At 40.0% G+C, this 72,089-nt stretch overlaps 3 protein-coding genes and 1 long non-coding RNA gene across 8 annotated transcripts; 2 read left to right on the top strand and 2 right to left on the bottom strand.

The window, feature by feature from the left end:
- The first annotated feature begins 29,124 nt into the window (after window positions 1-29,124).
- LOC145005002 (Remorin family protein) lies at window positions 29,125-31,300 on the top strand. The gene is made up of 5 exons (XM_078964034.1): window positions 29,125-29,468; window positions 30,324-30,374; window positions 30,514-30,601; window positions 30,782-30,863; window positions 30,953-31,300. Exons 1-5 carry the CDS (start codon window positions 29,318-29,320, stop codon window positions 31,151-31,153), a joined length of 573 nt encoding a protein of 190 aa, XP_078820160.1. The 5' UTR covers window positions 29,125-29,317; the 3' UTR covers window positions 31,154-31,300.
- Window positions 31,246-37,517, bottom strand: LOC145005001 (transcription factor MYB17-like). Of its 4 annotated transcripts, XM_078964031.1 has the most exons (5): window positions 36,916-37,516; window positions 34,939-35,006; window positions 34,391-34,552; window positions 32,008-32,137; window positions 31,246-31,909 (listed from the first exon to the last, which is right to left on the bottom strand). In XM_078964031.1, the coding sequence occupies exons 3-5, from the start codon at window positions 34,521-34,523 to the stop codon at window positions 31,411-31,413; spliced, it is 762 nt and encodes a 253-aa protein (XP_078820157.1). In that variant the 5' UTR covers window positions 34,524-34,552; window positions 34,939-35,006; window positions 36,916-37,516; the 3' UTR covers window positions 31,246-31,410. The 4 variants fall into 4 exon arrangements, with proteins under 4 accessions (XP_078820157.1, XP_078820159.1, XP_078820156.1 ...); XM_078964033.1 differs by lacking the exon at window positions 34,939-35,006 and having other exon boundaries at window positions 36,916-37,517; XM_078964030.1 differs by having other exon boundaries at window positions 34,939-37,516.
- Window positions 37,518-40,683: 3,166 nt separating this feature from the next.
- Window positions 40,684-44,254, top strand: LOC145004362 (uncharacterized). 2 transcript variants are annotated; one of them, XR_013662356.1, is made up of 3 exons: window positions 40,684-40,858; window positions 41,060-41,127; window positions 41,736-44,254. It is a non-coding gene; the product is annotated as an uncharacterized LOC145004362 (long non-coding RNA). The 2 variants fall into 2 exon arrangements; XR_013662355.1 differs by having other exon boundaries at window positions 40,684-40,862.
- Window positions 44,248-48,021, bottom strand: LOC145004361 (DEAD-box ATP-dependent RNA helicase 8-like). Its single transcript, XM_078963258.1, has 10 exons — window positions 47,322-48,021; window positions 47,153-47,213; window positions 46,817-47,051; window positions 46,493-46,731; window positions 46,005-46,256; window positions 45,745-45,925; window positions 45,087-45,175; window positions 44,924-44,997; window positions 44,676-44,776; window positions 44,248-44,600 (listed from the first exon to the last, which is right to left on the bottom strand). The coding sequence occupies exons 1-9, from the start codon at window positions 47,582-47,584 to the stop codon at window positions 44,698-44,700; spliced, it is 1,473 nt and encodes a 490-aa protein (XP_078819384.1). The 5' UTR covers window positions 47,585-48,021; the 3' UTR covers window positions 44,248-44,600; window positions 44,676-44,697.
- Window positions 48,022-72,089: the final 24,068 nt, after the last annotated feature.

The following is a 72,089-nucleotide window of genomic DNA, read 5'->3' as shown; positions in this document are numbered from 1 at the left end:
TTGAACTTCTCGGTTTAATGAATACTACAAATTTCATTTAGATTACTAAGGCTAAAAAGTAGTTTATCAAAAACTCACTTTTTACGTCATTCGGCACCGTGCCGGTTTTGTCGCAGATCTTCGATTGGTCATAACTTTTTCATTATAACTCGGATTTCGATGAGGTTTTCGCTTAAATGTTTCTAACGAGATTCTATACAAATTTAAATAATATAATTTCAATTATTTCAGATTTTATATTTTCGCTAAATTTCACTATTTTGCTTTTAACTGGAATCTCATAAGATTCTGAATATTTTATGAGTGATTCTAAACATAGTTTTACTTTATTTCTAGTAAAACCATCTGTAAAGGCCATCCTTTTGGTGTGTTCTTGAAAGAAGGAGTGTGAAAGTCCAAGCTAGATCGATTGTGGAGGTTGGATATGTGTTATTCATACTGAGATTCGCTTCTGGAGGTATAAATCCTTTCCCATTTCGTGTATTTGATAGATTGCTTGAATCTAGGGTTTCTTTGCATCATTTTGAGTTGGATTATGAAGCATGTGATGTCCCAAGGTGGTGTAGATGTTGGATCTGGACCATGAGAGGTCCAAAAATTCCCAACCTTCCAGCTTTATGATGTTTCATGAGAGTTTTGAGAGTAGGTTACCATTTTGAAGGTTATTTCTCCATTTTCGGCTTTGTGTGTGTTGCATGAACGTAAAGTTTGAACCTTTACGTGACTTTTGAATGCTAGAAGGTTAGATCTATTAGTTAGAGAAGAAGATCTGACCTCAGAATGTCGTTTGAGTGTTGCCATGGAAGGAACTCGCCGAGTCCATAAGGGGACTCAACGAGTCGAGTCGGGTTGCCCTGCGATTCATGACCAGTGGTAACCCGTCGAGTGGAAGGTTCACTCGACAAGTCGAGTGAGGTTTAGAAAGATCCAGAGGACACGCTTGGACTCGCCGAGTCACCTATGTGCACTCGACGAGTCTAGTCAAAGTTTGATCATTGACTACAATTGGTTTTCGTTGACTTTTAGGGTTGGGTAAGCACTTGGACTTTTGGACCATTAGAAGGGTAAAATGTTCTTTTAGCCTTCTAAGAGAACATTGGAATGAACTAGTCTAGCCTGGAGAGCCGTTATTGATTTGAGATGATTGCTTATGTGTTTAGGCGGGGCTAGGTCATTGTTACGAGGACCAGGGATACCGCGCACGTGAGTTACTAGACAGTATACAAGGTGAGTCTTCTCACTATACTTTACCTAGAGTGGTAACTATGTGTGATCGGAAGGTCTTATATGCTATGCAGAGTATGTGATATGTGTTGCTATGTGATATGTATGTGTTATGCTATGTTATGAATACCATGATATGGACCGGAAGGTCAACAGTGTATGGACCAGAAGGTCAAGATGATGAGGACCGGAAGGTCTACCAGAGTTGGGATGGAAGTCCCCTGAGACACATGGATCGGAAGATCCCATAAAGTTATGGCCTTGAGTGGTGTATGTGTTGTATGTGGTATTTTGGGGAACTCACTAAGCATTTATGCTTACAGTGTTATGTGTTATGTGTTTCAGGTACTAGCGATGATCACGGGAAGGTGTCGGCATGATCCGTACACAGTGGCAGAAGATTTATTTTATGATCTTGGGATATGTTTTATAATGATGGCATTTCTTAAATTCGAGATTTCAGAATATTGAATGAGTTTATTGTTATTTGAAAAATGAAAAATTGTTTTGAAAATTCATGTTGTTACAAGTTGGTATCAGAGTCTTGGTTTGAGGGATTCGGATGCACCTTCGGGCGTATCTGAACTCAAACCGAGGATTTGAGAAAATTTTCATACAAGGAACAATTTTTCTAAAAAGTAAAAGAATTTGAGAAAGTAGAAAGAAGTCGTGTGTACGATCAGTCAGTGCTCGAACGGTGATTTCCCAAAATACCCTTACGTTATGTATTATTAGATATGAGATATGATATGATATGCTATGTATGATAGAGTAGGTTAGGTATTCATATTAGGACTAGAGTGGCCTGATCTGTGATGCCTTAGCCTAAGAGATTATTGCTGCTATGAGATGCTTGAGAGTGAGTGGGTAGCAGTAAGGAGCTTATGAGAAGTCTACCGAAGGGTAGCCTATGCTTAGCGAGATGTAGAGTACTTGTGATCTGGGATCCTAGGAGGAGGACTTGGAATGAATGTTGATGCGATGTGGAAGGTAGTATAGGGCTCGTACTACAGGAAGCACCAGATCAGTGCGCAGTCCAAGTAAAAATCCTTAGGGCACTAAGGAACAAGTAGGGATGGGTTATCGAGTATGCGTATCTCGAGCGAGTATCTGATATTTTTTATGTTGTTTTTCAGAGACATCATGGTTGCGATACGCCATAGACCAAAGACCAGCAGCGTGAGTGACGAGGAGCTTCGTCAGATGATCCACGATGAGGTGGCTGCGGCTATCCACACAGAGATACCGGAGATGTTTGGGTCTATCAAGACCACTTTGATTAAGACGTTTGACGAGAGATATGCAACGGTTATTGAGGCTGCAGCTGCTATAGCTACTGCAGCTATGGCTGCTGCTAGACCTCAAGGAGGTGACTCGATGTTGTTCCAGGAGTTCAGCAACACGAAGCCACTGGAGTTTGATGGGATGCAAGTTCTGATTGCTACGATGAGATGGATTTCTAATATCGAGGGATGCTTCTACACCTGTTCATGTATGGAGCATTTGAGGGTTCGGTTTGCACTGAACCAGCTTCAATTTTGGAGTGAAGGACTGGTGGAAGTTTGTGATGGCGAACTTCACTCTTGCAGAGATTTCAAAGGTGACTTGGGAGAGGTTCGCCACCATGTTCAGAGACTAGTATGTTCCCCCAATAGAGAGGGAACGGTTGACACATGAGAGGGAGTTGTTTTACCCTGAGCACGTGTCTTCTGAGCACGCACGCATGAGTAGGTATTTGAGCATTCTGAGGAGGGATATTCGGGAGTTCGTGGCAAAGTCGACTTACCGGAGATTTGCTGAGCTCCAGGAAAATACCCTGAAGAGGGAGATTGAGATGGAGACTCAGGCCAGGGAGGAGGCTGAGTCTCAGGGGAAGGATAAGCGGCTGGTACAGTCTTAGCCGACAGCCAAACGGGCCAAGCCCATCGATACGAGATCTGGAGCCGAGAAGGGTCGCACCTGTGGGAAGTGCGGCAAGGGACATGATGGAGTCTGTCGGTCGGGTGCTTGCTACAAACGTGGCAAGGAGGGGCATATAGCCAAGGACTTCCCCAAGGGATTTATGGTTTGCTTTCAATGCAACCAAATGAGCCATCGGAAGGTCGAGTGCCCGCAGCTGTTACAGGGATCAGCGCAGGGATCTGCCCCTACTACTGCACGAGCTACTGAGGTTCGGCCAGTGAAGGCTAAGGCATCAAAGGCAAACGGGAGAGCCTTCTAGTTGATAGTGGAGGAGGTCCACGTAGCGCCCGACGTCGTGGTTGGTATGTATTCTTTCATTTATTTATGCTGAGTTAAGTTATTTTGCTTATTTTATGATATGCGTAGGTACTTTTCTTGTGAATTTTGTGCCTACTTTGATGTTATTTGACTTAGGTGCAAGTTGACCATTTGTGTCGTTAGCGTTTAGTCAGCACATCAGTATTCGATGAGAGACGTTGAGTCGACCTCTCTGAGTTTCCATAGCTGACGAGCGAGCAGTGTATGCTACTGATGTGATTCGAGGATGTATACTTGAGATCTTCGGCGTTGAGTTTCTGATAGATCTGGTCCCGATTGCGATGAGGGACGTTTGTGCTATAGTGGGCAGGGATTAGTTGAGCCGATTTGGGGCGGCTATAGACTGCGAACGACACATAGTGATGATACGAGACCGTTGTGGGGAGTGCTGATGGTATCTGGTGAGGGTACTCGATGTGGGTCAGCATTTTGTTCGGCTGCTAGAGCGAGATAGAGTTTACAGCAGGGCTGTAGCGGGTTTGTAGCTTATGTGATGGATACACGAGTGGTCGCGGAGAGGCCGAGTTCGATTTATGACGATAGTGCATGAGTTCCCGAATGTTTTCCCGAGAGGCAGGCATCGATTTGGTTTCGGGGGCAGCACCTATCACCAAGACGCCTTATCGCCTTGCACCACTAGAGATACAAGAGTTAACCTCCCAGCTTCAAGAGCTGCTTGGAAAGGGGTTTATTAGACCAAATAGCTCGCCGTGGGGAGCACCAATCCTTTTTGTCAAGAAAAAGGATGGTTCACACCGGATGTGCATTGATTACCGGGAGTTGAACAAGTTGACGGTCAAGAACCGTTATCCACTACCGAGGATTGATGATCTATTCGATTAGTTGCAGGGAGCATCTTGGTTCTCCAAGATAGATTTGAGGTCTGGATATCACCAGATGAGGGTGCGAGATGAGGATATCCAAAAGACGACATTTAGGACTCGTTATGGGAATTACGAGTTCGTGGTGATGCCTTTTGGGCTCACCAATGCACCGACAACGTTCATGGATCTTATGAACAGTGTGTGCAGGATGATGTTGGATCGGTCGGTGATCGTGTTCATCGAAGATATTCTTGTATATTCGAGATCTAGAGAGCAGCATGAGGAGCATCTGAGAGAGATTCTCGGGGTATTGAGGTCGGAGAGGCTTTTCGCCAAATTCTCCAAGTGTGATTTCTAGTTACGAGAGGTCAAGTTCTTGGGACACCTCGTTAACTAGAATGGGATACTGGTCGATCCGGCCAAGATTGAGGCAGTTATGAGATGGGAGGTGCCGAAATCCCCCACCGAGATCAGAAGTTTTCTGGGGTTGGCCGGCTACTATCGGAGATTCATCAAGGATTTCTCCAAGATTGCCCTTCCTCTCACCAGATTGACCCGGAAGGGCGTGACTTTTAGTTGGGGCCCAGAGTAGCAGGCCTCAGTCGAGACGCTTCGTCAGAGATTATGCGAAGCCCCGGTATTAGCCCTCCCGGAAAGGATGGAGGATTTTGTGGTATATTGTGATGCATCGACAACAGGGTTGGGCGCGGTGCTTATGCAGAGAGGACACATGATAGCATACACATCGAGGAAGTTGAAGCCTCACGAGGTGAGATATCCCACCCACGATTTGGAGTTGGGGTCCGTGGTGTTCGCCCTCAAGATATGGTGGCATTATTTGTATGGGGTTCAGTGTATCATATACACGGACCACAAGAGTTTAAAGTACTTGATGGATCAGCCCAAACTGAATATGCGCCAGAGGAGATGGTTGGATATGGTAAAGGATTATGACTGTGAGATTCTATACCACCCGGGCAAGGCTAGCGTTGTAGCCGATGCCCTAAGTCATAGCGCGGAGGGACAGTGCCCCGATACGATATATTTGTATGACGATGACGGTGATGACTCGGTGTTGGACACCATTCGAGAGGCCAAGGAAGAGACCGTGAGACCAGAGAACCGCAAGAGACAACGGGTGATTGGGCAGGTATCGGAGTTTGTTACCGATAGCCAAGGCCTTAGGACTTTTCAGGGTCGGTTTTCGGTGCTGTTTGTGGGCGGGGCACATACCATCCTAACGGAGGAAGCGCATAGATCAAGATTATTGATCCATCCCAGGGGTACTAAGATGTATTTGGACCTGAAAAGAGACTATGGGTTGCCCTGTATGAAGAGGTATGTTGCATGGTTTGTTGAGAGGTGCTTGACCTGTCGTAGGGTTAAGGCCGAGCACCAGCATCCGCATGGCAAGTTGCAGCCACTTGAGATTCTCTAGTTGAAGTGTGAACAGATTTCTATGGATTTCATCACCAAATTGTCGAGGACCGCGAGGGGTGTTGATGCAATTTGGGTGATCGTTCATCGGCTGAAGAAGAGCGCTCATTTCCTTTCTATCAATGCGAGCTCTTCTACGGAGAGGTTAGCAGAGATATATGTGAGGGAGGTGGTATCGCGGCATGGAGTACCGATCTTGATTGTGTCAGATCAAGATGTACGCTTCACTTCTAGATTCTGGAAGAAATTCCATGAGGATTTGGGTATGAGATTGCATTTCAGCACTGCATATCACCCACAAACAGACGGACAGAGTGAGCAGACGATTCAGATGCTCGAGGACATGCTTCGAGAATGTGTGTTGGATTTCGGAGGAAGTTGGGACACGTACCCACCATTGGCTGAGTTTTTCTATAACAACAGCCACCATTCGAGTATTGGTATGCCTCCCTTCGAGTTGTTGTATGGGAGGAGGTGTCGAACTCCCATCTGCTGGGGAGAGGTAGGGCAGCGAGTGATGGGCATCACTGAGATAGTACTTCAGACGACTGAGAAGATACAACAGGTCAGGTAGAGATTGCTGACAGCTCAGAGCCACCAGAAAATTTATGCGGATAGGCGACGATCCAAGCTTGAGTTTTAGGTTGGAGACTTCATACTCCTGAAGGTGTCTCCTTGGAAAGGAGTGACCTGATTTAGGAAGAGGGATAAGCTGGGGCCCCAGTACATTGGTCCTTTCAGGGTGACCACGAGGGTGGGCAAGGTAGCGTATCACTTAGAGCTACCTGCAGAGTTGGGCCAGATACATGATAAATTCCACATGTCTCAGTTGAGGAAGTGTATAGCCGACGAGTCGGCAATCGTACCATTGGAGGATATTCAGGTGGATGCGAGGTTGAATTATGTTGAGAGGCCAATCGCGGTGGTGGATCGAAAGATCAAGGTTCTGAGGAACAAGGAGGTGCCCCTGATTCAGGTCCTATGGTAACATCGGAGAGGATCAAAGCTAACTTGGGAGCCGGAGTCCGAGATGCGGGAGCAGCATCCAGAGTTGTTTGCAGAGCAAGACTTCGAGGGCGAAGTCTGATTCTAGTGGGGGAGAATTGTAACATCCGGAATTTGCGGGTATGCTATTTTAATTATTTAATCATTTAATTTTCAGAGTTATTGGAGGGACTCGACGAGTTGGTGCCTCAACTCGTCGAGTAGGGTCGTAACTTTTGACGCGTTTTAGCGACTAGACTCGACGAGTCGGTGCTGACGAGGAAACCCTAATTTCTCGGGTTTAGGACCTATTTAAAGGTCCTTATGGCCTTCAATTGTGGCCACTTACACCCCTGGAAAACCATAGAGAGCGAAGAGAGCTTAGAGAGCAGGGGAAAGGCTAATTCATCATCCTTTTGGTGTGTTCTTGCAAGAAGGAGTGTGAAAGTCCAAGCTAGATCGATTGTGGAGGTTGGATATGTGTTATTCATACTAAGATTCGCTTATGGAGGTACAAATCCTTTCCCATTTCGTGTATTTGATAGATTGCTTGAATCTAGGGTTTCTTTGCATCATTTTGAGTTGGATTATGAAGCATGTGATGTCCCAAGGTGGTGTAGATGTTGGATCTGGACCATGAGAGGTCCAAAAAGTCCCAACCTTCCAGCTTTATGATGTTTCATGAGAGTTTTGAGAGTATGTTACCATTTTGAAGGTTATTTCTCCGTTTTTGGCTTTGTGTGTGTTGCATGAACGTAAAGTTTGAACCTTTACGTGACTTTTGAATGTTAGATGGTTAGATCTATTAGTTAGAGAAGCAGATTCGAAGTATGGATTCGATCGGTTGGATCAGGAGGTTGTCAGGGCTATAGTGGTAAGATAACTAATGGCAACTATTGACAGATGAGGATTTCGTTCGAAAGTCATGTAGTGAGACTGTATGGGAGCCTTTGGATCAGTAACCAAGCATGAACTCGGTATCCCAGATGTCTGGAAAATAAATTGAGACCAGGGAAGTCTCAGTGGAATTTGGAAAATAGCCAGGAGGCATCATTCTGTTTTAGGTAGTTCAGTGTTTCATGCAGTTCAGTGTTTCAAGAAGTCCGATGTTTCAGGCAGTTCAATGTTCAGGTAGTTCAGTGTTTTGGGGCAGCTTCGGTGACTTGGGCAGTATTAGTGTTTTATGTTTCCAGGTATATATGGAGTAACTGGTTGATTGGGAAGTGATAAGTCACTCGCGGAGGGATTAAATAATTTCAGAGTAGTTAGTTTGACTCTATCGTGCAACTCTCATATGAGTCTAACCGTTATAGGGATAAATCTTCTACTTGAAGGATTATTTGAAACTTATGTCAAGTATAAGTGTTCTGTAGTCGCTATTGGACAGTGACTTTGTCTCCTTTTTCAGCAGCAGCGTGATAAGTGACTGTACGATGTGAAGGGTCTGACAGGGAGCCAGACCACGGAGAACTTAGGATTCGGATTACAGGAGAAATGAGAATGGGTTATTTGAGAGATTGAGGAATTTTTCTTCACCGAGGTTGAAGAACTACTCTAAGGATGGTTTTAGTAGATCGGGATGGGCCAATATATGAACAGAGTTGGAAGGATCATGATTGTTTTGCTAGCAGTTGAGGGATTGAAGGAGAGTTGTTTCAAATTGTTTTAGCATGGGCGAGCTGTCGGGAAGCAAGGTTATGTTAAGTTTCATGTCTTAGAAGGTAGAAATAGCTTTCAAGGGTTGAAGGTTTGGGTGATATATCCAGGATAGAAGTTTTGGTTGCCTTGGGAAGCAGCATTAAGCGCGCGGGGTGATGGTTGTACCCTCAATATGGCAGGTGTCAGTCCTCGTAAGAAGCTTGGTTCATGGCACATTGAGAGAGTCGCAAGCCTATCGCATGAGTCATTTTTGGGATAGGTGATTGTGGTAGACTTCGAGGATGCAGTCTAAGATACGTGGGGGAGATTTGTAACACACGGTTCCTGGAATGTATTTTAAATATGAATTTCTCATTTTTTGCAAAAGGACTCAACGAGTTCGAGGCCCCAAACTTGTTGAGTAGGAATGGAATTTTTGGACGCGTGACTTGAAGTCTACTCGACGAATTGGGGAGCCCCAACTCGACGAGTAGGATGGCAGAAATGAAACCCTAATTTTAGGATTTTGCACCCTATTTAAGCACCTTAACCTCCATAGGTTAGCCTCATTTGTAGCCTCCTTCACTCCAGACCCTAGCCACGAAACCCTAATCCACCTCGGAGTGTTTTTGAGCCATTGTTGTGTGTTCTTGGTGATTTTGAAGCTTGAGAAGGAAGGAGAAGCTTGATGATTAAAGAGGAAGCCAGTAGATCCTAAAGTTGAGCTAGATTTCTGAATCACTTAATGTATAAAGTTTATACATTGGCTTTCTATTGCTTAGATCTTCATTTAGGGTTGTATTTTAAATTTTTGGACCATATTGAAGTCATTCTTGGGATTTGAGTGTATCATAAAGTTGTGACTTCAGATGTAGAACATTTGAGGGACTCCATGGCATAAATGTGCCAACTTTATGGCCATGGGAGTCCCATGCAACTTGTGAACCACTTTTTAGGGCCTTTTGAGTTAAATAACTCATTCATGGACGTAAAGTTAGTAACTTTACGTGATATATCGACTCTAGGGGACCAGATCTATGGATTTGATGCATTGAGCCCAATAGAAAGTGACTTAATGGATTTAGACATAGGGGACTCAACGAGTTGTTCATGTGACTCGACGAGTTGGATCGTGACCCTAACCTTTTCTGGTTACTAAGCAAACTCAGTGAGTTAAGAGACGAATCAATGAGTTGGCTAAGTTTTCGAGGCTTTAAAGATTAGAGAACTCAACAAGTTTAAGGAAGGACTCGACGAGTTCAAGTGTAAAGTCTGATTTTGTCATAAGGAAGAACTCGGCGAGTTAGAGGGTAACTCGATGAGTTGGATCACGACTCAGGGTTTTTTGATTCATGAAACTCGACGAGTCGGTGGACCAACTCTGCGAGTTGAGTCAACCAGGATGTTGAATTTGACGTGAACTGTGACCAATATTGACCCATGAAGGGTTATGAAGTACGTAATGGATTCTAGAGGGTGGTCTTATGTAAGAGTTTGGGCCTAATTTGGAAAACTAGGCCATTAGTGGGTCTCTATTGATTTTGGAGTTTTGAAGTTGATTGGTTTTAGACTTGGGCCCTTATTATGTATCCTGTTGGGATAGGGTAAAATGGTCATTCTACCCCAAGTATGGATTATGAACCATGGTTTAGGACCCAATTGCTAATTGGGTGATATTGTGGTATTGATAGCTTGAGGAGTTGTCAGGGAAGCAGTAAGAATTTCTTGCAGTTAACTTCAACAATATGAGGTGAGTTACCTTCCAGTAGAAGTAGGTCAAAGGCACCCGCATGTTCACAGAGAGGGCTATGTTTTGCCCGGAGTTTGCTTCCGAGCAGTCTCAAATGACTTGTTATCTAAGCATGCTCAAGACCGATATCCGTTACTTTGTTGCCACGCAACGTTGTGATAATCTTCTGGATCTTCAGGAAGCCTCTAGGCGGCGTGAGTTAGAGTTAGAGTTGCAGTTGAAGGAGCAGCATCAGGTTCCGACACAGTCTCAGCCGGCACCAAAGCGGTCTAAGACCGCTGATTCTAGGACCAGGGGTCAGCAGAGTCGTGCTTATGGAAAGTGCGGCATGGGTCATTCAGGGGTTTTTCGAACAGGTGGTGGGTGCCACAAATGTGGCAAGGAAGGGTACTATACCAGGGACCGTCGCCAGTCCGCCCCTCCAGCAGATATGAGGATATGCTATCACTATCATCAGGTTGGTGATGTGAAGACCAACTATCCGCAACTCGCCGCCAAATCGACGCATGTTTCCACACCAGCTACTTTGAGGACTGCAGATGGGAGTTCGGTTAAGGCGGAGCCTCTGAAGGCTCAGGGGTGTGCTTTCCAGCTCATAGTCGAGGAGGCCAAGGTAGTACCGGATGTGGTTTCTGGTATGTTTCTATCTTTTATTTCAGTCATTATATATGTGTTATGCTTATCTGTTATACCTATGTTTAGGTACGTTTTTAGTAAACTCATTGCTTTTATTCGACTCGGGGGCGAGTCAGTCGTTCGTATCTCAGACTTTTAGTAGGGGGTTCAATGTGCTAGTAGGTGAGCTTGAGTGTCCATTGCGAGTTTCTATCGCCAACGAACACGGGGTTTCTGCTTCTTCAGTTTACCAGGGATGTGAGTTGGAGATTTTTAGGGTATCCTTCCTGATAGATTTGATTCCTATTCCCATGGGGGAAGTATGTGTGATTGTGGGGATGGATTGGCTCAGTCGTTTTGGCACTATGATTGATTATGAAGGGCAGCGGGTTGTAGTTCGAACCCTAAGTGGGGGGAGAACTGGTGGTATATGGTGAGGGCACTAGAGTAGGATCAGGGTTTTGTTCAGCATCTAAGGCTCATCATTATATTCAGCATGAGTGCACCGATTACTTAGGATATGTGGTGGATATACGGGTCAGGGACCAGACTTCAGTTTCAGAGGTCACGGTGGTTAGAGAATTTATTGAGGTGTTTCCGGAGGAGTTAACCGGAGTGGATATGGAGAGGCAGGTTGAATTCAATATTGATCTTGTGCCATTGTGGGCCCTACCGCTAAGGGGGTACCGATTGGCATCACCAGAGATGTAGGAGTTGTCATCTCAGTTACAGGAGTTGTTGGGTAAGCAGTTTATTCGTCCGAGTAGTTCTCCATGGGGAGTACCGATCCTTTTCTTCAGGAAAAAGGATGGTTTGCACTGGATGTGCATCGATTATAGGGAGTTGAACAAGTTAATGGTGAAAAACCATTATCCACTCCCGAGGATAGATGATCTCTTCGATTAGTTGTAGGGTGCATCTTGGTTTTCCAAGATCGACTTGAGATCCAGATATCACCAGGTCAGGGTGAGAGAGGAAGACGTGGAAAAGACCACATTTCAGACTCGTTATGGTCATTACGTGTTCGTGGTGATGCCGTTTGGGCTCACCAACGCGCCAGAAGTGTTTATGGATCTGATGAACCGACCCTGCAGGTCGATGCTTAGGGGTGTAAGTGAGCCGAGCTACTCGTGAGCTACTCGAGATCGACTCGTTAAAAGCTCGACTCGAGATCAAATTAAACGAGCCCGAGCCGAGCTCGAGCCTAGATATGAGGCTCGTTTACTAAACGAGCTCGAGCCAAGCTTCAATTAATGGGGCTCGCGAGCCTAAACGAGCTTAAACGAGCCTCTCTCTCTCTCTCTCTATATATATATATATATATATATATATATATATATAGGCTTGTTTAGGCTCGATTAGGCTCGTGAGCCCACTAAATTTTTCATGAGCCGAGCTCGAGCTTCATTTTAAGGCTCGAATCGAGCTCGAGCTCGAGCTCGAGCTTCCTCAAATTAAACGAGCCGAGCTCGAGCTTGGTCAGGCTTGGGCTCGGCTCGGCTCGTTTACACCCCTACCGATGCTTATTGTATTCATAGATGATATCTTGGTGTATTCCAAGACCAAGGATCAGCACGAAGAGCATCTGCGGGAGTTATTGGAAGTTTTGAGGCAAGAACAACTTTAGTCCAAGTTCTCGAAGTGTGAGTGTTGGTTGCGAGAGGTCCAGTTCCTTGGACACCTCATTAATCAGGAATGGATTTTGGTCGATCCGTCCAAAATCGAGGTGGTTATGCAGTGGTAGATTCCGAAATCTCCCTCAGATATCAGAAGCTTCTTGGGATTGGCAGGGTACTACCGGAGGTTTATACAGGAATTTTCCAAGATTGTGGTACCTCTCACTCGTCTGAAGAGGAAGGGGGTGGATTTCCGGTGGGGCCCCGAGCAGCAGAGGGTGTTTGAGACCCTCAGGCAGCGTTTGTGTGAAGCTCCAGTGTTGACCCTACTTGAAGGAGTTGAAGACTTCGTTGTATTCTGTGATGCGTCCATCACAGGGTCGGGAGCATCCTCATGTAGAGGGGACGGGTGATTGCATATGCATCGCGATAATTGAAGCCGCATGAGACTAGGTATCCTACTCATGATTTGGAGTTGGGGGTGGTGGTTTTGCCCTCAAGATATGGAGACATTATCTATATGGGGTTCATTGTACCATATATACGGATCACAAGAGTTTGAGGCACATCATGGACCAGCCCAACCTGAACATGAGGCAGCGCAAGTGGCTAGATGTAGTCAAGGACTATGATTGTGAGATCCTTTACCACCCTGGTAAAGCGAATGTGGTGGTGGCCGCTTTAAGCTGCAAGGTAATGGGGACTTCCACCCCGACGAGATGTATGAGGATAGCCATGGATCCTCTGATTGTGAGATTGATCAGGGTCGCGCAGGTTGAGGGTATGAGACCAGAGAATTGGAAGAAGGAAAGGATTAAGGGTGAAATCACCCAGATTGTGCAGGATGGATGGGGATTGATGACCCGTTATGGTCGTGTATGGGTCCTGATGTCTGGGGGAGTCAGACATGCCGTTTTTAAGGAGGCTCATAAGTCTCATTTCTCCATTCACTTAGGGGCCACCAAGATGCTCACAGACCTGAGTTTGAGTTACTGGTGGCCTTGTATGAAGCGAGAAATCTTTGGGTATGACGAGAGGTGCCTGACTTGTAGGATGGTCAAGGCCGAGCATCAGAGACCGTATGGTCTGTTACAGCCCTGGGAGATTCCCATGTGGAAATGGGAGCAAATATCGATGGATTTCATTACTAAGTTGCCGAAGACGACGAAATGATTTGATGCTATATGGGTTATTGTTAATCGATTGACCAAGAGTGCTCACTTCTTGGCTGTTCGGGAAAGTTCTTCGGCCGAGAAATTGGCCGATGTGTATGTTCAGGAGTTCGTTGCTCAGCACAAGGTACCAGTTTCCATTGTTTCCAACCGGGATGTCAGGTTTACTTCCTGTTTCTAGCATAAGTTCCACGAGGAACTAGGCACACGGTTGCACGTTAGTACAACATTTCATCCTCAGACCGACAGGCAGAGTGAGAGGACCATTTAGACCCTTGAGGATATGAGGGCATGTGTCATTGATTTTGGAGGGAGTTGGGATTCCCACCTACCTCTTGTAGAATTTGCTTACAACAATAGCTATAATTCCAGTATTGGTGCCCTGCCTTTTGAGGTGTTGTATAGTTGGAGATGTAGAACCCCAATCTGTTGGGGTGAGGTTGTAGACAGGGTAATGGGTCGGATGGAGGTAGTATTGCAGACTACCGAAAAGATTCAGCAGATCAGACAGCGTCTGCAGACCGCTCAGAGTCAGCAAAAGATTTACGCTAACAGACGCTGATCGGATTTGGAGTTTCAGGTCGATGATATGGTGTACTAGAAGGCTTCACCATGGAAGGGCGTGATTTGTTTCAGAAAAGGGGAAAGTTAGATCCCCACTATATTGGACCATTCAGGGTCATTGCTAGGATTGGTAAAGTGGCATACAGGTTGGAATTACCGGATGAGCTCAGTCAGATTCATAACACCTTTCACGTTTCACAATGGCGAAAGTGCATTATGGACCCGAAGGTAGTGGTACCATTGGATGACATTCAGGTTGATGAGCGCCTGAATTACGTTGAGAGGTCAGTAGCTGTTTTGGAAAGGAAAGTGAAAGTTCTGTGAAACAAGGAGGTCCCGTTGGTGAAGGTACAATGGGAGCATCAGAGGGGATCTGAGTGGACATGGGAGCCAGAGGCGGAGATGCGAAAGCATTACCCGGAGTTATTCACCACAGCAGACTTCGAGGACGAAGTCTAAAATAAGTGGGGGAGAATTGTAACGTCCCAACTGCCAGGTATCATTATTATTCAATTTAGGCTTCATGTTTTAAGGCCTACTCGACGAGTGGATGCTATGACTCGTCGAGTAGCAGCGGGATGGGACACGTCATTTAATGATTCAACTCAGCGAGTTGTGAAGGGGACTCGACGAGTAGGAGCTGGCGGGGAAACCCTAAATTTCAGGGGTTTTGCATCCTATATAATGGACCATTAGCGCCTCCCACTATCTTTTATCACCCCCTTGAGAGCCAGAACCCTTAATTTTCATGTGTGTGAGCCTTGTGAGTGTTTTGGAGCTTTGGAAAGTGATTTAGTGAAGGAAATTTGTAGACCAAGAGGCTAGCATCAAGGAAATCCGTGTGGATTCATAGTCTACTTCAGTTTGGGTACATTTTGGAGGTAACCAACCGATTACCTTGATCTCTTCCCTTCTAGAATCTCTCTTGTGTAAAGTTTAGGGTTTCTTTAGCTTATTTATGAAGGGATTATTGTGTGGGAGCTAGATCTGAAGTTAAAACTTCAGATCTGAACCTCCCTTGGGTCCTAAGTTCATAAAGTTCTCATTATTGTCATGAGAGAACCCTTCCTTATGAGTAAAGCTTCATTCCAAGCTTGGATTCGGATTTTAAGGCACACAAATACGTAAAGGTAGCAACTTTACATTGCTAATGCACTCTAGGGACCTAGATCTACTGTTTGGATCAGAGGAATAGTTTAGAATCACTTGATCATGGGAGTATTCGTATAGAATCGGTGAGTCTGGTAGATAACTCGGCGAGTCGAGTAGGGTTTTTGTTCGAATTGGTCCCACGTGGACTCGGCGAGTCTGGGACATGACTCAGCGAGTCAGTTTGGGTTTCCAAGAACTGGATCGTGTATTGACTCGGCAAGTTGAGTCGAGTAACTCTTGAATCAGTAGGGACTCGATGGAGGGAAAGTTGCACTCAACATATAGGGCAACATGGACTGTTGACCATCGACCAATGACATTGACTTTAACTAGGGAGTGTCTTGTGCCTTCCAAGGGCTTTTTGGTAATTTAAGTAATTATTGATTGGACCACTTGTGGGTATAGGCGAGTGTAGCACCTGGTTTCCGGTATGTGAATTTTATTTGAGTATTGCCCAATTTTAGCCTTGGACTCGGCGAGTCACTAGGTCCGACTCGCCGAGTAGGGACGAGACCCAGGACACGTTTAAGTTGGCGACTCGGCGAGTCCATATCCTGGACTCGGCGAGTCACCGCTGTTGGATGAAACCCTAAGTTTCAGGGGTTTGCTCCCTATTTAAACCCTCATTCCGCCCCAACTCGTCCCCATTCACCCCCAGAACTCCCCCAACATCGTTTTCCCTTATTCCCTTGTGAGATTGAAGAGTTCTTGGTGTGTTCTTGGAGGTTTTGAGGAGAAAGAGGAGTAGATCAAGAAGAGGAGAAGGAGATCAGCCATCTTTGTGTCATTTCAACGTATTCCTTGAGGTATAGCTCGTTTCCCCTCTGTTTTCAAGCTTGTAATCCCTTTTTGCTTCATTGGAGTCCTCCTTGGGCTCTTCCCCAAGCTTGTTTGTGCTTTGTGGGTGATAATAAGTTGTTAGCCTTTAGATCTAGGCGTGATCTAGTCCCTGGAACTTGGATCTGATGCCTTTATGGGGTCATATTGCATGAAAGCCCTAGATCTACCCCTTTTGGTGCACTTTGAGCCTTAAAATCCATATTGGTGAATATCTACACGTAAAGTTGGAAACTTTACGTGTGATTTGTGTCCTAGAAGCCCAGATCTGTGAATGGCATGGACTGGAATCGAGCAAATCGGTGTATTTAATGGATGCATGGCTGCGACTCGGCGAGTCATCTATGTGACTCGACGAGTCTGGTCGCGAGTCACTGAACCGGTCCCTTTGAGATGTATCGAGTTGAGCTGTGAGTCGCAGGGGGGTGACTCGGTGAGTTGGAAGCTGAACTCACCCATGATAGGACTCGGCGAGTCAATGCCCTGACTCGGCGAGTCCAAGGCAATCTTCATAGATCAAGAACAGACTCGACGAGTTGTTCATACAACTCGGCGAGTCTTAGCATAAAGTGTTCTTCAGATGAAGATGAACTCGACGATTTGTTCATACAACTCGGCGAGTAGGATGAAGAGGGTGAACGTCAGTTTAGAAGATGAACTCGTCGAGTCATAGCCCAACTCGACGAGTAGAATCAGGGACCCAAGACAATAGTTTGCTAGGGACTCGGCGAGTGGAGATCCACTCGGCGAGTCGGGTAAACTAATAATTGACTTCGATTTGACTTAGGGCTAGACCAGGGGTAAAATGGTCTTTTTACCCAAAGGACAGTTAGCAGTGTATGATTAAGTATATTGTGGGAATTACAGCCGGGGAGTTTCCGAAGCAGCAGCAGCAGTAGTAGGTGATCAATTCCCACACAGACCAGCAGCTATTTCGAGGTGAGTTTCCTTTCATTAGTAATGGGTCTAAGGCACCAAGGCCGGCCCGTATAGATGAGACGTTAGTATTATAGTGTGGGCCGAGCCCATATCTATTAGTCGAGTTGATTGTGATATATATACCAGTATGATAGGACTGTTTATACTTGTTGTCTGCGTGACACTTGTATGATATGTGTTGACGGTTGGGTGTGGGCGAGGCCCGTATCCCTCCGAGAATGGAGTGTGGGCTAGGCCCGTATCTCCCAGATAGCGAAGTGTGGGCGGGGCCCGTATCTCTCAGAAAGTGAGGTGTGGGCGGGGCCCGTATCCTCACGAGTGTGGGCGGGGCCCGTATCTCCTAATTGCATGTTATTTGTTATATGCTGTATAGTATGGGGTATTATGGGGGAGCTCACTAAGCTTTGTGCTTACAGTTACAGTTTTGGTTTCAGGTACCTCCTCAGCTAAGGGAAAGGAGCCGGCGCGGTAGCAGCATGTCACACACACACTCTTCGGTTTCCGTATTTACGAGATTCACTGGGAGTATACTCTGATATTTGATGGATTGTATGGTTCGAATATTAAAACATGGTTTGCGACGTGTTATGGCGTGAACAAACAATGCTTTTATTTATTAATGTTTTCTAAAAGTAATATTTTAAAATGAAAATTTTTGGACATGAAAATTGGGTCGTTACAAGTTGGTATCAGAGCCCTGGTTTGAGGGATTTGGACACGCCTTCGGAAGTGTCTGAACTCAAATCGAGGGATTGAAAGATTTTCCAAAAGAAATTGTTCTTTAAAACCCGAAAAAGAGTCATAACAAGGAGCGAAGTGTGTGACGTGCGCGACCGGCCGAGCTCAAGTAAGTATTCCCCATAGTACCCATACGAGTTTATGTTATGTTTATCAGCTTACGTAGAACTGCATGCTAGAATAGGCTAAGGATCTAGGAGTGATGCCTTATGTGCCTGCTTATGTGTTACAGCTTTATGAATATTGCATGCTAGAATTGAGTAGACAGCAGTGGGATAGCCTGTTTAGGTTATGCCTGATAGTATGAGCTTAGCATCCTATGTTAAGTGTCGTTTCTTGTTATAAGAATAGTTTTGGCTTGAGTCTGATTTTCCCTTATCCGAATGCTGCTTGCTTCGTGCTTGATGGGATTCTGAGTAATGGGAGTTAGCCACTAGGTAAACACGTCACACCACATGTAATCAGGGTTGAATAATCCCAAAGTATTGGAACTGCCCTATTGCGCAGCTCTTGTTTGAGTCCAACCGTTGTAGGGACGGATTTTTTACTTGAAGGATTATCTAGTCCTTATCACATGTGATGGTGTTTAGGTGGTGGCTAACTGGCATTATGAGGAGACCTACAGCAGCTGAGGACCAGTCGTGTTGAACGTGAGTTTTCCCTAGGGCAAGCCTAGGATGAGAATAGCAGAGAGTAGCAGTAGTAAAGGGGAGCTGGTGGAGTCGAGGAATTCCTCGGAGAAGGTACGGATAGATGTGGAAGGTAGTATGGGCCCGTACTACTGAAAGCATAGGATCCGTACCCGAGCCGAGGAAGGCCGAGACGAGACCAAGGAACCTGTAAGTAGTTGAGATCCCTCAGAAAGTAGCAGTACCACTAATGATTATTATGATGTTTTGCAGAATGGTGGTACTTCGACCGAGACCGACAGATGGCGGGTCAGGAGAGGGGTCGGGTTCGGGATCAGGCACCGAGCCGATTGATGAGAGGCTACGTGAGTTCATCACGTCGGAGATCACTAGGGGCATCCTTGAGTCGACCCCCATCATCTTTGGTTCGATCAAGGAAGGGATCGTGGAGTTGATGGAGGATCGACTACGAGCATTCAGGAGCGACTTGGCCTCTAGCCAGTCGGGATCTCGCACACTGTCCTTCAAGGACTTCAGGGGCAGTGGTGCACCGGATTTCCATGGGGTGAAGGACCCCATTGTCGCCAGGCGGTGGATTGCGGATATTGAGTCCGCCCAGTTGACCAGCTTCTGCCCCGAGGGGTCGAAGGTGAGGTACGCAGCAGGGTGTTTACGGGACCGAGCCCGGGATTGGTGGGAGTCGGTGGGTGACTCGTTGGGAGCCTCGGCAATCGAGGCAATGACCTGGTCGGACTTTGTGGCTAGGTTCAGGGCAGAGTTTGCACCAGCGGTCGAGCTTCAGCAGCTGGCCAGGGAGTTTCTAGACATGAGGCAGACGACAGAGACCGTGGCGGAGATCACCGCCAAGTTTCGTGAGAGGGCTTTATTGGTGCCCCAGTATGCCGGTGACGAGGACATGAGGAGGACTCGTTACCATGATATGCTACGAGCTGACATCCGGGAGCATGTTAGTTTTTCGGCTTGCCCCACCCTGGACTCCATGATTGCCAGGGCTAGGGAGAGGGAGATAGATTTGGAGCACATCCGGAAACGGAAACTGGAGGACGGTCAGGCAGGAGGGGCTTCGGGGAAGAAGCCCAAGGGACCAGACGGTAGACCGAAAGGTCATTCAGGATCGAGCCGCTGCGGGAAATGCGGCAGGACGCACGTGGGGATATGTAGGATGGGATCAGGAGGCTACTACAAGTGCGGCAAGACAGGGCACTTTAGCAGGGATTGTACTGCTCCAGCTTCAGCTATTCAGACATCCGAGTTGCTGTGTTTTCACTGCAACCAGAGGGGCCACAAGAAGGCCAATTGCCCCCAGTTGTCAGTTGCAGCGCCAGTGAAGGCGCCGGCTCCAGCGACCTTGCGGATCACGGATGGCCGTCAGGGCAAGGCAGAGGCTCCAGTGGTGAGGAGTCGGGCATTTCAGTTGACTGCCAAGGAGGCACGCGTCGCGCCCGATGTGGTAACGGGTATGATTCCTTCCATCTATCTTTTATTTTACGTTGTTATGATATTGATATGTGCTCCGTATGTATACATGTGTATTAGGATCGTTCCATGTGAACGGCATCCCGGTTCAGGTATTGTTCGACTCGGGTGCATCCCGATCGTTTGTTTCTCTTGCTCTTAGCAAGAGGTTTCATGAGACTTCAGGCGAGTTAGACTGCCCGTTAGAGGTAGAGATTGCTGACGATCGATCGGTGCGAGCATCGATGGTGTTTCGAGATTGTGTTCTGCGACTGTTTGAGGAGCGTTACCTGGTAGACTTGGTTCCCATTCCTTTGCGTGGGAACAAGGTGATTATTGGTATGGATTGGTTGAGCCCTAATGGGGCAGTGATAGATTGCGCTCAGCAGCTAGTGCGAGTCAAGACCCCAAGCGGGGGAGAGTTAGTGATTCATGGAGAGCGGCCGCAGTGTGGACCCACTGTATGTTCAGCAGCGAGGGCTAGGCGCTACCTTCAGCAGGGATGCGCGGGTTATGTCGCGTATGTGATGGATACCCGAGAGGCGGGTAAGGCGACCGTGAGCGAGGTCCCGGTGGTTCGAGATTTTGCTGATGTTTTCCCGGAGGAACTACCTGGGATACCTCCGGAGCGACAGGTGGAGTTCAGGATTGACCTCATTCCTGGTGCGGCCCCGATAGCCAAAGCACCATATCGGTTGGCTCCTCCCGAGATGCAGGAGTTGTCTACGCAGCTGCAGGAGCTGCTGGACAAGAGGTTTATTCGGCCGAGCAGTTCACCCTGAGGAGCCCCGATTCTGTTTGTAAGAAAGAAGGACGGGTCGCATCGGATGTGTATAGATTATCGGGAACTGAACAAGGTAACGGTGAAGAACCGATACCCGCTTCCGAGGATTGACGACCTATTTGACCAGCTTCAGGGAGCATCTTGGTTCTCCAAGATTGACTTGCGTTCGGGGTATCATCAGATGAGGGTCAGGGAGGAGGATATGCAGAAGACCGCGTTTCGGACGCGCTATGGTCATTACGAGTTCGTGGTGATGCCGTTTGGGCTCACCAATGCTCCTGCCGCGTTCATGGACCTCATGAACCGCGTGTGTAGACCGATGCTGGATCGGTCTGTGATAATCTTTATCGATGATATCTTGGTCTATTCCAAGACTCGGGAGGAACACGAGGAGCATCTGAGGGAGGTATTGGAGACCCTGAGGAGGGAGAGCTTGTATGCCAAGTTCTCCAAGTGTGAGTTTTGGTTGCGCGAGGTGCAATTTATTGGACACCTCGTCAACCAGAACGGGATTCTGGTTGATCCGGCCAAGGTCGAGGCCGTGATGAGATGGGAGGTCCCGAAGTCTCCATCCGAGATTCGGAGCTTCCTGGGATTGGCGGGCTACTATCGGAGATTTATCCAAGATTTCTCCAAGATAGCCGTACCCCTGACACGACTGACGAAGAAAGTCGTGGTCTTTCGGTGGGGACCCGAGCAGCAGGCTGCGTTTGAGATGCTGAGACAGAAATTGTGTGAGGCGCCTATCCTAGCCCTGCCTGAGGGCATCGAGGATTTTGTGGTTTACTGCGATGCATCCATTTCGGGGTTGGGTGCAGTTCTGATGCAGAGAGGGCATGTCATTGCCTACGCTTCACGGCAGCTCAAGCCTCACGAGGCAAATTACCCGACGCACGATTTGGAGTTGGGGGCGGTGGTCTTTGCCCTCAAGATTTGGCGACATTACCACTATGGGGTTCGGTGTACCATCTACACGGACCACAAGAGTTTGAGGTACCTCATGGACCAGCCGAATCTGAATATGAGGCAGCGGCGATGGTTGGACGTGGTGAAGGATTATGATTGCGAGATCCTTTACCACCCGGGGAAGGCCAATGTGGTGGCCGATGCGCTCAGCCGCAAGACGGTGCCAATCAGGGACGTCTGCTTGAGGATGACTGTGGTGACTCCCCTGTTGGAGCAGATTCGGGAGGCTCAACAAGAGGCTATCAAGGAGGAGCATCGGAAGAGCGAGCGTGTGGTGGGTCAGGTTTCCTCCTTTGATTATGATGGCAGAGGACTTTTGACATTACACCGTAGGGTGTGGGTGCCGTATTACGGTGGCGTGCGTTAGATTTTGATGGAGGAGGCGCACAAGTCCCGATTTTCCATTCATCCCGGGGCGACGAAGATGTATAGGGATCTTCGTCCGGATTATTGGTGGCCTTGCATGAAGCGAGATGTGGCATGGTACGTCGAGCGGTGTTTGACCTGCAGGAAGGTCAAGGCCGAACATCAGAGACCGCATGGCAAGATGCAGCCGTTGGACGTTCCACTGTGGAAATGGGAAGATATCACGATGGATTTTATCACAAAGCTTCCCAGGACCGCACGGGGAGTGGATTCGATTTGGGTCATCGTGGATAGATTGACCAAGAGTGCTCACTTTATTCCAATTCAGGAGAGCATATCGGCCGAAAAATTGGCCGACATCTATATCAGGGAGATTGTGGCACAGCATGGAGTGCCAGTATCGGTGATCTCGGACAGAGATGTGCGTTTTACTTCCAGATTTTGGAAGAAATTCCATGACGAGTTGGGCACTCGTCTGCATTTCAGCACCGCCTTTCACTCGCAGACAGACGGTCAGAGTGAGCGGACCATCCAGACTTTGGAGGACATGTTGCGGGCGTGTGTGCTGGATTTCGGTGGTAGCTGGGATACCTATCTTCCTTTGGCTGAGTTCTCCTACAACAACAGCTATCACGCGAGTATTGACCGACCACCGTTTGAGATGTTGTATGGGCGGAAGTGCAGAACCCCGATATGTTGGGGTGAGGTTGGTCAGAGAGTCATGGGAAGCACCGAGGTGGTGCTAGAGACGACCGAGAGGATCCAGCAGGTTCGGAGCAGACTTCAGACTGCACAGAGTCGGCAGAAAAGCTACGCCGATAGACGTCGATCCGACTTGGAGTTCCAAGTCGGGGATATGGTCCTCCTGAAAGTGTCGCCTTGGAAAGGTGTCATTCGATTCAGGAAGCGGGGCAAGTTGGGCCCAAGGTTCATCGGGCCGTTCAGGGTTGCAGCTCGGGTGGGCAAGGTGGCGTATAGGCTGGATCTACCAGCCGAGCTCAGTCAGATCCACAGCACCTTCCATGTTTCGCAGCTGCGGAAGTGCCTGGTGGACGATTCAGCAGTAGTACCGTTGGAGGATATTCAGGTTGATGACAGCTTGAATTACATTGAGCGCCCAGTCGCAATACTTGACAGGAAGACCAAGACGTTGAGAAACAAGAGGGTAGAGCTAGTAAAAGTGCAATGGCAGCACCACAAGGGTTCGGAATGGACTTGGGAACCGATGGACGAGATGATGGAGCATTACCCCGAGCTGTTTCAGGACCGGGCAGCAGACTTCGAGGACGAAGTCTAAAATAAGTGGGGGAGATTTGTAGCACCTGGTTTCCGGTATGTGAATTTTGTTTGAGTATTGCCCAATTTTAGCCTTGGACTCGGCGAGTCACTAGGTCCGACTCGCCGAGTAGGGACGAGACCCAGGACACGTTTAAGTTGGCGACTCGGCGAGTCCATATCCTGGACTCGGCGAGTCACCGCTGTTGGATGAAACCCTAAGTTTCAGGGGTTTGCTCCCTATTTAAACCCTCATTCCGCCCCAACTCGTCCCCATTCACCCCCAGAACTCCCCCAACATCGTTTTCCCTTATTCCCTTGTGAGATTGAAGAGTTCTTGGTGTGTTCTTGGAGGTTTTGAGGAGAAAGAGGAGTAGATCAAGAAGAGGAGAAGGAGATCAGCCATCTTTGTGTCATTTCAACGTATTCCTTGAGGTATAGCTCGTTTCCCCTCTGTTTTCAAGCTTGTAATCCCTTTTTGCTTCATTGGAGTCCTCCTTGGGCTCTTCCCCAAGCTTGTTTGTGCTTTGTGGGTGATAATAAGTTGTTAGCCTTTAGATCTAGGCGTGATCTAGTCCCTGGAACTTGGATCTGATGCCTTTATGGGGTCATATTGCATGAAAGCCCTAGATCTACCCCTTTTGGTGCACTTTGAGCCTTAAAATCCATATTGGTGAATATCTACACGTAAAGTTGGAAACTTTACGTGTGATTTGTGTCCTAGAAGCCCAGATCTGTGAATGGCATGGACTGGAATCGAGCAAATCGGTGTATTTAATGGATGCATGGCTGCGACTCGGCGAGTCATCTATGTGACTCGACGAGTCTGGTCGCGAGTCACTGAACCGGTCCCTTTGAGATGTATCGAGTTGAGCTGTGAGTCGCAGGGGGGTGACTCGGTGAGTTGGAAGCTGAACTCACCCATGATAGGACTCGGCGAGTCAATGCCCTGACTCGGCGAGTCCAAGGCAATCTTCATAGATCAAGAACAGACTCGACGAGTTGTTCATACAACTCGGCGAGTCTTAGCATAAAGTGTTCTTCGGATGAAGATGAACTCGACGAGTTGTTCATACAACTCGGCGAGTAGGATGAAGAGGGTGAACGTCAGTTTAGAAGATGAACTCATCGAGTCATAGCCCAACTCGACGAGTAGAATCAGGGACCCAGGACAATAGTTTGCTAGGGACTCGGCGAGTCGGGTAAACTAATAATTGACTTCGATTTGACTTAGGGCTAGACCAGGGGTAAAATGGTCTTTTTACCCAAAGGACAGTTAGCAGTGTATGATTAAGTATATTGTGGGAATTACAGCCGGGGAGTTTCCGGAGCAGCAGCAGCAGTAGTAGGTGATCAATTCCCACACAGACCAGCAGCTATTTCGAGGTGAGTTTCCTTTCATTAGTAATGGGTCTAAGGCACCAAGGCCGGCCCGTATAGATGAGACGTTAGTATTATAGTGTGGGCCGAGCCCGTATCTATTAGTCGAGTTGATTGTGATATATATACCAGTATGATAGGACTGTTTATACTTGTTGTCTGCGTGACACTTGTATGATATGTGTTGACGGTTGGGTGTGGGCGAGGCCCGTATCCCTCCGAGAATGGAGTGTGGGCTAGGCCCGTATCTCCCAGATAGCGAAGTGTGGGCGGGGCCCGTATCTTCACGAGTGTGGGCGGGGCCCGTATCTCTCAGAAAGTGAGGTGTGGGCGGGGCCCGTATCCTCACGAGTGTGGGCGGGGCCCGTATCTCCTAATTGCATGTTATTTGTTATATGCTGTATAGTATGGGGTATTATGGGGGAGCTCACTAAGCTTTGTGCTTACAGTTACAGTTTTGGTTTCAGGTACCTCCTCAGCTAGGGGAAAGGAGCCGGCGCGGTAGCAGCATGTCACACACACACTTTTTGGTTTCCGTATTTACGAGATTCACTGGGAGTATACTCTGATATTTGATGGATTGTATGGTTCGAATATTAAAACATGGTTTGCGACGTGTTATGGCGTGAACAAACAATGCTTTTATTTATTAATGTTTTCTAAAAGTAATATTTTAAAATTAAAATTTTTGGACATGAAAATTGGGTCGTTACAGCGAGGTGGTTGAAGCTATATCTGGAGGGATGGACATTATTATTCCGAGTTGCTAGCAAGGTGAGTTATCATCACTATATCACTAGGGTCTAAGGCACCAAGGGCGACCCTTTAGGTTGTTATTTTGATTATAGTATGATGTATGTGGTTATGATATGTTAGATCGGTATCCGAATAGACAGGACGTTGTTATGCTTTATGATCTGTTAGGACGGTATGTTAGTGACCTGGTTAGGTCAGTATTCTGGTTATAAGTGATTGATATGATAGATGATCTGTGAGATAGTTATATCTGATATATGTATGCTAGTATATGTTATTTATATGCACATGATTATTTGTTTGATGATTGGGTTGAGGCGGTCCTGCTTTGTGCTGAAGGCCAACACACCCGATGAGCTGTCCGGATAGACTGTGGGCCCTGCATGATGGTCCAGTCATACCGAAGGCTTGGGATAGATCTAGATAGACTATAGGCCTTACAAGGCGGTCCAGTCAGGCTAAAGGTCAAGTATACATGTTGTTGTTATATGTTATTGGTATGGTATTATCAGTGTAGTATTGGTATTTTGGGGGTATCTCACTAAGCTCTTGGGCTTACAGTTTCTGTTTATTGTTTCAAGTACATCAGGAGATCGTGGAAAGGTAAAGGTGTGACTGTACCGCTCCTCATCCTTATGATTTTGTTTCTGGGACACTCTGATGAATAATATTTTGAAAACAATTTGTATAATACTATTTGGTTTTAATGAATGGAAAAGTTAAAAATTTGGCTTAAATTTTTGGATGTTACACCAGTTAGGGTTTCATTGGATTGCCAAGTCTTTGGACCAATTAGGGTTTCATTAGGCCCGCTAGGATTGGGCCTTAAGGTAAGACCATGTAGTGGTTTGGGCCCAATTTAGAAAATTAGGCCATATATTGGGCTTTGATTCATTATTAGACTTTTAGGCCTCTGGATTGGGCCTTGGGCTTGAATCAAGCTAAGTTAGGGGTAAAGTAGTCTTTTAACCCAAGCATGGACTTATGGATATGTATTGAGACCCAATTATTAATTGGGTGTTATTTTGATGTTGACAGATTCGAGAATCTATCATCCAACAGCTAAGGTTTTGTCTGCGGGACTTCAGCAGTTTGAGGTGAGTTTTTTTCCAGTAGGAATGGGTCGAAGGCACAATGTCGGCCCGTTTATATATGTTAGCATGTGCCGGACTTAGGTTCGATGTCGGGGTTAGCCCGATGTAGTTTATATGTTTACTTGTTCTAGACTTCGGTCTGATATCGGGCAGGGCCCGATGAAGGTCTTTATGGTTGATGTCTTTGTGATTCTAGCATGTGTTGTTATGTGTTCCAGACTTCGGTCTGATGCCGGGGAAAGCCCGAGGAATGTTTACTTATATTTATGTGTGATTTCGGTCTGATGTGGGGGCAAGCCCGAGGAAGGTTTAATTTATATGTTTATGTTATGTGTTATCTTACATGTTTGTTGATATGTTATATGTATACCGTACTTCGGTCTGATGTCGGGCGGGGCCCAATGTAGTTGGCTAGGCCCAAGTTATGTTCATGTGTTTATGTTATATGCATTGTTGATATGTTTATATCTATAACGGATTTCAGTCCGAAGTCGGGCGGGGCCCGATGCCGGATTCGTTTGATGCCGGGCGGGGCCCGATGTAGTGGACAAGGCCCAAGTTATGTGATTATGTGTATGGTATGTGGTAGTTTGGGGAGACCCACTAAGCTTCGTGCTTACAATTTTTAGTTTTGGTTTCAAGTACTTTCGGTAGCAAAGGGAAGAGCTCGGGATGATTGCAGTGCACACACCATTTGTTCAGTCTGGAATGTTTATACTCTGATATATCTGACAAATATTATGATATTATTGAGATACGCGATTATGATTTTTATATGTTGAATGATAATTATGGTTTTATTAATGATTTAAAATGAAATTTTTAGACTTATTTTTTAGATGTTTCGATATCAGTTCTAAAAAAAACTTATTTGCCGTGAGGAAATAGATAATACATATCAAAGAAACAATTATTATTGTATGCTTGTGTGTGTGTATATATATATATATATATATATATATATATATATATATATATATATATATATATATATATATATATATATATATATATATATATATATATAGGCCCAAGTTATTCTATTTAAAGTAATTATTATGTTATTGTATGCATAAATATGGACCAATCATTTTACTTATTTTAAAAAACTGATTAATACATATTATTAAATTAAAAATAATCGAAAAATAACATCTAATTTAACTAGAAGGGTATTTTAGTCAAATAATATTGATTTAAGCAATTGATCCGCCGGTGACAGGTGGTGACTGGCACGATGCCACGGGGACATGATCCGCAGGTTACGATGCCCTCCTTAAATCTGCCAGAGTCGATGAATAGAAGAGAGGAGGGAAGAGACGAACTAGAAATTGGGTTTTAAAACTGATACCCCTAAATTAAAGGGATATTAATTGATTTATATATTTAACATAATTAATTAAATATAAGATTACATATTTACCCTTTTGAAATGATTGACCTATATTTACTCATACAATAACACAATAATTAGTTTAAACAAATAAACCTCTCTCTCTCTTTCTCTCTCTCTCTCTCTCTCTCTCTATATATATATATATATATATATATATATATATATATATATATATATATATATATATATATATATATATATATATATATATATATATATATATATATATATATATATATATATATATATATATAAAAGAGAATACATGATGAAGACATGGGTGTGTTTGGTCATTATTCTTGTGAATATGAGATGACATGTTTGAGTCTATGACCACGACTAAATTGACAACTTGATCTTAGATTCCTAATTATTTTATTTCTGATTGAAATTAATATTTTCTGTATTTATTTGTTCATATCAACCAACACAAATTAATAATAATTTGGCTCAATTGCAATAACTTATGCTACAACTACGATTATCATATATTTTAATAAAGTTACATTAAGACAACAAAACTATCACTTTCACATCCTTCCTACAACACACCCACCCACCCACGCAGAAACAATCCTACATCGGCATAGACGGTATGCATGAAGTAAAGATGGGAAGAGGGTTGTGGCTTGGACAGTGCCGACGTGAGCATCACCCAGTCCTATATGGTAGTTGCCTAGTTGGTAACTTGGTACCCAAAAAAACAGAGATTATTCATATCTGACATCTCTAATAATTATCTATTTGCATTTAAAAAAGCTTATTGCAAAAAGGCTAAAATATATACATCGTTTTATTAATCATGTAATATGGTGTTTTAAACATCCAAAATAATAATTTTCCCGGCTTAGATAATATGGTACACATTTTGCACCTTGGCTGAATGAATATGGTGGAATGAGCTTTTTATAATTAATGAAATGCATTTTTGAGAGAATAACAAAAAAATCATAAACTTTTGCAACAATATTCTAAATAGTTTTAAAAATATATTTTATAAAAAATATTGTAGGTCGTCAAATATAACCACTTAAAAAACTCAAATAAAAGCGTAGTAACTATAAAAAAAAAAATAATAATAAAAAATAAAAAATAATAAAAAAAAGTTTCATGTCGGTAAAGCCGGATATAAAAATAAAAAAACAGGGAAAACGAGTTAAAGTAGAACGGAACAGTGGGCCGGGAGAGTTAATCCGCGTGATTTACCCGTTTAACCTGTCGGCAACAACACAGAGTGAGAGTGCAAACAAAGCGACACATACAATTACTCCATACTCCGATCATCATTATCCATTTCAACGGCTCACACACGGCCTCCGCATCCCATATAATACTCCGCCTATACACCCAATTCATTAATCACCGCCGATAAATACACACTCACCACCAACAGTTAGAGCCAGATATTTTGCTCAATTATTATTTATGGCAACTGAGCTACCTGCAAAGGTCGAACCGGAATTGGCACCGGCGAAGGTCGAGGTTCCTGTTGACGTCGCACCGGAGAAGCCTGTGGATCCTCCAACTGTACCTGAAACAAAGGCCGATGATTCAAAGGCAGTCGCCGTTGCTGAAAGTATACTCTTGTTCTCGCTTTTTCTTTTTTGTTGATTAATTACGATTCTTCAATTAGGTTAACCAGTTATTGTTGAATTAGGTTCGAAGAATTATAAGTTCTATAACTATCCCGTCAAATTGTTGAATCTAGAGTCGCGCTTTTTTGTTTGATCGTTTACGATTTTAAATCAGCTTTACAGCTGAATTAGTGTCAAGTTTACACTACTCGAGATCTCTTATTCAATAATTATTCTGTCAAAATTTTGAATCTGAATTCTCGATTTTTACAATCAGGTTCAACATCTATAACTGAATTAAGTTGATGTTTAATCAGGTTGAGAGAGAACTACAATTTGATAATCATTCTGTCAAATTGATTGAACCTGAGATTCAATAGTTATAACCCGTAGCTTTGTCATATGTCGATGGCAACCACAAGGTGCTTCTAAGGGTTCGAAACAGATATGTTTGATACCCTAACTTTTGGAAAAGAAGGATAAATTCTCTGTTTAGAAAGTTTTTTACCTAAATTTTGCTTCAATAATGCGACAACTAAAAAGGTGGTGGTTGTTACCCCACAAATTAGTCCTTATTGCATAAAATAGTCAAAAAAATCTGTATGGAAAGAATACGTTGCCTTTACAGGTTGGAGCATAATCTTCCATCATATTAAGAACCTATTGTCTTTGTGCATTTTAGTATTAGCATACTGAGAAAGAACTAGAAACTTATAGTTTCACCATTTCAATCTGCTATGTCTCTAATGAAGAAAGGTAGGCAATACAAAACATGATTATATGATTTGTAGTTCCTGGCTCTGAGTTTTTATTAATATTTAAGTTTATAATTGTTTTCTTGAATCTAAATTCAACAGAGACTCCAATTCCTGAGGTGAAGAAAAGTTCAAAGAACTCTCTTGATAGAGGTAAGCATGTTCCATATCAAATACCATTCATAACTCCATGGATTTCCATTAAAAAAAAAAAAAAAAGTTTCTATACAGATGTGTTAATTTTTATGTTTTATTTAGATGAGATTGTATTAATCTTTTTGTTATGATTTAGATATCGCATTGGCTGGGGTTGATAAGGAGAAGAAATTGTCTTTCATCAAAGCATGGGAGGAAAGTGAAAAGTCAAAGGTGGAAAACAAGTAAGTGTAGGACTTAATCCAATAAGCTATACATGAGTGTTTTTTACTCAATGCATAAAGAATGACTTAAAAGTCACGAAAATGAAGCTTTCCAAATCCTAACTTTTAACAAATTTGCCATTGTTTTCTAAGTTTGTGTAGCTAATTGTTTTGCTCCTTTGTAAATGAATGGATCAATAGATCACAGAAGGAGCTATCCGCTATAACTTCATGGGAAAACACAAAGAAAGCAGATGTAGAAGCTAAGCTGAAACAAATCGAGGTACTCCTTAACAATTAATTAATGCTACTTGTATCCGCCATAATGCTTGTTATTTACCAGATGTCATATGTTTTTGTATGAATGAGCAGGAGAAATTTGACAAGAAGAAAGCAGAATATGCAGAAAAGATGAAAAACAAAGTGGGTTTAATTCACAAACAAGCGGAAGAAAAAAGAGCAATGGTTGAGGCAAAGAAAAGTGAAGATCACTTGAAAACAGAGGAGTTGGCTGCCAAATATCGTGCTACTGGTACCATTCCAAAAAAGGCCCTTGGATGTTTTGGTGGCTAAACTATTCCCCTAAAACCTACAACTTTGTAAGTTGATGTTGTTTTATTTATCATCGTGTGTTTGTTGTGTTGTATAGGAAGAACACAGCTCTGTAATTTGTGAACGAATTGCTTAATCATTTATACATATATCAAGTTTTTTCTACAACATGTCACCACTCACCACTCATTAAAATACATTGAAGACTTGGGAAAAAATCGATCTCACAACCAACACAGGAAGGTTCCCAGAGCAAAAAAAAAAAAAAAAAGGGATTTTTATTTGAAGTGAGCTTCTAAGAAGCTCATATCATTGTGGTCATGGAAATCAAAGAACGACTCAAGTGCGGTATAAGATGGATCCTCCACTTCACTTGGGCTCGACCCATGATAGAAAGTTGTGGCCTCGAATCTTGAATCTGGTTCAGTAGTGCCAGAAATCGAGACTGAGGCCTGGGAAGCCGGACTAAAGCAATCCGACTTCCCCTTGATCTTTCTGAAACATTCACCGGCTTCTGATTGCCAAATCCTTAGGAAATGGTCGGTGCTGGTTATTTTAGAAGAAGACTCCATTGAGAGTCTTGCCTCGGCCTCCACCCTGGCACTCTCCCATTGCGCCATGTGGCGGGAGGCAGCTGGGAGTCGTTTTGATGTATACGGCTCGTGTGTTTGTGGGTCGATGCCTATGGACATGAGACGCTTTCTCAAGTGAGTGTTCCATAAGTTCTTGATCTCATTATCTGTTCTTCCCGGTAGCTGGGCAGCAATTGCAGCCCACCTGAAAAGTGAAAAGAGAGGAGGATGCTAAGGTTTGTTGTACTTTGTGCTGTTAGACTTATAACATTGCGAGAAACCAAGAAAATATAAAATCTCCACCTGTTACCGAGTATCGCGTGTAACTGGATGACAAGTTTTTCTTCTTCGAGGGTGAAGGAACCATGTTTGATGTCTGGGCGGAGGTAATTTGTCCACCGGAGACGACAACTCTTCCCGCAACGAAGAAGACCTGTCACCATCCAACTATTTATTTATCTTAAATAATAACGCACTTATATCTAGTATTATACACCTTTACAAAATTTGTTTTAGACTATGTTTGGCGTACTAGCTGAAAAGCTCGCTGATAGCTAAAAAGGTAGCTGATAAAAATGACGTTTAGTAAAATCAGCTGAAAAATATGAAATGACATAAAAGAACACTTAACTAAATGTGTTTTTATAATTAATTAAGGGGTATATTTGGAAAGTTTTTAAAAAACTCCTAAAAAACTAATCTAAGTAGTTTTTTAAAGTACCAACTTACAAGCTACTTTTTGGTTTGCTAAACATAACAACTTAAAAAAACCCAAAAAATAAGCTAGTTTTTAAGTTAGTTTTGACACGCCAAATACTACCTTAATTAATGGTACAAACTATTCCTATAATAGGATCAAATTTGGCAACATCCAATACAACTACATGCATTTATTATTTTAAATAAGTGTAATAATTTTTTTATTTGGTTATATATAAAGCACAAGGTAAACCAACTTTATCTTTTTAATCATTATTAATCATTAATTAAAGTTGATAAGACACATAAATTTTCATGTGGAAAACAAAACACCTTCTTCTCTAGTTCAATATAGCAATTTTCACATTTTGGTTATCATAATAAAAACGTTTTGCACTTTAGCTAATATTTCAATGTTTATTATTTATATGGAAATTCAATAAAATTGGTTGTCGAATGATATCTTCAATTGAAATGCATCAATTGGACATATCAGTTAAAAATCTAGCTTTTAGGTGAAAAATTAGGTTTTGCTTAATAAACGTAACATCATTTGGTAAAAAAAAAAAAAAAAAAACTAGCAGAGAAGCTAGATAAAAAATATAAAATGGCATAAAAAGACATTTAGAGTTATAATTAAAAACCAACTGAGCATCTAGAAAAATATCAAATTTACAAAAATAAAATGAATGATAAAATTCTATAAAAAAAAATTGAGATCTGGTCATATAACACTCAAAAGTTTATATAAATTAGTAATATTTATACAAGAAAAAAAAACGTGAGAATAGAAATTAAGCTTATCTGTGTCAAACACAATCGATCCTAGTAGCTGATAATCTGACTAATAAAGTAATATTCTTTGGTAAAAACTAACTATAACAATATAAATGATACATATAAAATGACACAAAAAGATATTAACAAGAAATAAACATATAAAGTTGTATTTAAAAACTTGTGGAAAAAACCACATTATCGACATTGAGTTTTGGATCATCATCCAACAAACAAAGTGAGTTGGCACCGATTTCCAAAACTTGGTACATTTCAAAATGAGTATTTTCTTTTAAGTGATCATACTGTTTTTCCTTCATTGTTTTGTTATATACATGTATGATGTATTCACATGATGGTATTGTGTATACAAATGGAGCATTTGCGTGATTATTTGAAATGTATTTATTGCATCTAAATCACGTGTTGTTTCACGGTCCATGTAACATGTGTTTTTCTCATTATTTATGTTGGTTCGATTTAATTTTTCTTGATAATTTATTGAGTTAAAGAATATCACACTTAGCTTAATTCCAAACTTAATAATTTTTTAAATAATATGTAGCTTGAGGTTTTTTTATAATATGTACTTTCTTTATGTAAGAAGAGATGTTGTAAACAATTGATGTCGAGATGCATTTTTCATATTTGTCTATTTTATGGGATTAGAAATACACTTTGGAATTTGAATTATGTAATAAGGTTGCTAAAACCCATAGAGGATTAACACTTTCTAATTGTTTGGGGAAGTTGGTTTATTATTTAATAACCAAGTTTTGATGGATAGTTTCAGAGTTTGGGCTCTCAAATCGAGCTCGATTGTTAGCTGACTTGCAACCCAATGTTTACGCAATCTTAAAAAAGATGTGTATTTTTTATATATTTATCAGACCAGTTTAATCCCCGCGCAAATGATTAAGCGCTCAACTGTTCTTGAACAGGGCAGTATGCTACTGTGAAACCCAACCCTAAGAAGCTCATCATGAATGTTCAATAAAACTGTTTTGCTCTTTGATTTTTCTTTTGCATTTTGAGGAATCTGAATATCGAGTATTTCACATTAACTATGAATCAAAATCGTACTAGATTTTCCTAAACTTTATCGCGTTGATTCCATCGTGGACATAAAATCCGCAACACATCAACAACAGAAAGAACTGGTATGAACTCCGATCGAGAAGATAGAAAAAACGAAGATCGAGATACGTACCAGCGAGTTTAGGGAGAGATCGCCAGCTTCCATGGCCGTTTTTGTTGATGTAATCGATCAGAAGGTCGTCTTCCTCCTGTGTCCATGGTCCTCGCTTCAATCCTGTCTTCTCGCAGCATGGCGCTCTCACCATTTTCTCTCTGTAAATCTGAATCGGAAAACCTAGAAAAAGAACAACAGTATAATCGAAGAATAAAGAACAATAACAGGCTTTGAGCAATAATCATGGAGAGAGAAATTGCTATTCAGATGAGAGAGTGTGTGTGTGTAAAAAGACATGTCAGAGAAAATGGTGTACCGGCGATCGGCGAATTGCAAGCTGGACTGGACTGTAGTCAACTTGCATTAATTGCTTACACAAAAATATAGCGATTCATGTATCCAAAGATGATAGATTTGGGGAGAAACTCTTTTAAATGTATTTTTTATTTTTGAAACCCATTAACCCAATTTAGGGTGTGTTAGCCAAATATACCACAACCATGTTTTTATAGAAATTAACTAAACTGAACACATATATTTACGACATCTTAAAGAAAATAACTCACATTTTTATTTCAGCAACTAACTGTCAAGTTTGGAACGCCGCATCTCGAATCTGATATGACTGTGTTACCTGCATGGTGAACCGTGGTTCTCTTTACATACTTAAAAGGGATTTCATTTTGGACTTTTCAGAGTTAAATTTATTTGAAGAAAATGTCTTCTGATAGTAAGAGTTCAATGTTACATTATTTTAAGCATATTTCATTTTTGCATGATTATTTGATCAGGTTAATATCCAGAATGAAGTGTTATTAGTGTGTAGTTAGATAAAATATTCTGTTTGAAGTATTTACGGTTGCTATTTAGGCATTATGTGTGAGAAATATTTGTATTAGGAACAATTAAGACACATACAAACCTAGAAAACCGTATCCATAACACGTACGTAGTATGTGTCCGGAATACGAAGACTAGTCCCAAATTTGAAGAACTTATGTGCAACACGAAGAACAAGTCTAGAACACATAAAATTCTTATTTTGAACGGTATCCTAATTTGTAAATTTTTGCAGCATGACGATATCTACAATGCGTTTCTCACTACAACATGTAACATAAATTGCGTTTGAAATCTATGGCTAAGTTGTTGCCTACCCCGACACCCGCGACATTTTCCAGGACATCTTTTTTTGGTCGGTGGTCAATGTATCGGTGGGTGTAGAAGGTTACCCATTATTATGTCAATATTTGTTCTGTAATGAGGTAGTAACACATACATTGTTTGATGTTGAGGAGTTGCTATTTCCGATAGATCACTATCGTCACTTTTTTGATAAGAGAACTTTTTGCCTTGTAACATGTTTGCGCTTTGGGGAGTATTTTGTGGCTCATTTATCATCCATACAATTAAGAAAAATCATGCATTTTCATTGGTCTTGGTGTAAGAGACAGTGAAAGTTGATGACATGCAGCATGTCTTCAATAACATATTTAATAAGTTATCTGATATAGACTCAGTTTGAGTGTCTTGTTGTATTTGTTAGAACATTGATTTTGCAGCTAGTGCATGACGAATACTCTAAACTGACATCATATTTCGAACAATTTAGCAATCAAGTATCAAGTAATGTTCATTAAATTTATGATTTTATAGTGTATATACATTTTATTAAATGCAATTTTTTGGTGACACGGTTACCTTTTGGGTAGAGTAATACGAGATTACACATATCGACAAATTTACATTATTTTTGATAAATCTAGGAGCATCTGCACCACATCAGCCAAAGAACTAGTCAAAGTCTCAAAGACATTCATATACCTTGTAAGTTGAAAATAAGGGATTATTATGAGATACTATTTTAACATAATTATGTTTGCTATTAATTTCACATCTTAATTGTATAGATTTGGATCATATAGTAAATTATAAAATATAGAACAAATCAGAAAAACTAGAATAAAATTACAACTACAATTTAATAAAATCAATGCATTATCATGTAATTAAAAAAAAAAAAATTTACAACTATATTTACTACTCATGTTTCCTTGAATTTGGTTTGTATGAAGGTTTGAAATCATGACTTTGTTATGCACCAACCACTCAAATTCACATACAGAAGGAAAAAATAAACAGAAAAATATTCCAAAGGAAGGGGGACCACCAGTCCGTCCAGCAGGTCTGCAAAGATAATGGGGGAGCAGGGGAAATTGGGAATTTGGAATCCCAGCTGTCATTTGTGCCCTATTAAGGGGGAGACTGGAAATACATCATCATTATTCTTAGGAGATTGTAGCATCTCGAATAGCTACTACTATTTTTCTATCTTATTTCCTTGTAATCCATTACCCGTTTATGAAGCAGTAATACACATTATTGAGTCTTTCATTCATTGTTAATTTGTTATTGCTTAGTCTATAACAAATTGGTATCAGAGCAATTGCCTGAAGTATGGCTGGAGAGAAAGGATGAATAAGGAAAGAGACTAGAGGAGCTAAACTTAAGAGGGTGGAATCATTGGAGTTGGAGTTAGGTACCTTGTACGATCGACTAGAGGACCACGTCATAAGATTCAGCACCAAGCATACTTAATAGCTTTTATCCAGTTGAAGATCGATCAGAATCAATTGAAAATGGAACAGAGTTTCGAGGAGATCTTGGGGGCTATTGCCAAGAGTAACCAAGGGAAAACTCTGGGGGAAGGAAAGCCGAGTGGCACACCGGTAATATCCATGGAGGGAACTCTGAAAGGTTACAGTGGAACATCGCACAGTGACACCGGATGAGCAAGAATTGGGAACGATGGGGGTGAAGGCCAGAAGGGCGGAAGCAATTGCAGGTACTGGAAGTTGGAAATGCCCTTGTTTGACGGAGAAAACCCGGATGGATGGATCTTGAGAACAGAGCGGTAATTTAACTTCTACAAACTCTCGGAGAGTGACAAGATGGAGGCTGTGGTGGTCACTCTTGAAGGGAGGCTTTCCTTTGGTTTCAATGGGAACACGGAAAAAGACCAGTAACGCAATGGAACGAACTAAAGAGGCTCTATCTTCATCAGTTCCGACCCATCTACGCAGGTACGCTCTACCAGCGATGGTTATCCCTGATTCAAACTGGATCGGTATATGAATATCAGCGTTCATTTATTGGACTACTTACCCCACTTAAAAATATTTCGGATGAGGTGATATTGGGCTAATTTATTAATGGTCCAAAGAAGACATAAGATCGGAGATCCAGTTGCTCGAACCCCGATCCATTGATCATGCTATGTCGGTGGCCATCAAAGTCGAAGGAAAGCTTCGTTCCCACACTTATCGGAAACCAAACTTTGCCCCGACGATGCTCTAGAAAACGACTCCCCTCATCACACCTGTCAAAACGGCCTTCTACCCATAAAAAAAAAAATCCTAATACGCCATCCCAAAACCATTCCACTGAAATTCAAAGCCTCATTGATCAAGAGCTTCAAGAAAAAAAAAAAAAAAAAGACATTTGTTATCATTGCGATGAAAAATGGAACCCTAGCCATCGCTGTAAGAAGAAGGAATTAAGTGTGGTGATAACCCATAAAGATGAGGATCAAGCAGATGAACCCCAAATCGAAGTGGAAGATGATCCAGAGATAGAGTCCCTAGAAAACATTGTCCTCTTAGGAATTTGTTTAAATTCTGTGATTAGGATTTCTAACCCAAAAACTCTCAAATTGAAGGGGGAAACGGCAGGAGCGGAAGTCGTGATCCTCATTAACCCAGGGGAAACCCACAACTTCTTGTCCCTATCAGCCATTAAGCATCTCAATATCCCAATTTCTCCTATTGCTCGGTTTGAAGTGTCTTTGGGAATGGGAAAGGTTGTCACAAGTACTGGGAAGTGCAAGGGTGTGTTGTTATATGTTCAAGGGGTTTGCATCAAAGAAGATTTTCTACCCTTGACGTTGGGAACTTCTGATGTCATCTTGGGGCTTCAGTGGCTGGAAACATTGGGTCCGATAAACACTAATTGGAAAACACAACACATGAAATTCCAATTAGGAGGACAGTGGGTTACGTTGAAGGGAAATCCATCCTTGGAACATTCTCAAATATCATTGAAAAACATGGTAAGAACCTTAGCGTCGACTGGAGGGGGTATATTTGGTCCAATTTAGCCTCATAGAACAACATCCTTCAGATTCCACCCTGCCAGCATGCCCCTCATACTTGGAGTCGGTCGTGCAGCAATATGCCTCGGTCTTCTCATGGAAGGCATGGCTACCACTCATACGAAACCAATAGCATGCCATACAAGTGAAGGAAGGAACATAACTGGTTTCAGTGAGACCTTATAGGTACACCCACACACAAAAAGAAGAGATTAAGAGGCTACTTGAAGACACGCTTAGGGTTGGCATCATTCAACCATCAAGGAACCCTTTCTCGAGTCCAATCCTCTTAGTAAAAAAAAAAAGATGGGTCATGGAGATTTTGCATGAACTATCGAAGCCTTAATAAGGTAACCGTTAAAAATAAATTTTCGATACCTCTCATAGAAGAATTGTTGGATGAACTGCATGGGTTACGAGTGTTTTCCAAGTTAGACTTGAAATCAGGCTATCACCAAATCAGAATGAAGCAGGAAGACATAAACAAGACGGCTTTTCAATCTCACGAGGGTCATTACGAATTCAAGGCAATGCCCTTTGGCCTTACCAACGCTCCAGCAACCTTTCAATCGGTGATGAACGAAGTCTTCAAGCCATATTTGTGCAAGTTTGTGCTAGTCTTCTTTGATGACATCTTGGTATATCAAGGGCATATGGAGACTGTTTTGAGTACGCTAAGCCAACATGAGTTCTTTGCTAACCCAAGCAAGTGTGAGTTAGGAAAGCAACAGTTAGCTTATTTGGGGCGTGTTATTTCAAAGCAAGGGGGTTGCAGTTGATCACGAAAAAAATTAGAGCAGTAGACGCATGGCCGGTTCCAACCACTATTAAGGAGCTTCGAGTGTTTTTAGGCTTAGCCGGGTATTATCGGAAATTCATCAGAGGATACGCGAGTATTGCAGCCCCCTTAACAGATCAACTTCGAAAAGACAAATCTGGGTGGAATAAGGTAGCCATGGGAGCCTTTCAAGCTCTAAAATCTGCTTTCAGTCAAACGCCAATTCTAGCCATGCCTAATTTCGAGAAGTTATTCATAGTAGAAAAGGATGCATCTGGCGTCGGATTAGGGGCTGTAACGCCCGGGTTTTCAGCGCTAAGCATTTTTGTCAATGTAATAGTCTAGGTCAACTATTGTAACTCTTTTTGAAGTAATAAATATAAAATATTTGAGTATTATGTGAATTATGTGTGTTTATGTGTTTATTATTTAATTATAAATGTATAATTAATAAAGAATAAAAATGAGCGTCAAAATTAAAGTGTGAGATAATCCCGATATCTCTACATAAATTTGTAGAATACGTCTCAAGGTTTCCGTACATATAAAGAATGCCAAAATCCGAGCTATAACGAAGAAGTTATGGCCCGCCGAAGTTTTACGGCAAAACCGGCACGGCACCGGGAGACGTAAATAGTGAATTTACGATAAGAGACTTTTTAGCCTTAGCAATCTAAACAAAAGTCGTAGAATATGTTAAACTAAGAACATCGATAAAAGAACGCCCAAATCTGACTTCGTATGAAAAAGTTATGATTTTTCTAAGATTCGGCTTAGCAGTGCACGACCTGAAACTCGAATTTTAGTTCGAGCGGTTTTTGGCTTACATGACCTAAATGAGAGTTGAAGATCTCATTAATAGGAACTCAAAGGTAAAAAGACAGACGAAAACGGAGTCCGTATGAAGGAGTTATGAACTCTTCGCGGTCATTTAACAGTCTAAACTCCTCCTACTGTTAAATTTGAGATCGGTCGAGAATTAGCCGACAGAGTCTAAACGAAAGTTGTAGATCTTGATTTTACCTACGCGTGGATATAAATAACGTCAAAAACGGAGTTCGTATGAACGAGTTACAAATTATAATAGCATATTTACGTATTAAAATAAAGTATAAATCATGTATACGTACACATATATATACATATGTATATATCATTAGAAAGGTATCGACGATGCGGTCATTATAAGACTAATATTGAGTTCTTTCGACATTAGTTTAGTACAAATATCATTAAATCCATTTAAAATAGTATTATAGAGGGGTGTTTAGTTGTTTATATAACTAAAAGGTCATTAAGTAATTATGGAGGGTAGTTTTTGAAAATTCAATTAGTATAAATAAGAGCCTTGGGCTCTCATATTTCTTGCACCATTCTCTTGATTCAAGAGTCTTTCTCTCCTTATCCCCCGAGCATTTCGGTCCCTCGTGATTCGACTTCTCTTTCTGTAGTTTAGTATAGTAAGGTGAGCGCTGAAGCGCTGCACGAATCTTTCTTAGAAAGATTCAGCGACGAAGTTCTGCCCCTGCAGAGCCCGACTCCTAGCTAAAACCCCATTGTAAGTAAGTTATGCTTACCTTATTTTAATATAGCTTATATTTAAAATTAGTATTGTTATTATGAACTTATAATAAATACTTGGGCTATTATTATGGGTTATATAAGTATTTTTTTTAACGCTTATATAATAATAATAATAGCTAGACTATTAATTAGTCTCGGCGAATAATAGACTAAACTCTAGTGGTAATAATACTAGGTTTCGTCGAAGAAAATTCTATTTAAGAAGCGAAGCGCTGTCTGAGTTCGGAATCACCACCTTTTCAGGTGAGTGCATAGTTACTTTCAGCTTACACATAGATATGAAGTATTTTATATAAATTACGTGCTATGTGTGCATATTATCTGAATACTTGCTATCTACGTTAGATGAACGTTGTTATACATGTTTTCAATGATTTAAACTGTATATGTATTTTATATCTACGAAAATGTTGGGGTAAAACATGGGTAGATGTAATAGGTGATGTGTGATAAAATGATGAGAGGCCTCGATGTTGTTGTTGATCCAGTCATCTAGCGGAGTATAGATGACGACCACGGACTCTTCTAGACAGTCCAGTGGAACACTAGCAGGCTCGCAACCTGTAGGTGTTGTGAACGATGTGTTCACCGGTGTACTCCATCCCCCACATGGTTGCCTATTAGGACATTTATTGCTGAGGAATCCCCTTAGCAGTATTGTTCGTCCCGATGATGATCCTTAGGCTAGGTCCCTTATGATCGGTGTTTAGGGACGTAAAGTGAGGATAACGGGAACGGGTAATCGGGTTATTGTTGATTGATGAAATTAATAAACTTATTTATTGTGGGTTGAAAACCCTATGTGCTCACCAGGCTCCCAAGCCTGACCCACTCAGTTTTATGCATTACAGGTAGTGGCGCATGAGCATAGGTGTGATGTTTTGGACGAGGGATTACGGATATAGGCCTGTAGATATGAAATAATGTAGTAAGGCTTATATTGTACTGTTTATACTTTTGATCTGTACGAACATGACATCCCGAGTCTTTTAATGAAATACATTTCTATGGAAATGCTTTTGATAAATCTTTATCATATTATTGTTTTGGGACAAATTCCGCAACCCTTTTATTAAAAGATAACTTTGATTTTGAAATAAAGTATAAACAAAACCGGTCTTTTCTGGCCGTGATTTTGGGGATGTCATAGGGGCAATCCTGATACAATAAGGGCACCCATGCTTATTACAGCCAAGTGTTTGCGGAAAGAAATATATTGAACTCTATTTATGAGAAAGAATTAATGGTCATCGTGTTGGCAATAAGAAAATAGAGGCACTATCTTTTAGGGAGGCGTTTCATTATCAGAACAGATCAATGCAATCTAAAATTTCTGATGGGACAAAGAGAAGTGGGATCGGAATATCAAAAGTGGATGTACAAGATTCTTGGGTTCGGATTCGAAATACGGTACAAACTGGGTCCAACGTGACCACGGAACTACAGGCCTGCAATCAGGGTGCTCAGTACCGATGGATGAATTAGAAAAGGAAGTAGCATTGGACCGTTTATCCAACAAGTCAAAGAAGATATAATTGAAGGAGGAAAGGGACACACAAGGTATACCTTGGAAAAAGGGATACCTTTTTAAAAGGCAGGATAGTTATTCCCCAAAAATCCTATTTTATCAAGTTGTTGCTCAAGGAGTTCTATAATTCAACCATTGGAGGGCACGCAGGAGAATTCCGAACCTTCCAAAGGTTGGCTTCGGAATGGTTTTGGGTGGGCACGAGGAAGACATTGCAAAAATCTGTTCAAGAGTGCATCACGTGTCAAACTCAGAATTCTGCCAATACACATCCAGTTGGATTGTTACAACCGTTACCCATTCCGGATCAGGTATGGGAGGAAGTGTCGATGGATTTTATTTAGGGTCTTCCTAATCAGATGGATACAACTCCATATTGGTGGTTGTGGATCGACTAAGCACTACCATTTTATTGCTCTAAAACATCCCTACACAACCACCTCCATTGCAGCCACCTTCATCAAGGAAGTCGTTAGATTACATGGGTTCCCAATCTCAATCGTTTCCAATAGGGATAAGATCTTTATGAGTTATTTTTGGAACAAACTTTTCAGGTTGCAAGGTACCCAACTGATGAGCATTACCTACCACCCACAAACGAATGGTCAGTCGGAGATAGTCAAAAAGGTTATGGAACCCTACCTCCGTTGCTTCGTCCAAGGGAAGCCCAAAACATGGAGCAAGTGACTTGCTTGAGCAGAATTTTGCCAAAACACTGCTTACCACACAGCTGGTAAAACCACTCCTTTTAAAGCCCTGTATGGTCGGGACCGGGCCCCGGGTAGTTAAGATACAAAAAGGAGACATGACAGTCATGGTGGTGAAAGACCAGCTCCTTGAGAGAGATGACATATTGGACAACCTAAAAAGTCATCTGTTGCAAGCTCAACAAAAGATGAAGGCTTTGGCAGATAAAAACAGAAGGGATGTTACTCTAATTGCAACCCTACATGCAACAATCAATGGACCCAGGCCCTTCTAAAAATTGGAAGCAAGGTTCTATAGACTTTTCTTGATTACACAAAATGTTAGGAAAACTCGGCCGGTTCGATCCGGTCCGTATTTTTACAGAAAATCATTCTCTATTGACATGCCTTTTACCCGGGTCACGGTCTAACCGGTTGAACCGGCCGGGTCGATCCGGGTTTTAAAACATTGAATTTTATGCACCCACCACTCAAATTCACAACATAACAAAAAAACAGAAAAAGATTCCAAAGGAAAAGAGGACCACCTGCCCTTCTGCAGAGGTAATGGAGGAGCAGGGGCAAATTGGGAATTTGGAGTCCCGACTATCATTTGTGCCCTAATAATAGGGGAGACAACCTTAGTTGAATACATCATCATTATTCTTAGAAGTTTGTATTCCTTGGGAGACTATAGTATCTGAAATAGCTACTACTATCTTTCTATCTTATTTCCTTGTAATCCCTCACCAGTTTATGAGGTTTATGCAGCAGCAATACACATCATTGAGTCTTTAATTCATTGTTATTGCTTAGTCTATAACAGACTTCTTCATGATTTGTAAGGGCAGAAACATATTAATTGTACTTTATTCTTGTTTTCGCTCATTCATAGTAGAACCGAACCAGTTTGTTTCAATATGTTTTAATAGCTCTTCTTTTTACAAGCAATTTCGTCTCTAACTTCCAAGTATTTAACTTTTTAAGAGCTCAATAAAAGTTAGCAATTTTTGTCTAATTGATATTGGTGGGTGAGTCAAAGTCTATCAGTCCGTCCAAGATATCCCCAACACAGTACAAGTACAAGGTCATCATTTGTAAACTGACCTTCAAGCATTAAAAAAAAAAAAAAAAAACAGTGCCCAAAGGTAAGGAATCAGGATAATTTGATAATCTTAAGACCAGAAAACAACCAACCAAATCCAAATGTATGCACAAAGTCAGTAAGTCATTAAAGAAACTACTAGTCTTCTCTTGGGTTGACTTGACTAACAACATACCAAACTCCTTCCTCACAACACAACACAGCACAAAACATATCATGTCACAAAATATAAAAAAAAAAAAAAAAAAAAAAGGGTAAATTCTAATGTCTTAAAGAAACAAGTCCTTAGTTTTTTCCCGAATCACAAAATAATTCATGTTGTCTTCAAAGTTGAGACCATTTGAAGTGTGTGTACCTTTGGGTCCTTTCCTTAAACAGACAGAGAGACAGCTGACACCTTCCATTCAGTAGATCAAAAAATTATTAGAAAATCAATGATATTTTAAAATATATCTTTGGTTATTAAACTCACCCAACAATCTTTAATTAATTTTTCAGCGACAATAAATAGCTTGATCAATGAATGGAGGGATCTGTTTTATCTCAGTTCCAAGTTCTTGTTCAATCCTATACCTGAAAACAACAAAAAAAAAAAAAAAAAAAAAAAAAAAAAAAAAAAAAAGATGAATAATAAAGATTTTCAAATTTACATTGATTCATGAAAATAGGAAGGACATATGTCAAAAAAGAAAAAGTTGAATAACTAGGGATGCAGCATACAGATTAAAGCGATCTTCATATGTGATTAGGTTTACAGCTAACCCAAGGTGTCCAAACCTTCCTGATCGACCAACCTATCAATCAATTTATTTGAGAATCATTCATTTATGGTTTTTTAATAATGAAGAAGCAACTTTTTCCAATTACTATAATTTATACCCACCCTGTGGAGATATGTTTCTGAGTTTTTCGGGAAGTCAAAATTGATAACAACGTTTACTGCTTGTATATCAATGCCCCTCGTGAATAAATCTGCAATCATGAGCCAAAAAAATAATAATAATAACAATCTACTTCCAACTCTCATTTTTTTCCTATTACAGCAATCTACTTTGAAAAATCTACCCAATTTATAACAGCATTTTCATTGAAACTATGAAAGCACATTGCATTTATCTTTTGTGAAGTAGAAACAACCAAAATCTTAGTATGTGATATTTTATGGAATGAAGTTGATGAAATAATACTTCAAAGAGAAGATTAAATGCAAAGATATAACTACAAACTTTCAATGACTTGTCTATTATAGAATTTCCTCTAAGTATTACAACATTCTACTTTGAATATATATATATATATATATATATATATATATATATATATATATATACACACACACCCTATTATACTATAGCAATGTCATCAAAATACAAAGCATTTTTTAAAACTATAGCCAAGCAGATTTTTCAGAGTATAATGTTCTAAAAAGAAATTTAATGCTATCATTACGTAAATGTTTAAAAGTAAGATATGTATGAAAGTAGGTTGGTATTTCTTGTGGTAGCTATAATGTAAAGTAGAAAAAAGGAAGCAATATATACCAGTACAGACAAGATTCCTGCAAGCACCATTACGAAAATCATGAAAAACTCGATTACGATGATCTTGAAGCATCTTTGCATGAATGTAGAAACAAGAGTAACCAAGCTCAGTAATTTTCTTCGCCAGTAATTCAACCCGATTTACCGAGTTGCAGAAAATTATTGATTGGTTGATTTGAAGCTGTAATTAAATAAAGTCAAAAATTCCAACTCACACCTTTACAGTAATAAATAATAAATAAAACAAATTCAGATGAAACCTTTGAGAAAAGAGTATTGAGGCAATGAACTTTCTGCCTTTCTTCAACAAAAGCATAGAACTGTGTTATTCCCTTGAGGGTAAGTTCATCCATGAGGTTAATAACATAAGATTTTGGAAGATATCTATCTTTGAAATCCTTCACTGTCACAGGAAAAGTTGCTGAAAACATTAAAATTTGACGATTTGTAGGCATGAAGTGGATTAGTTGCTCTACTGAAGGCTGGAACTCGGGTGACAGAAGCTTATCAGCCTGGGGAAAAGAAAAAAAAAAAAAAAAAAAAAAAAGTAAACCACTGATTAATATTGCATGTTGGGTTAACAAAAAAAGTGAGTAATGACTAATGAGTCGCACAAAAACAAAAATCAAGATCATGCGTAAACAGAACTATCTTTGTTTTGTTATCATACATGAAAACCTGAAATAACATGTACACTATATGAAATCATGTAATTAGAGAGCATTAGATACAGAGTAAATAGCTGTACCTCATCCATGACAAGCATTGCACAATCTTTCAACACGCAGATTCCCTTCTTTGAAAGATCTAATATTCTTCCAGGAGTACCAACAAGTAAATGAACAGGCTGATACAATCGCATGATGTCATCTTTTAAGCTGGTTCCACCAGTAGTAACCATGACCTGAATGTTTAGGTGTTTTCCAAGTTCTTTGCAGACTTGAGATGTCTGAAGAGCCAATTCTCTAGTTGGAACAAGTATAACCACTGCACATATGAGAAACTTCAGAGAAAACACTAAAAAGATTTTGATATTAGAAACCATAAAAAATAAATAGTTTAAATTTAGAACCTTGAATAACATTGCTATCTTGATCAATTTTTTCTAAAGCAGGAATGCAGAAGGCAGCAGTTTTCCCTGTTCCATTTTTAGCTCTTGCAAGAATATCACTTCCTGTGAGGGCAATCGGGATGCTTTCTTCTTGAATTGGAGATGGCCTTTCAAAACCCTTCTCATATATCCCCATAAGCAACTCACGCTTGAGAAAGTAATCTTCAAATTCATTTCCTTTGGTCGCTGTCACATCCTGAAATGGTACAAAATTAGAAACAAAGTTCAAGTAAAACAGTCACATGTAACGCATCCAAAATTAAACTCAGAAGCACATAGATAACATCACAAGCATACTTCTGTTCTATATCGAGTGTCAGCTGGTGGAAGCCTCAATTGTGCCTTCCAATCTTGACCACTGCAAGAAGAAACACGATTAGACTTAGAAAAGCATAATGGAACAACTAAGCAAGGCATAATTATAGAAATCTAAACAGAATTTTTGAGAATGAAACCATAATTGTACCTAGGGTCAGCAGCTTCGGACTGTATAGTCTTTTCCACTTCGTCAACCACACTCGAATCGTTTCCCACAGGGTTTCTTCTCAGCCATTGTTGTTGTTGCTGCTGCTGCTGCTGTTGAAACTGCTGGTGGTGCGCTGGATTCCTTTGAGCATACTGTTGTTGGAAATTAGGATTAGGGTTTCCATGATAATTCCCACCACCACCACCACGCCCAATTCCCGGCGGATACCTTCCCCCACCTCCTCGTGCGTAGTTGTTATTCATTTCGAACTCTACCGAAAAATCTCCACAACCCTAACTAAAAACTAATCAATCAACTAGCCGCCGATCTAAAAGCCTAAAATTCTCAATCGATAGGAAAATAAACAAAAAATATACACAACAATAGCTTGAAATTTCAGGATGGATCACAAGCAAAGAGGAGAGAATTGAGGGGTTTTGATTTTGGTAACAAATTAGAAGCAAAATCGTTGGCGTAAAAAAATATAAGCCAATGTTTTGCGATTTGGAATTGGAGAACAGTTTTGGCAAAGCAATTACGAGTAACGATCTGAAGAACTCAAATGGAGAAAGTTAGCATTTTGACCTAAAGTCTAAGTGGGACAAAAACTTGTAAACGGGATAGAGAGAGAACACTGATCGGTTTTTGATGGGAACAGAAATGGCGATACGACCTTTCTATTTAGGGCTCAAATGGAATCCATTTTCTAATATAATAATTTATATTTTATAATTGGGTTATAGATGATATTTCTCCTCTTTTTAATGGATAAAACGTAGGCTTTTTGTTTCGCAATCAACAAATAACTCTTATCCAAAACAACTTTCAAAATAATAATAATAATAATAATAATAAATAAACCCTTACATAATACATAATACTATAGGAAACAAATATAAAGGATATAGCTATAAATATAATACAAAACATGTATTATACAATAAAATAGTTTTAAACTAGAAATAGAAAATTCAAATAAAAAAGTTCACACGGAAGCCATGTAAGCAAAATATACAATTTTAATCTAAAACGTGTTTGTCAAAACCATATAATAGTTGAAAGTTACAAGTTAGAAGCTGATAGCGGATAGACGAAAGTTAACAATGTATGATTAAAAGTAAAAATTCTCAAAAACTACAATAAAAACTAAAAGTTCTATCTCGGACACTACCATAATGTCAATTATTTTCAAGGTTCTAAAAAACTCGTCACAGCTCCGCCGTGGCACGTCATGGTTCCAAGACTTGTAAATGTCGTCAAGCTTTACCAAAACACCGTCTTAACTCATATATGTTTATAAAAATGAATAATAATTGAAAATACATATAAAAATATTGATTATATACAAATTGTCGTCTTATGTCACGCCTCACAAACGACGTGACTCGTCAACACTTAGAAAAGTTTGAGGCTTGACATTATCGTCAAGTCACATCTTACGTTATCTAGAACATTGGTTATTTTCAAACAAAGAGAGTGGTGTATTCTGACAATAAAAAAGGTAGACAACATACCCTAACAATATCATGAATATGTGATGTGCTAGTAGCATCGGGTCAGGCATAACTACACCACGCCTTTATATGGTTGTGTGCGAAAAGCCATAGATTCGTCAACAAAAACCCGTGAGCTTTTCTCTTTTCCCAAAAAACTTTTACATGTTAATTTTTTAAATTAGATGTTTTTTCTTTTACTTTTAACCAGCTTATATATATATATATATATATATATATATATATATATATATATATATATATAGAGAGAGAGAGAGAGAGAGAGAAAGAAAGAAAGAAAGAAAGAAAGACTTAGGTTATTTTATTTTTATTAACTATCATGTGACGGAATACACAAATCTGGACCACCGGATGAATAGAATTAACAATAATGATTTGAGTGTTTATGATATTACAATAGGATAGCATGTATCATATAATCACACAAATTTAAGTAAAAAGCTATTTTTGTCAATCAACCTATTTTAAAAAAGGAAATTTTCGGATTTTAGGGGATCATTAATTCCCTTATTTTTTAAAAATTTGAATTTTTTAAATTAATTCTAATTAAATTTTAATATTACTTTTAATAATAACTGATGTTATTCTGTCATAATAATAAAAAGTCAACAATAAAGTAGTAAATATATTTGTGGTTTTATTCTTGCAGAATATTGTTTCATTCAAGATACTTTTTATATTAATCAAGCTTAAAGAATTATACAACATATTATCAAGAATAACATTTTCTAAATAATACAAATTTTATTTTTTAAGAATCACTATTTACATTCATCCGTAAACAAAAGGACTATAAACAATTATTACAATCATTCTAAAATATTATGACTAATAATGGTTTAAGGATTACATTTATTATTAAAGATTAAAACTAAAAATGGTTAAAAAAAGAAAAAAAAAACATCAAAATTTAACAAAAACATTATTCTATTCCGAAAGAATATTATTGTTAAGAAACATTTTATAAATTCTGACAGAATACATTCTGTTAGAATACAATATCATTCTCCATGTTTTCTTCATTTTCCACATTAATAACAACCTCTTCTAAACCTAAATTCACAAGGAAAACATAATCAACTTTCAAATATTAAAAAATTTAGTGCATTAAATAGAATAAAACAATAAATTCTAATAAAATGTGATATACATTCAAATAGAATATAACTATAATTTATACAAACCAACATTAACAATCATCCTTGAAATTGCAATGTATATTATTCTGAAAGAATGTAATGTTTCATTATTTAGGATGTCATTCTATAAGAATCGAGACCAATAACAATAATAGAAACCAATTTTATTCTAACAAAATTAGTTACGGTAATTCACTGCTTAAGTTGATAAGGAATTCAGTATTATATTCTGACAAAATTAGAATTTGATATTTCATTCTAGTAGAATGATCAAAATTAAGATGAATTAAAATATCCTAACAATCTAAATAGAAAAAAGGACTATGAAATTGTAGGATACATAGAATGTATAAACATATATACTTATTTGTTGGTTAAAATTGATGATTGTGTTCCAAAATCAAAATCTAAAAGCAATTTGAAGTAAAATCTATTTTCAGGATTTAGGTAAATAATTTCTACAACTAAGCACAAGTTACTACATCATATAAACAATCTTTTGTTTTCCAGTTACAAATACCTAGATTTCAACTATGCATTTTATTGAACACGTGGTGTGTTTTTTCAGTTTCTTCAAAAAAAAAAAATAGTGAGTCGTACCAATTCAGTTTCTTGGATCGTTGTTGTCTCATTCAAGAAATCAATTTAGTTTGATGTATCACTTTTAGAAATGATTTTTATAGTTGAAAAAAAAAAGTTATGGGTTGACCTAGATTCGTGGTCAAGGGAATGAAATTCAACATAAAAGCTTATACGAGTTCATTGCAATCAAGGAAAAAACTGTTTTATAAGTTAAAAGTTATAGCGTCTTAATGCCAATTGCACCAGATAATGAATCTGTAACAAGTAACAACATCGATCGATCTTTAATATGAAATTATACGCATCTTACCAGAAAACAATGCATCTCTTCTCCTTAGGCAAGAAGCGAAAAAAAAAAAAAAAAAAAAACAAAACAAAAAAAACTCCTCTAATACGAGTTTAAGATATGCTACGGTAGAAAACTTGTTTAAACCTCGACGCCTAAATAGTCAAAGAAAAAGAAATCGGAACTTAAACAACTGAAAATGAGCGTGAAAACCAATTATATTACGAAATAACAGAAGAAGAATCGGCTATGGTTTTTTTCCAACAAATTTTGACTTTGACATCCCATATTTAAAGGAATAATAAACAACATATCAATTATCTACCATAATTAAATATGCAAAGATTAATATAATACCATTAAATGATTTATTTAACTATTTATTTTCTCCTAAATTCCTATTGTGCATTCATGCACACAATAGTTGCTAGAAACATTTGAACCTAGCTCTCTCTCTCTCTCTCTCTCTATATATATATATATATATATATATATATATATATATATATATATATATATATATATATAATCACACTCTCATCACTCTCAACAATGGATCCGAAAATCCGTTTAACACATCTCCGTCATCCATCTACCATAACACGCCTCATGGTCCAAAGTCCAAAAATAACGTTTTTTGATAATATATTTCATCTCGACACTCCATCATATTTCCCATAATTTGAATCACCCCTATGATACCAACTTAGCGGGTGGCATCAATCATACTTTTTGTCTCATGCACAATATCCATGAAACATATTTGAAGTATCTTAACCCCAAACCCAACCCTAAGGAGTCAACGATGAAGAGGGCATACTCGAAACCTAAATTGAAGCATCCTGACCCAAGAAAAATTCCAAAAGAAAGAGCACAAATAATTATATTGGTCCTGAATACCCTTCAACCCTATCTCGTTGGAGAAGATGCTACATTAACAACCTTGTATGGCGAGACCTCAAATAAACTCATAACCAGTATTTCAGTAACACCCATAAAAATCAAGTCAAATTAAAACTTTGTCAATCATCCAAAAGCCATTAGTTATTACAAAATGTTTTCAAAATAGTTTAATATCAGAGTATCTCATAAACCATAAGTCCAAAACATGAGGTTGTGTACAGTCAAGCATTCGCCTTGCCGAGTCATATGAAACAATAAACTAAAACTGTAAGCACAAAGCTTAGTGAGTTCCCCTAAAATATCCATACACACAACAATACACATATAATCACAAACAAAATACTATGGGTCCAATCAACCTCCAGGTCCAATAATCCATCTGGATGGAATACCCCAGGTTGGAATGTCAATATATATAAAATGGGTCCAGTCATCCTCGTAATGGAATACCCTCGACCCATAACCATCGAACTGGAATGCCCACATACTACAAGTCTAATCATCATCGGGATAGAATACTCACGGCCCACAACCATCGGGTTAGAATGCCCAGGTCTGTTGAATCTTGCACAAAGCAGATAAGCCTCAAACATTCATCAAACATGTGCACATATATTAGCTAATCACATAACAATCTATAGACAGACAGACCGATCTAACAGATCATAACAGCATAACAACATCCTATATACCAGGATACTGATCTAACAGATCATAGCAACATATAACATCCTATCTACCAGGATATTGATCTAACGGATCATAGCAACATATAACATCCTATCTACCAGGATACTGATCTAACGGATCATAACAGAATAGCAACATCCTGTCTACCAGGATACTGATCTAACGGATCATAGCAACATATAACATCCTATCTACCAGGATATTAATCTAAGGGGTCATAGCAACATATAACACCCTATCTATCCAGGGTACTGATCTAACGGATCATAGCAACATATAACATCATATCTACCAGGATACTGATCTAATGGATCATAGCAACATATAACATCCAATCTACCAAGATACTGATCTAACAGATCATAACAACATATAACATTCCATCTACCAGGATACTGATCTAACGGATCATACAATACTCGAGCATACAACATATCAGGATAACAATCCAAAAGGGTCGGCCTTGGTGCCTTAGACCCTTGAGTATAGTGAGAAAAACTCACCTCACACTGTTGAAGTCCCGCGAATAAAACTCCAGCTGCTGATTGATAGATTCCCGAGTTGTCAACATCAAACAACACCTAATTAATAATTGGGTTCCAAGCCTAAGGTCCAGCTTACACTCCAAAGGCCCAATAGTCAACCAAAGGACTAAAGCCCAACATATGGCCCAATCTTCCAAATTAGGCCCAAACCTTTACATGGTATTTCCTTAAGGCCCATCTAATTATTCTAGTCCAATCTATTGGTATTCCTATGGCCCAATATCACATAATCATAAAGGCTCGATGATGGCCCATCTTTGGCCCAATTTTCCAAATTGGGCCCAAGACTCTCACATGGGCCTTATCCTAAAACCCATAAAATTATTTAGTCCATTTACTTATTCTTGGAAATCCCATTAATAGTCCAATCGCCAAAGCCCAATAGAAAGGCCCAACTCAAGGCCCAAGTGAAATTAGGGTTTCCATATGAAATGGTGATTAGGGTTTAGTGTTTCTTACTTAACCCATTAAGGACTTAATCTATTAAGTCCAATATTGCCTTAGGTTAATTTGCCAATAATTATTAATTAATATTTTAAGTTTAATAAATAATTCCCGTGCGGTCCCGATAAATCCCAAAAGTAGGGTTTCAAGGCATTAGGGTTTTCCAAAACCTAATTAGGGTTTCTAACCCAATACTAGCCCATTAATCAAATGGTTGGGCTTTTAGGTCAATTTGGAGTTCATTGGGCCCAATAGGGTTTCAATGGGCCCACTAGGGTTTCATTGGGCCCACTTTGTCCAAGCATCCCCAAACGAATCAAACACAACAAGCACACTGCCACCCAACACGACGGTTGGTGGCAGTATGAGGCGGCAGCCACCACCTTACGGTGGTGGTTTAGAGTTTTCTTACTATTCTGATAGATTACAATACTACAAACACACATTAAGCTACACACACATAAATAACACTCACACAGCCGCACTGTGGCAGTAGGCAGTGGTCGGAGGTGCTAGCCACCACCTCACGGTGGTGGTGGTGGCCCTCTTGTGAAATTCGGTTAACTAGCCACACACGCAAACAAAAGAACATACATCCACACGTCTTCTATTCATGAAAGGAACTCAACCACTTAAGGTGGCGTAAGGTGGCGATGTGGCACGAAATGGTGGGCAACGATAGCAATTAGCGGCGCCAACAACGACATTGAGACCCAACAACAACAAGTTCGACATGTCCCTCACACGACCATAGAACCGGTTCTAGCTCTCGTCGCATGGTCTCCAGCGTCCCACAGGGAGCTCTTTGCTGACCACAACATCCGGCAGCGGCGGTGGCGTACAACGAAAGGGAGGTGTGTGTAACCCAACCATGAACCACCATAGCTTCTATTATTATTTGCTTCTGATCCCCAAGGTTGAAAGACGATGGTGGCGGCTTGTTCGACGGCAGCTTCAGGTTCACCTGCGGTTGTTATGGTGGAGAAAAATGGTGGTCGCGCCCCCCACCGGGAAGCGACCACAGTGGTCATTACCCTCAGTTCTGTTGAGCGTTGATAGCCTCCGGTCGTAGCGAGCATCGCCATTGGTCTTGCTGGTCGGAAAACGGGAGTGAAAGGGTGGTGGCGTCTACATCAGATTTAGGGTTAGGTTTGCAAGATGATAGGGATAGCACGAGTTATATACCCGGTTCTCAAACATAATCCCATCATAACATAAATAGTCCCTCCTTCCCCCATTTCTTTCAAATAACTCCTTAATTTACCCTTTAAACCCCTCCTTCTGAAAATCCTTACAAATCAAGTCCTGAAATTGCCAATCACCCCCCCCCCCCCTAAGCCTTCAAATCCTTTCAATTTAAGTCCATTAATTACCAAACACACCATGACTTCTAAAATCCTTTTCAAACTAAATCCAGAACTTACACTTTAACCCCCGGAGATTCAAATCTCGTCATTTGGCTTCCCAAACCAACACCCCACTAATTATTATTTGATTTTGGGCTATAATAATATAAAATAACAATAATAATTAATTATCAGGGTTCCGAGCTTATTATTTAATTACCCTATTTTAAACGTGATGTTACAATTTCACAAAAATTTAAAGTATTTTTGGGACCACGTTACATAAGCATGATGCAATATAATAACTCGTGAAAAATATTGCACAAATTATCAACTCAATACAAAAAATGGATAGACTTACACCACAAGATGTATAAGTTTAGCAACATTTACAACAACAATGCGACAACTCGAAGATGTGGTTAAACTAATAAGAATTTTTTTAAGGCGACGCTTGTGGAAAACATAAAAAGTAATGGTTTAATGTTTAATCATACGGAGGCTTGGGATGCTGTAAGAAACACCAAAAGATGGGTGACGATGTGTAACACCCCGACTCCCAGGTATATTTTGAAAGCCTTTTTATTTATTTTATTGAAGGAACTCGACAAGTTGGAGGCCCCAACTCGTCGTGTCGAACCTAGTCATCCTGCGTGGTTTTTGACTCATACTCGACGAGTCGGAGGATCCCGAATCGACGTGTAGAGGTTGTGCATGGAAACCCTAATTTTTAGGATTTCCACCCTATTTAAAGGACCTTACGTCCTTTCCTCCAGCCCATTTACCACCTTTTGACGGCTAGAAGAAACCCTAATAAGTCTAAACCTTGTTCTTGGGTGTTTGAGAGGCTAAAGTGGGCTTTTGGCACTTTTGATTGAAGAAGCTTGGAGTTTTAGAAGCTTAGAACGAGAAGAAGAGGGTAGATCCAGTATCTACATTGTCTTAGCTTGCATTTTAAGGTAAAAAGTCTTTACCTTGGTCTTTCATTTGTGAGATCCCTTCTTAAGTGGGAATATGGGCATTTTGGTGCAAAAAAGGAGTTCCTTTCGGATTTAAGATTGTCACAAGGGCATAGTTTCAGATCTTGACTCCTCTAGGCCTTTATGGACATAAAGCCTCAAGCTTTATGAAGCTTTGGCTCTCCTTCATGTCCAAAACCTTCTTTTAAGGCTGGTTATTAATGTTTTAGCTTCATGGAGTTTTGCATGCATGTAGAGTAAGCAACTTTATGTGATAATCACACCCTAGGAGCCTAGATCTACAGTTTGGAGCGTTGGTTTCACATAAAAACATATGTATGAGAAATAAACCGAATCGACTCGATAAGTTGCATGGTCAACTCGACGAGTTCGATGAAGATTGGTTGTTGTTAGTTTCTGCATGGACTCTTCGAGTCAGTGAGACGACTTGTAACACCCGTTTATTAAATAAATAGATAGATGAAGTTGATGCATGGGTAGTAGCCCTAAAATCAATATTTTTATAACAAGAGTTGGTCTTGAGGAGTTACTTGTTACAATATTAGAAGTCGGGGGCTAAACATGTAAGTTTTGGATTGGTTCTGTAAATAATTATGAGGCTTAGGGACTAAATGGTAACCTATATAGAGTTGAATTGTAAAGATTTTAGATGGCATAGGTTAAAAAGGTAAAATATTGATCTAATTTGAATTAAACCGAAGCTGGAGGGACCAGAGCTTCAATTATGCGAAAGATTTAATGTGGTTGGGATATAACCCGCCACCCTCACCATGTCCAACCCTAAACTTAAAGGTTCCAGCCGCCATGAGTGAAGTAGTCGCCACCACCTAGTGACTCCCTAACCGCCATTTCCCTCTCCTCATTCTTTTCCGATTTGACCAGGTCGCTATCCACTGTCGGCGATGCTGTGAGCGATAATGACCACCGAGACCAGTCGAGTAAATCCATATTGGTTGGAGACCGGAGAACTGATGTTGTGATTTCCGCCATTTTTGGAGCCACCGTAGCTGTTGGATTCAGAAAACCCTGCCACGCCTCCAGTGGTTGTTGAGGATGAATTCGGACGTGGGAGATCATCCTCCATGCATGAGCACCCCAGTCGCAGTCGCCATTTGGTCGCGTTTTTCCGACCAGCCAAGCCACCGAGCGTAACAACTTTTATCTCCGGACGAGGGCAGCCGACAGCGTGGTTTCCGGGTGTATATGCGTTGCCATTTTTCCGACATCCTCCTCCTTCTACTTCTTTTGTTGTCGTTTCTCATGGTCCGACTCGACTGTTTCGGCGTCGTTCCGACCACCCTTCGCCATCATTTGCCCAACAGACGTATGGTTGCCGCCTCTCCGAGCAGCTGAGGTGCGACGCTACTGCCGCCTCTTCGAGGATTCTGCCGCCACCAAACGCCACAGGTGGGTGGCTATGTTACTATTCTAGGAAAATGGTGTAGTGTGTTTATTGTAGTTTGGGTATGGCTATATTTCTTTTGATTAGAGTGTTTTTGTAGAAAAACCACCACCACCATGCGGTGGCGGCTGCCGCCACAAGCCACCGCCGGCCACCACTAGGGTGGCTCTGTTTGTGTTAAAGTAGTTAGTGTGTGTGATTTTATTTTTGGATTAAAAGCCTTGTAACTGTAATTAGCATTGGATAATGAAAAAAGTAATCACCACCGTAAGGTGGTGGCTGTCGCCGTGAACCACCGTTGACCACCACTACCCGAGGTGGTAGTGGGTGGTTCCCCACAAGCAAAACCCTAATAGACCTAGCCAAAATCCTAATGGGCTTAAAGATTAATTTTAGGCCTATTGGGCAATGTGTGGGTGGAAAACCCTAATTGTGAGTATTTGGGCCTTGGACTTATTTGGATGCACTTTTGAGCCATTAGGATTGGATTGTGTATTAAGCCCAAATTATTCCATATCATTTATATAGTAGAGTAAAGGACTTAATGAATTAAGTCCTTAATGGGTTAAGTGAGAAACACTTAACCCTAATTGTCATTTTATGTGAAACCCTAATTTCACTTGGACTTTGAGTTGGGCCTTTCTATTAGGCTTTAACGATTGGGATGATAATGGGCCATCCAAGAACAAGCAATTAGGCTTAGAATAATTTAATGGGCCTAGAGTAAGACCCATGTGAGGGTTTGGGCCTAATTTGGGAAATTGGGCCATAGATGGGCCATAGTTGGGCTTTAGTCCATTATTAGACTTTTGGGCCTTTGGATTGGGCCTTGGGCTTGAGTCAAGCTAAGATAGGGGTAAAGTAGTCTTTTACCCTAAGTATAGACTTATGGTTATGAGGTAGAACCCAATTATTAATTGGGTGTTATTTTGATATTGACAGATCGGGAATCTGTTATCCAGCAACTATGGTTTTGACAGCAGGACTTCAACAGTGTGAGGTGAGTCCTCTTCCAGTAGGAATGGGTCTAAGGCACCAATGCCGACCCATTTAAGTAATAGAGTATGTCGGGGTAAGCCCAATGTTAGGGTTAGCTCGATGCAGTTTATATGTCTCCGGACTTTGGTCCTATGTCGGCGTGGTCCCGAGAAGTAGTTAAGTATGTGTGATGTCTTTGTGATTCATGCAGGTTATATGATATGTGTTATCTGTTCCGGACTTCGGTCCGATGTCGGGGCAAGCCCGATGTATGTTAATTTACATGTTGTGTGTTATGTGTTCCGGGGGTAAGCCTGATGTCGGGGCAAGTCCAATGTATGTTAATTATTATGCCACGTGTTATGTGTTACGGGGCAAGACCGATGTATGCTAGTTTATATGTTATATGTTCCAGGCTTCGGTCGGATGTCAGGGAAAGCCCGATGAAGATTATGTGATATATGCTATGTTGTGTATGTGTCGGGGTAAGCCTGATGTCGGCGCAAGCCTGATGCTGGGGTGGGCCCGATGCCTAAAGCGGTCGGATGTCGGGGTGAGCCCGATGCCAAGCAGGAGTCCAATGTCGGGTAAGCCGATGTCGGGATTCATCCCGATGTAGTTGGGAGTAGTTCCAGAGTTATATTTATGTTATGTGTTTATGTTATATGCATTGTGGATATGTTTATATGTGTACCAGATTATGGTTCGATGTCGGGCAGGGCCCGATGCAGTGGGTTAGGCTCAAGTTATGTGATTATGTGTATGGTATGTAGTAGTTTGGGGAGACTCATTAAGCTTTGTGCTTACAGTTTTCAGTTTCGGTTTTAGGTACTCAGTTTTTGAAAGAGTAGCTTGGGAATATTGCAGTGCACACGTCATTTGTTTAGCCTGGGATGTTTATACTCTTATATACATGACAGTTGTTATAGTATTCTAAGATACGTTTTTTATGATTTTTCTGTGACGTATGATGTTTATGGTTTTTATTATTAAATTAAAACGAAATTTTTGGCTTGTATTTTTTGGATGTTTCACGACTCGATGAGTCAGTTAGGGTGTTTCCCGACTTTTGGACACGCATGTACTTGACGAGTTATCTGGAAACTCGGCGAGTCAACTAGGGTTTTCGCGATTTCTCAAGTTCTAGAAGGACTCGACGAGTCAGTGAGCTGCACTCAACGAGTTGGGTCAACATGGACCGTTGACCTTGACCGTTGACTTTGATTTTGACCAAGGGTTGACCAGTGTGACTTTTGGGGGTAGTTTAGTATATTAGGAATTTATGGAAGTGGTTCTATGGTGAATATAGGTGGTGGATTCGCGACTGTGATTCGAGAGTTTAACCTTATCACTACAGTTCGACATTTATGAGGTGAGTTTTCCTCACTATACTTAAGTGTCTAAAGCGCCAAGGCCGACCCTTTTGGATTGTTATATTGATATGTTATGCTAGCATGATCTATTAGATCAATATCCTGGTAGATAAGATGGTATTATGCTGTTATGATCTATTAGATCGGTATCATGGTAGATACGTTGATGTTATGCTAGTATGATTAGTTAGATTGTTATCCTGGTAGATAGGATGTTATTATGTTGTTATGAACTGTTAGATCGGTTTGTCTATCTATAGACTGTTATGTGATTATCTAATATATTTGAATATGTTTGATTGGTGGTTGAGGCTGATATGATTTGTGCGAGAGCAAATAGCCCAGGGCATTCCAACCCCATGGTTGTGGGCCGTGAGTATTCCATCCCGAGGATGATTGGACTTGTAGTATGTGGGAATTCCAACCTGATGGTTGTGGGCCTAGGGTATTCCATCCCGAGGATGACTGGACCCATAGTATGTTGGCATTCCAACCCGATGGTTGAGGGCCTGGGGTATTCCAACCTGATGGTTGACTAGACCCATAGTATGTTGTTTGTGATTATATTTATATTCTTGTGTGTATGGGTATTTTGGGGGAACTCACTAAGCTTAGGGCTTACAGTTTTGGATTTTGTTTCAGGTACTTCATATGATCGTGGGAAGGCAAATGTGTGATCGTACACCTTTTCATGTTTTATGATTTGGATTTATGGGATACTCTGATGTCTAAAATATTCTAAAAACACTTTGTAGTAACTTACTAATGGGTTGGATAAAGCAAAAAAAGAGTTGTTTCATTGTAAAAAAATCCATTATTATAAATTTTGAGTCGTTGAGAACTAAGGTGATATTACTACCACTTTAAGGAGTCATAATCTGTAAATCTTCTATTAGGTGTAACAACCCAAAAATATGGTTCCAAATTTTTTTTTATATTAAGTAAAATAGTATATTCCAATGTAATATGTAAATCTCAACAAAACCAATGTATCAAATATCAAATAAGATTAGCTTAAAACGTCATATACGGAATTCCTATGGCATGTGCGATGCAGTCAACCCGAGCTCTTCCTTTGCAATTGGAAGTACCTGAAACATAAACTGAAAACTGTAAGCACAAATCTTAATGAGTACCATACATACGCCATACCACATATAATAAAACACATGTTGGGCCCCCGCTCGGTATACAAATCTGTTAACTCAAGCCTCACCTATCATTGGGCCTCGCCCGTTATACACATGCAATCACTATCATATAATCATGTTAATACTCATAATGATCATAAACTCTAACATATGTTCCACTCTTCAGGCCTCGCTTGGCACCGAGCCCCGCCCGATATACATAACAACACATAATACATACAAGGGTCACACAGACTCCTAGCATAGCTAAAAAGGGTCGGCATTGGTGTATTTGACCCGCTATAACCCAGTGAGAAAACTCACCTCGAATGCTGAACGATGGCAGAATAGATTCCGTCTCCGGATATCAGCTCTTCCCAGCCCCTAAACAGAAACAATTCCTTAGATACAACTCAAAATTCCCCATTGACCCTTATAGGTTAAACTTGGTTAAAGATAAAGTGAAAACTCAAGTTCAATGACCCGAGTTGATCTAACACATCGGGCTGTCCTTCAACTCGCAATGTTTCTCCATTAACTGCAAAGTTGTGAGAAACCGAGCCAACTCGCCGTGTTTATCAATAAACACGTCGAGTTCATCAGAAACCCAACATCTTAATACATTAAGTTGACATTATCAAATTTAAGAGCTTCAACAATCAGATCTCAATTAAAATGGCATCAGGAAGGGTAAACTTTCCAACTTTACCCCTATGAACCACCAAAATGGGTCCAAAACCCATACCCTATGCTAAAAAGGATGAGGGCTTAATCATTAAGCACTTAATCATCAAAGACATAACCCCAAAATGCAGATATGGTCCCTTAAAACTGAATGGCCATGTAAAGTTCCCAACTTTACGCTCGAGCATGACTAGGAGAGGCTCCAATGCTCGAAAAAGGCCAAAAAAGGACTTAATGAATGCATGAAGCCCTTAAGACCATACAGTTGGCACCTTTATGCCAAAAGAGTTCATGTAGATCTTAGACCCGAAAGAAAAAACATTTAGGATGTCCTAATTCCCCATCACCCACCCAACCATGTCTAAAAGCATACAATCGAACCCAAGAAGAGACCTAAGCAAGTAATAAGCAATGTGAGAACTTGATACCTCAAAAACTTGGCAAATGAGATAGAGACTCTGGATCTAGGACCTCTTCTTCAAGCTAAGCAATTCTTAGTTCCTTAGCTCCTTCAAATTACACCAAAAATGAATACTCAAGGTTCTCTAGAAGCTCAGACACTCAACAATGGAAAATGATGCTCGGTTTTAGGGTTTCTGGACAGAGGAGGCTAGTAGGGAGGCCAACCAAGTGACTTAAGGCTTTTAAATAGGGTGCAATACTCTAAAAAAGGGTTTATTTCCCAGCTGGCAACACGCCGAGTTGAGGCACCTCAACTCGCCGTGTTGCTTCATTAAACCCCGTAGCCAAAAACATCTCCACACGCCGTATTTAGGCTCCAACACATCGAGTCCAAAAAGAAAACTTAAACAATTGGAAAAACAAGTTCATACCGAGAACCAAGCGTTACAATTCTCCCCTACTTGAATCAGACTTCGTCCTCGGAGTCTGCTGCCTTGAGCAATTTTGGATAATGCTCTCTCATCTCCTCCCCGGGCTCTTAAGTCCATCCTGACCCCTTGCGGTGCAGCCAATGCACCTTCACTACTCCACAACCTTGTTCCTCAAGGTTTTCATCTTCTGATCTAATATTGCCACCGGTCTCTCAACATAATTCAGGGGGTCATCCACCTGAATATCCTCCAAAGGTACAACTGCAAAATCATCCACAAAACACTTCCCCAGCTGAGAGACATGAAATGTGCTATGAATCTGGCTGAGCTCGGCTGGAAGATCTAGATAATACGTAATCCGATCCACCCGAGCCAAAACCCTGAAGGGGCAAATATATTTGGGGTGCAACTTGCCCCGTTTCCGGAACCTGATGACACCTTTCCAAGGTGACACCTCCAGGAGAACCATATCTCCCCCTTGAAACTCCAAGTCTGAATGACATCTGTCAGCATAGCTCTTATGCCGACTTTTAGTTGTCTAGAGCCTGCTCTGAACCTGCTAAATCAACTTAGTAGTCTTCAGTACCACTTCGGTACTCCTCATAACTCGCTGACCAACCTCCCCCCAACAAATCGGGATCCTGCACTTCCTCCCATAGAGCATCTTAAATAAAGCTCGATCGATGCTAGCATGATAATTGTTGTTATTAAATTTTTTTGTTAAAGGGAGATACGTATCCCAACTCCCACCAAAACCCAATACGTACACACACAACATCTCCTCAAGAGTTTGAATAGTCTGCTCACTCTGATCATCAGTCTGCGAATGAAACGTCGTATTGGAATGGAGACGAGTACCCATCTCGTCATGAAACCATTGATTTATTTGAATTGGCATATATAATGATCATTTCTGAATTTTAGAGATACACATTGTAAATTGATCAGCACCTTTCATCACCAATAGTCAAACCATTGTTTAACTCATCATTAAAATGAAGCAATATTTATCACAGGACATTAGTGTACAAAATCCATAAGACCAAAGTAGGGAAACAAGATCAACACATATTAGGGTCTCGCACAACAGGGTTATCCTATTCACAGGGGAAAAAAGAGAATTTTACATATCAAACTATCATTCTTATCCAAATCATGCCACCAAATTTTATGTCATATGTATAGTTTTTTTCTTTTCTTCCTATATCTTAAACCATGAATCCAGGATTGAAGAAGGAGCAACAAAGATACAACATTTGACTTTGAAAATGAAAAAATGATTCCAAAAAGATGGAATTAATGGCCAATAAATTATCTAAAGAAATAATCAAATGCAGGTCTAGAAATTATTGCATTTAAGTTAAGAGGAAAGAAAGATATGACCTTAAAGTTAAAATATATTTCTTCATTATACTACTAATACAACCACTAGAAACAGAGGCAAAAAATATGCATGAGCACGACATGACATGTAAATATTGTTGTCATATAATAGAGAAACGTCGTTGATATGATAGAGAACCAAGTGTAAAGTACAAAGGCAAACAACTAAAAAATAAACCAACAACCATTAGTAATCAAAATAACATCGGGTTATACATTATGGACAATGAAGTCTCAACTATTTTAGGTGTTTGCATAGCCTGTTTATAGATCTTACCATTTAAGATAAATTGATCTACCAAATTCAATGTTCATTTATAAAATTTATGATCATCATCTATAGTCAGATAACAAAATTGTAATCATTTTATCATTATGTGAAGTGAATAACGGAAGGTGGTAATATTAGCAAATCTATATAATTTTACAATCAATTGTATTCAATTTCTTTCAAAGAATCGTGAAAGATTTTCCCAACATAGAAGATGTGAGCACAATGCGATATTCTCAAATTAAAAATCTACAATTCATAATAATACTAAATGAAATATTTATTGTAAGATTATAAATATACCAATTTAAAAAAATATCATTTTCTGACAAAACACATTAATACATTTCACCGGATAGTACAACAAGATATTACACATCAACAATAGAAAATCAACACTATTGGGATATCAACTCAATAAAAAAAATAAAAAACTTATTATTCATTTAAGTTAACATACTACAACCGGTAGTTATTACAAGAAAAGAAGAGGGAAAAAACATGAAATTCCTAATTTCTCGATTCACACCAATTTGAAAAGAAAAAAAATAATAGATTTGTATAGAATTGCATCTTTATGGACTTCTTGGCCTCACAGTCCATACTTTTTTGAATCATGCCACCAATTTCTATGTCATATGTACCTTTTATTTTTTCTTCCTTAATTTTGAATTTTGAACCATAAATCAAGGATTGAAGAAAGAGTAGCAAAGATACATTTGACTCAGAGATTGAGAAAATGATTCCAAAAAGATGAAATGTAAGGCCAAGAAAGTCTCTAAAGAAGCAATGAAATACAAGTTCAATATCTTTTTTCTTTCAAGTTAAGTGGAAAAAGAAAGATTACATCTGCTAGTGACTTGGTGGAAGCTAAACTAATGTAGGGGCGAGAACTAAAAAAACAATGTTTGGAATAGAACTCTCATATATGTGATATGAGACAAGTCCTTAGATTTTTGCACCACAAAAAAGACGGACATGCAAACAGAGAAGAAAAAGAAGAGCGATGTGTGCATCAGGGAAAAGAAGTGTTATATATAGGTCAATTGTGGTTGGTATCACTAAAAGAATAAATTTAGTATATTCAGTTTCACACAACTTTTGTTGCCACCATATAAGACGCCTGAATCATCTCACATGTATTTCACACTCTGTAGTGATTAGGATACCAAAAATGATTGAAATTTAAATTTCAAATTTCAAATTTTTAATATTTTGTAATCTCTGACGTAGCAAACATGGTGGAATTGGAATCCTAAATGAAAAAACTTTCCCTAAAATATGGGAAAATACTTTCCTTTCTAGAAGATGAGGGGATTCATTCTCTACTATGAAGGAAAGTGGCATTTTACCTAATTCACAACAGTAACTATACCACCATTACCCACCACCACCACACCCATCAACACCCGCTACCACCACCACCTACCAACCACAAATCGCCATCGCGACCGCTATCCACCACCTGCCACCACCTACCACCACCACCACACATCACCACCCACCCGCGCTAACACTACCACCTCCTATCCCCTTTACTGACAATGCCATCGCCACAACCATCCACTCATTGCCACCATCACCATAACCTACCACCGCCACTAACATGAATTCTCAATTAATAAAATGAAAATTTACTTTTTTTATACTTTATATAATATATATTTACATTTAAGATAGAAAAAAAAGTAAAATTAAGAAAAACAGACAAAAAATGACAATTCTATCACTTTACATGGATTATAATTTCATTTCATGACAGTTAAACAAAATCTGGAATTAATTTCAATACCATTTCCTGCCAACAAAACGATATATCGAATTGGATACAAATTCCTTTTCCAATTCCAATTCCAATTCTTTTAGAAACATTCTGCAAACCAAACACCACCTAAGGAATTTTAGGTAATGATGATTTGTGGTGTGTATAAAAGATGTTCATGGGTGATAAGGAATCCTAAATGGGCAAATCAAGTATGGGCTTATAGTTTGTGAGATACCCGTAAACATAATTTTTTGAGTCTTTAGAATACTTAAAAGTTTGAATTTTAATCTATGTAATCATTGTATGATGTTAATTGTGGAATATAAGTCACGTTAACAAAGTATGGAATGTAAGATGTTATAAGGTCATCAACGTCAGTGCAATAAGAAGTGGTGGTGGGCCCAAAACTAGTATTACAAGTCTTTCACAGTTAAAAGGACACATTAATACATTTCACCGCACAGCGCAACAAGATCTTAGACATCAACAATAGAAAAATTAACACTCTTGGGATATCAACTCCATAAAAAAAAAACTTATCATTCATTTAAGTTAACATAGTACAACCGGTAGTTATTACATGAGAATAAGAGGAAAAAAACAACAAAATTCCTAATCTCTCGATTCACACCAACTTGAAAAGCAAAAAAGTAATGGATTTGTATCGAATTGCATCTTTAGGGATTTCTTGGCCTCACAATCTATACTTTTTTTAATCATGCCGCCGATTTCTATGTCATGTGTACCTTTTATTTTTTCTTCCTTAATTTTTAATTATGAACCATAAATCAAGTATCGAAGAAAGAGTAGCAAGGATACATTTAACGTAGAAATTGAGAAAATGATTCCAAAAAGATGGAATGTAAGGCCAAGAAATTCTCTAAAGAAGCAATCAAATGCAAGTCGAGGATATTTTTTATTTCAAGTTAAGAGGAAAAGAAATATTACATCTACTAATGACTTGTTGGAAGCTAAACTAATATAATGAGGTAAGATCTCAAAAACCAGAACTATGTTTGGAATAGAACTCTCATATATGTAATATGAGACATGTGGATATATTTGTGCACCACAAAAAAGAAACACACATACAAAGAAGAAAAAGAAGAGTGATGTGTGCATCAGGGAAAAAAAAGTGATATATATATATATATATATATATATATATATATATATATATATATATATATATATATATATATAGGCCAATTGTGGTTGGTATCACCATAAGAATAAATTTAGTATATTCGATTTCACACAACTTTTGTTGTCATCATATAAGAAGCGAGAATAATCTCACATGTATTTCACACTCGTAGTGATTAGGATACCAAACATGATTAAAATTTAAATTTCAATATTTGAATTTTAAATATTTTGTAATATCTAATGTAGACAACATGGTGGAATTGGAATCCTAAATGAAAAAACTTTCCATCAAATAGGGAAAACTCTTTCCTTCAAGAAGACGATGGAATTAATTATCTACTATGAAGGAAAGTGGCATTTTACCTTATTACATTGTTTTATTTCACAACATAAACTATAACATCGTTACCCACCACCACCCACCCCCTCCACCACCCTCTACCACCACCACACACCATCGCCACCACCACCCGCCACCATGTACCACCACTACCACACATCACCACCCACCCATGGTAATGCTACCACCACCATTACCGTCACCACCTAACGTCATTGCCAACACTACCACCACCTCCTACCCCTTTTACCGCCACCGCTACATACTGTCACCACCACCACAACCTAGCACTGCCACTGGCATGAATTCTCAATTAATAAACTGAAAAATTACATTTTTTTAGTTTATATAATATATCTTTACATGTAATAAAGAAAACAAAAAGTAAAATTAAGCAAAATAGAAAAAAATGACAATTCTGTCACTTTACATGGATTATAATTTCATTTCATGGCAATCAAACAAAATATGGAATTAATTTTAATACCATTTCATGCCAACCAAACAATATATGGGATTGGATTCAAATTCCTAACAAATTCCTTTTCCAATTCCAATTCCAATTCATTTAGAAACATTCTGCAAACCAAACAACACCTAAGGAATTTTAGGTAATAACGATTGATGGTGGTTATAAAAGATGTTCTTGGATGATAAGGAATCCCAAGTGGGTATATCAGGTATGGGCTTATAGTTTGTGAGATACCCGTAAACATAATTTTTTGAGCCTTTAGAATACTTAAAAGGTTGAATTTTAATCTATGTGATCATTATATGATATTAATTATGGAATATATGTCACGTTAACAAAGTATGGAATGTAAGATGTTATAAGGTCATCCACATCAGTGCAATAAGAAGTGGTGGTGGGCCCAAAACTAATATTGCAAGTCTTTCACATTTAAAAGGACATAAACTATGTGGCTTCTTGAAATGCTTATGTGGCGACTTGAAAGGCCACTTGCTAGTGCCAATGCAGATGGTCTAAGAATCAATCTAATCATATTATGATATTAATTGTGATATATAACTCAAGTTGACAAAGTAAGGAAAGTAAGATGTTTTGTCAATCTAGGTGTGTCCCTAAGACAAAAAAAAATAACGCAAAAAGAGTGAAGAAATTTGAAAATTGTATGAGAGAGTTGTCCTCCACAAAACTACACACTATGGGTCTTGGTGTACGGTCTGAACAAAGAAAGGGCATGGGCTGACTCCTTTTGAGTAGAATTGTGTCTGTTGGAACTTTTGAGCCAAAAACATACGAGAATTGCTTATTTTGCTTCCTTTTGAACCTCTCTCTCTCTCTCTCTAATGTAGACCTCTTAGGTTGACTTTTTTGGCGAGTTTGGGAGGAAACACACATTTCAAAGGTTAAAGCTTATTTTAACAAGTGTTAATCATCTCTAACTATCATCAAGGTGTGTGTTCCTGGATTGTTGCTTCTTTTGTGTAGCTTATCTAGGTTTTCAATAGAAGCGAAGAGGGATGATATTTGAGTTAAATTTCTATTAGAGAGGATCGTAGTGGGCGTTTTATGGAAGGATGATTCATAAATACACTCTTGAAACCCATATAAGATGAGCCACATCTTCATGGAGGTCAATATGCCACTTGAAACCCTAACGGGGTGTTGTAAAGTTGAAGCTATCAAGGTGAATTGTCATTGTTGTAATTGTTGGATTAGTGTCTAAGTCCATAACTATTTTGGTATGTACTTGAATCGATGGTGCATGGTCTTTTTGGGTTGCCTGCACCAAAGCAACTTGATAGGATGAATTATGGAGAGAAAGGATTAAATATGATTTATTAATATATTATGAGAATAATATATTAAAGGAGAAATCATATTGTTTAATTAATATTAGTCAAGAACTAATAAGAATTAAGTTTGTGACTAAAAGAGATTAATTAAACTTAAGGGACTGGAATTGTAACTATAAGATAATTGCAATTGGGCTATGGATTACCTTATTATATAAGGTTGGACGAATTCTATGGGAAACCCATTAGAAATCATCCAAGGCCTTTAAGGAAAGGAGTCCATGGGTTGCTTAGGGCTTAAGCATCCAAATTAGGGTTTCCTTGTTAGATAACCCTAATAGCCTCACTATATATAGAACCCTTATGCCCCAAAAACGTAAGGAACTTATTCTCTAGGGTTTTGGACGGTTTTGGGCAGCCTCCTTCTCTTCTCCTCTTCATCCTCTTGCTCTTGGTGTTTGTGAACCATTAGAGGAGTGACATTTGTGACTCTAAGCTTTCTAAAGTCATTACAAGAAGGAATTGTGATTGTTATTGCTACATAACAATCAAGGTATGATCTAAACCCTAATTATATGTTATATTGATTATCATATGCTAGATCTAGGGTTTATAGTCTTGGATAAATTGCATGTACAATAGAGAAAGCTAGATCCAAGCATTAGGGTTTGTATGAGCACATAGGATGTTCTTATGACTAAAACCCATTAGTGGTATCAGAGCCTAGATTGGTTTCTATTGTATTGATGCATTATGTAGCTGAAAATCATTTTCTGGCCTTCTGTTCGACCTGACTCGGCGAGTCACTACCTGGACTCAGCGAGTCAACCTTACTCGGCGAGTTCCAGAGTGTGAATCGACGAGTCGGAGCGTCAGACAGAGGGATTTTCGGATTTTGTTGCTGTTTTGCTTAAGGATAATTACCATATTCGTCTTAAACCTATAAAATACGAATTTTATTGTTTCTTAAAGAATATCTTTGCCAAAACACAAGATAATTACCAATTGATTAGATAATAACTTCCTTATATGATTAAAGTTGATTATTTGTATTAATTGGGTAACTTATTTCGCAAGAAATTGAAATTAGGTCAAATATAGATAATGATAAAATTAATTGTTTAATTTATGTTATTTGTTATTTGATCCTTGTGTTATGAAAAGTTTCAATTTTCCCCTTTAGGTTTTATAATTTAAATTTGAACTTAAAAGTTTTGTTTTTGAAATTTAAATAGTTAAAACCCAAATGTTTTGAATAGTTTCAAAACTTGCCATCAAGTTTTTGAATCTAAATGTTGATTAAAATTTAATTTAGAAATGTTAAATTCTTAAACCCTAGTATTGTTTTGAAAAGTTCAAATCACACCCTTATGGTTTTATTAATTAATTAAGGTGTATAATTAAAAGAGGTTTAATAAATCCATAATAGTTTTGGTTTACAATTTAATTGAATTACAAGTATAATTGTTAAATTTGACAACCTAGTATTTTAAAAGTGTAAAATACACCCTATACTATATATAACATTAAAAGTCTAACATTATATATATATATATATATATATATATATATATATACGTATGAGTAAAAGTCAGTTTTATCGTTAGTAGGCCTCATTCACGAAGTTGGTCTATAAGGGGTGTTTAAGGAAATTGCCTATAAAATGGTGATTGAATGGGTATCCACTCTTACCCACCGCACTCTTGACTAGTGGAGGGTCGTTAGCCGATCGGGTAGGATAGGACAAAACCTTCCATTATAAGTATAATGAAGTACAAAAGTAACTAAATGTTTTACAAATTCCCAATCTTAGTTACTTAGGCAAAAGTGAATTGATGCAGTTCCATGAAATTACACTTTGTTCCCTTGTGAAGATGTTAGTGGAGCGTGTTTGGTTTACCGGCACACTAAATGGTTCTAAGCAAAGGTAGAAAAGGGTGACTCAATGTTTGTCATAGTTCGGTGGAGCGTGTGTGGTTTACCGGCACATTGAATAGGTGACCGTAACATGTGAGGGCACCATGTAAATTTGCATGGTTATTCACACCCACTTTGTGATCCTCGACATCCCAGTCACAAACAAGAGGGGCATATCGAGATTCAAACATGCCATTGAAAAGTTCAATGAATCTCAAAGGATCTAGGAGTTTTCATAGATTTAAAACTTAAATTTCTTTTTCGTTTTTCATGGTGGAAAATTAGTGAATCGTCATTCACTTACCTTCAAATACTCTGCAACTAGATTACGACATCCCTTTTCTAGGTTGTAGCGTATTGTGTTGGGTCCTAGCCTTAATATCTCATTTGGGTGATTTATTAAGGACCCAATCTATCAAATAACTTGAATTTATTTTTCTCCTGTTTTGTAGATGTCAAAGTTCGACAACTATGGTCTTCCCAAATCCCGTGGAACAAGCTTTCCACATGAAGATGATATTCCACGATTTTATCGAGGAACAAGAAATCATGCTTCACTTCCTCCTCCTCCTCCCGTTGTTCTCCCTAACCCACAAGATCGAAGAATTGAAAGGTTCAATGTCACTAAATCCCTATTGGAAATGAAACATGAAGATGGTAAACCCGTGTGTGCCCACGTTCTAGGAATGAAATCACACATTGATAGGTTGAGGATGTTGGGTGTGTCATTCCCGGATAAGTTGGCTGTGAACTGGGTTCTGCAGTCACTTCCCGAATCATATAATGAGTTCAAAAGAAAGTATTATATGATGGATCATGACGAAAGCCTCATTGACCTAACTTACATGCTCATTGCTGCTGAATCAGAAATAATTTGGCAAAGCAATGGAGTGTATTTGTTGGGAAAGTCAACCAACCATGCTTCCGAGGACGTTCTAGGAGAACCGACCTGCGTTTGCTGCCAAGAGAAAGGGCATTGGATACAAGTCTGCCCTAAGAGCCTGAAGAGTCCAGAAGATGGGAGAGTCAAAGAGTATGACTGTGCTTCAGGTAAAATCCACTATTTAACTCGATTAAGTTCCTATTCGTCGATTCTTAATACATAATGTGATAAGATTGCATTTGAATGTTTTGCAGGATCGATGAAAGAAGAGGAAGCTTGATGAAATAGAGCAAGATGAGTCTAATCACGAAGAAATGGATCTCGATCGCATGGATTCGAAGATTAGATTTTGAGATTAGATAGAGTTGTTAGGAATATTTATTACATAGTTTTTCAGTTGATTTTGCATTGTAAGGACAAATGTTTTCCGCTGCTTTTATAAATAAAATATATTTTGTTTGAAGTGTTTA

Source organism: Lactuca saligna, chromosome 7 (assembly GCF_052625555.1).
Source record: "Lactuca saligna cultivar CGN05327 chromosome 7, ASM5262555v1, whole genome shotgun sequence".
Lineage (NCBI taxonomy): Eukaryota > Viridiplantae > Streptophyta > Magnoliopsida > Asterales > Asteraceae > Lactuca > Lactuca saligna.
This window is presented reverse-complemented; position numbering and strand designations above follow the sequence as displayed.

What these genes read in the sequence shown, in the direction of transcription:
- LOC145005002 (XM_078964034.1), top strand. Translation starts at nt 29,318, where the DNA reads ATGGCAACTGAGCTACCTGCAAAGGTCGAACCGGAATTGGCACCGGCG. An exon ending in AAAGAACTCTCTTGATAGAG is followed by an intron (nt 30,375 to 30,513) that starts GTAAGCATGTTC and finishes GTTATGATTTAG; the next exon opens with ATATCGCATTGGCTGGGGTT. An exon ending in AAGTCAAAGGTGGAAAACAA is followed by an intron (nt 30,602 to 30,781) that starts GTAAGTGTAGGA and finishes ATGGATCAATAG; the next exon opens with ATCACAGAAGGAGCTATCCG.
- LOC145005001 (XM_078964033.1), bottom strand. Translation starts at nt 34,523, where the DNA reads ATGGTGAGAGCGCCATGCTGCGAGAAGACAGGATTGAAGCGAGGACCA. An exon ending in ATCTCTCCCTAAACTCGCTG is followed by an intron (nt 32,138 to 34,390) that starts GTACGTATCTCG and finishes GGATGGTGACAG; the next exon opens with GTCTTCTTCGTTGCGGGAAG. An exon ending in CACGCGATACTCGGTAACAG is followed by an intron (nt 31,910 to 32,007) that starts GTGGAGATTTTA and finishes TTCACTTTTCAG; the next exon opens with GTGGGCTGCAATTGCTGCCC.
- LOC145004361 (XM_078963258.1), bottom strand. Translation starts at nt 47,584, where the DNA reads ATGAATAACAACTACGCACGAGGAGGTGGGGGAAGGTATCCGCCGGGA. An exon ending in TCCGAAGCTGCTGACCCTAG is followed by an intron (nt 47,214 to 47,321) that starts GTACAATTATGG and finishes TTCTTCTTGCAG; the next exon opens with TGGTCAAGATTGGAAGGCAC. An exon ending in CAGGAATCTTGTCTGTACTG is followed by an intron (nt 45,176 to 45,744) that starts GTATATATTGCT and finishes TCATGATTGCAG; the next exon opens with ATTTATTCACGAGGGGCATT.